The sequence below is a fragment of the Sphaerodactylus townsendi genome, linkage group LG04, assembly GCF_021028975.2.
Source record: "Sphaerodactylus townsendi isolate TG3544 linkage group LG04, MPM_Stown_v2.3, whole genome shotgun sequence".
NCBI classification, from domain to species: domain Eukaryota; kingdom Metazoa; phylum Chordata; class Lepidosauria; order Squamata; family Sphaerodactylidae; genus Sphaerodactylus; species Sphaerodactylus townsendi.
In genome coordinates, this window is record NC_059428.1 from 61965528 (window position 1) to 62037616 (window position 72089).

A 72089-nucleotide genomic window follows, 5' to 3' on the forward strand; every position below is an offset into this window, starting at 1 on the left:
GCAGCCGCCTGGCCTTGAGTACATTCCACAGCCCGGGCGATGGGCCAGCTTCTCCGGCGGAGACCTTATCTCTGCGAGGGAGATGAGACCTCCGTTCCCATGGGAATCCAGGAGGGGGGATGGGATGGACAGAGTTATAACCTGTGTTTCTGGCGGGAGATCTTATTCCTGCCACTGCGTGTACTTGAGCTTTCTAAGATGTCTGAATAAACGGTCTTTTACACCAAAGAGCCTTTTATTTCTGCTTCTATGGAATTCCTTACATTACAGCGGCCAGGTTGGAACGAGAGAGATACGGAGCCAGTTGTCGTGCCTGTCACAGGTGGTAGAAAGCCAATTGGGTGGTCTTTGCAACCTGGGCCTCAAGTGACAAAGCTGAGTCCAAGGTCACCCCTAAGCTTCTGGCAAATGAGGCTAATGAGGTACAGATCAAATACATTTTTCATATGCATTTTCAGAAGCGAATGAAAGAAAATTTTAAACTGCATCTATAAAAGGTAAGCAAATGATTAGAGATTATTTAACCAGCTCAAGCATTAGCATATAGCTGTTTACAGTGCCAGACTATCTTGAGAGTGTTTATCATGTTGGCTTTTAATGGTTGTCAAAACAACACAATTCTAAGACAAAAACTAAGGGTGTGCATTAGGTAAAGCCAAACTGTGGGGGTGGGGGGAGAGCCAAAAATACCTTAATGGTAATTTTCGAGTTTTTTTCAGTAGAACAAAATGCATTTAAAATGTAGCTAGTATTCCCAATCAGAAAAAAAGCTGGAAAAATCAAGACTTTTTGGGTAGAGAATCATGTTAGAATCACTAGCTACAGTCATAGAAACCTTGTAAAAGGCATAGAAACCTTGTAAAAGGCATAGAAACCTTGTAAAAGGCAGATGGGGAGGTTGCTTCAGCATATTTGTACAGAGTTTTTAAAAGTGTAAATTCCCTCCTCCTACCTTCTCCATTATCGTTTATGGGGAATCTTTCTAGAGCTTCAAGGGGCTGGGGGCTGGTGTTTTATATAGAGACACAAAATTTGCAGCATAGGAAGATTCCACATGTGCCAAAAATAGCGGAGTGAAAACCATGTAAAATGAAAACAGTGTAAAAGGGTTTACACCATTTTCACACAGCTATTTTTGGCTCATGTGGAATCTGCCATAGCTTCTGGTGACTCTCTGTACAAGAACAGGCTTAGTAAAGATTGGATCAAGGGGTCCAGTTTTATGGACTCCCATTTTCCCTCTATTGTTTTCAAGGGAGGATAGATGAGTCACCCTCTTTGGGGAGCATAAAATTGGACCCCTTGATCCAATCTTTACCCCAATGGTGTCTATTGTGAGGAGAGTTACCAGAAGCTTTGCTGAGAATTTGATGTCTCTACCTTAAAAAATAGCACCTTTCAGAGCCCCAGACATATTGTCCATGAAGATTATCATTAAATGGTACAGAACCCCAATACAACTAGCCTACATGATTAAAGGATTAAGCCCAAAATGTTGGCATTGTGGAGGAAAAGGAGCATATTACGCTCATATGTGGATGGAATGTAAAATGGTGAAAAAGTTTTGGGAAAATATATTGAAATATGTAGAACAGTTAGTAAAAGTAAAAATTGATATAAACAATGATTTATTAATTGTGGGGATAATGGATGATAAAAGAGTGAATAGAAGTTTGGAACCAATGTATAAAATAATGATTAGAGCAGCACACGCAGTGTTGGCGTTGGGCTGGAAAGATAAAAAATGGACAGTTTCAAAATGGATGGAATACATATGGGAACAAATACAGTTAGAGATCTTTGAGAGACTGACAAAAAATAAACTATGGGAAGAAAAGATGGAAGATATTATGAAATTATGGACAGTGTTTGAAACATGGATGGAAGAAGCCGGATTTAACAAAGAACTATGGAATAAGAGAATAAGAAGAATGAATCTCCTGCTGCTTGCATAAAATAATCAATAGAAAAGGGGGGAGGGGGGAAAGGAAAAATGTATAGATGAAATGAAGATATTGATTGTAACAAATGTATGAATATTCTATACAATAAAAAATTTATATTAAAAAAGAGAAATATTTTCCATAGTGTATAATGGAGCCATTTAAACGTCCCTCTGCCCCCCCTTCCAAACTCCCAAACTGGTATGGGGATTTGGGAATATTCAGGAATCTTGAAAATTTTCAGGTCCAATATATAAAAATCTGAAATCTTTTGCACATACCCAAGTTATATGCAGCTCATGGGCCAATAGAGAGAGAAAGATCTTTCTTATGATGCACAGGAGATAAACAGAAGCCAACATGCTGCTCTAAAGAACTTTGCAGCCAATTGTCTAAGCCAAAAGACTTTACTTGAATTTCTCATACAGCAGTCCATTATGTCAAATAATAAATTGTTGTAATTTTCAAAGGCAGTCTAGTGCATGGTATGGATATCTCCAGGGGGGTTTTTTGATAGTCAAAATAAGACATATGATTATATGCTAAAAGTGCATTTCCTAATATATACAGAAGGGTTCCCAATGCAGTGTTGGTCCTCTATCATTCCCAAGTATAGGTGATACCTTGCAGTATTCTCCAGCTTTTGCATTTGAGATGTCTTTGTCCTTGTCTTCCCCATTCATGATCCCGCTGCCCATTGTTCTTGTCTTCCTAATATTTTAACTGTGATATCTATGTCTGGCTGTCTTAAAAACAGTTTGAAACATGCAGCATGATGCACCTACTAACATCTAGCAATAGGGAAAGGAATCAGATACATGTTATGCTAATTTGGGGGTAATTATAGTGGTATGGTTAGTTTCAGAATCCAATTCATGGTACTAGTTTCTTGTTTTCAGTCCCTAACTGTCCTAAGCCCTGTATACCCCAGATCAATGAATAAACACATAACCATAATTTAAATCGTTTCATATGATTTTGATATTCTGCTTGATCACATTTGTCTTAAACAATACACCACTTTGAATATTTTAATACAGAAGTGATTCAAACATATTATAAATAGATAATAAATCCTAACAGGTATGCATAAATCATTGCATTTGTCCAGCAAAACTCTTTGGATTCTAATTTATATTTGATGAAAAATGTTTATTGTTCTATGTTTTTTTCTGCTAATGCAGTAAGAACAGTTCATACAGAAATATCTATCACTGACTGACTGAATGCCGTTAGGATTTTGCATCTTTCCTTCCTTTATTTGACAATGATTGCATATTGTGAACATTCAAACATAGGCACATAAAATATATGCTGTCCTGTCTCCAATTGTATAACACTTCAAAAAGTATAGGTGTGAACATGAGGTACTGAGCACAGGAGCACTGCCACGAATTATTACAATAATCTAGCAAATTTTGAGTTAATGAGATACAGAAGTGGCCGTATTTAAATTATCAATATTTGATTATTGAACTTTTCCATTGCAGGCTAGAATGAAAGAACTGACATTATGCAAAAACCAATATCTTTTGCAAAATTTCTAGTGGCACTCTCAGTGTCATTTGCATTCCTAATGTGCCTTTTCACATCTTGATTTCCTGAGTCAAAGTTTTTATGGAAGCAGCACTGATGCTTCACATTTCAATCATCCTTCATGCTGAGCACAGGTTATTAAGTTATATTTTATTTCCTTCAGCCCCTATAGCTCAGACATATGTCATTCTCTTGTTCTATTTTGTCAGGATCACAAACTTGGGAATAATTGCTGCAGCTGAGATTCTCACCAAATCAACAAAACCATGAATTGTGCCATAGATTCTCAAACACAGCAGGTAAGCTACAGCAGAACTTAACATTCATCCAATAATTTGATTTACTGTTACTAACGCAAAGGAGTGCACATGTATGTCTTGTTAACTGTGAATTATGAGAAAAGAGGGAGAAATAGCACAATCTATGAAACTTAACAGGCTTCTTTTATTTTACACTTCAGGGTATAAGCATTTGTTGCATATTATATTTAATTATTACAGCTCAAGCTCATCTTTCTTTCACCATGGCCTGTTCCGCCCAGGCCTCTCAAGCGGGGGTGCATCAGCATACTTGCCATTGAGTGAGTCTGAAAAATGCCATTGTGGGGGAAATGCAGCTCTGCCGTTGTGCTCCAGCACACTGAGCCCTCCGGGGATAGGGCGGTATAGCAAGTTTAATAAATAATAATAATAATAAAAAGTCCTCCTCCACCATGGTGTTTTTATCAACCCCATGCCGGTCTATCTGGCCTGTGCAGAATGGGCCCATGAAGCTCAAGATATGGTACAGGAAGTGTCTTACCAAGACAATGACCATACCCAGACCAGTTCAGCTTTAGCAAGGTTGCATCATCATCCACCTCCAAAGTATGCTTATGTTCTCCTTAGCATAACTCTGTTCTGCGATTTCATTGGGTGAAACATGTTTGAACACATCCCTAAACTACATCTACAGTCAAGGGAAATGTTTTATTTTTTGGGGAACATTTCATTTCAATGTCAAGCAATTTCAGTGGATAAAATTAAAGTGCATAGAACACAACAGAATAGAATAGAGGTTGGACAGAACCTGAAAATTGTAAGATTCAGTATTCTTCAGAGAGGCAAGATTGCCCAATTCATAAAGTCATGTCACTATTAGAAATGCAGTATCATTCAGCAACTTGAAATATGATTGCCACACAATTATGAGCCTGTAAGAATGCTGTTTTTTTTCCTTTTTAGATATATATAGCTGATATATATAGATATAATATAGCTGATATATATAGCTGGCAGAATAAATATATATTTATAGGTGGCAGATCTCTCTCTCTCTCTCTATGTGTGTGTGTGTGTGTGTATACACACACACACATACACATACATACACACATACATATACACATACACATACATACACATATACATACACACACACAAAAACACACACATATATAAGCTGCTTTATGTCTAATCCAACTCTCTGGTAGGGAGTCTAATCCAACTCTCTGGTAGGGATCCTTGCATGGTTGTCCTATTCCTTGCCTGAGCCAACTCTCAAGCAAGTTAGTAGTGAGCTCAATACCATCAGCCAGCTCATGTAACATCAAAAGAATAGTCCGCTAAAAGAAAACATACGGCATATGAAGAGCTTTGTATTCTCTTAGACAGTAACAGAGAGTGAATCAGGCATGCTCATACATCTGCATTTAAATCACATTCAAGGAGAATATACTGTAAAGAGTCAGGAGAGCCACAACAAATAACGGCACTAGACTCAGCTAGGCCCACAGTTGCTACAGAGGGAAGGGCATGGAGTAATTGCTTAAGAGTGAGCGTGCGTGTACCTGGGTTGCCATATGGCTATACCGGGGTCTGCAACCTGCGGCTGTCCAGATGTTCATGGACTACAAATCTCATCAGCCCCTGCAAGCATGGTCAATTGGCACAGAAGATCATTGTTAACAACAAAACTGATAATTTTGTTGCCTGTTTGGGCTGTTTTTGCATGCTTTGATTAGAAGAAGATAAAGATATTTTTTTCCTGAGATCATTAATAAGGGGAAGAAAACAAAACATCCATATCAAATCTGTGCCGATCCATTTCAGTGAACTGTGGTGGCCCAACGATCTCCCAGATGGCCCTCCAGCAGCAACTTCTGGTCAGCAAATCACAAGCACCAGCTCTCAGCCTCAGTGCAGTCCAGTCTAGTAAGGGCAGCACTTGCAGCTTTTCACTTCCAGCCACTTGTCTTTGTTAGTTATAAAGGGGGAGGGGCTGATCATGGCTGGCTCTATAAGGTGATCTCAGGCTCTATGGAGGGGCCGCATGAATCACCAAACAGATGGCCAGGAGGCTCTCAGCCCAACCACTCCACTTCCTGCTCTCTCCTTCCAACCTCCAATCTCTGTTTGCTGCTTTCGATCTTCACACTCTGGTCCCCGCCTATGGCTGTTGGAAGGAGCTGGGGGAGTCGGCCAGTCCCAATTCTACCAGAGCAGCTCTCTCAGCTATCACAGCTCCACCTCTCCACCTCCCAGCACTCAGCTGTTCAGGAGGGGGAGAGGATTGGCTGTGCTCAGATGACTCTCCTATCCCCACTTCCAGACTCTTTGGAAAGATGTCCGCCAGCCACACCTCGTGGCGATCAGCACAACGGTAGCCTGAGAGTGACTTCTAGCCTGATCGAAGCAGCAGCCTCCACAACAGCTATTACACACAATTGTACCCTCAGAGAGAACTCACAGCCTCACAGGCAGGGCAGGTAGGAATCCAGAAAATAAGGCCAGAGAGAGGGGAAGGTGCTCAGAAAAAGAAAAGGCCTAGGAACAGCGTTATTCCTGGGAATCAAACAGAGCTCAGGTGAATGCAACCGGATGGAGTCTGGACTAGCTGAGACTAAGACTGAAAACAATCTTGGGTTGTTAGGGAAAATCAATTAAAATGTAAACCCTGTATGCAACAGCAGAGAAAAGAACAAATTCTACACTAGGAATTATTAGGAAAGGGACTGAAAATAAAACGACAAATTCTGTAGTTCCCTTGTATAAAGGTATGGTGCAGAACTAATGTAGTACTGTGTGGTACTGGTCACAGTATCACAAAAAGGCAAATATATAACTCCTCCATTTTGACAACATTTTGATTTTAGGACTTTCCAGTAATAGTCTAACACTTAAATTAAACTGCCTGTTTCTTTTTTCCCCCTGATCCTTTTCAAGACAGATATGTCCTTGAGAATTTTATTCAATTTGGCCAGGATACAAAAACAGCAAAGTGTTTAAAACCAGTGTGTTGCTTGAATGCAATAGCTGCTATGATATTGTCACATAATGTTATTTAAATGAATCTACATTAAATTTTAAATGTAAAAAAGAAGCAGAACCCAAAACTAAATCAAATCTTATGCGTGTCCCTACTAAAATGGGAACTATATCAGTAGCTTGTGTGGAAATATACCATGCAGAATTACCATGCTCAAGGGCAGATGTTGTATTTATGAGGCTGATGATATTTATTTTTAATATCCATATGCACACTCAGATATGCTGAAAGACTCCCTTAATTGGTAGATAACAAGATGAAAAATCAGAAAATGACAGGAGGTAGAGGAGTGCATGTTATTAACCTATTCCTTTGGAATTGTTTTCAGTGTTCCTTTGTGAGCAGTATAAATCACATTTCTAGTTATGAAAAAAAACTACTACAGAAGTCTCACTCCAATCTTTCATGACAGTAAATGTACTTAACTACTTTTTTTCCCATGTGTCTGGCATACAGTTGCATTAGTAAATATTGTATTTAGAAATGATTAGCCAACCATATAATTGTTGTTCCTAGTGCATATGAACTGAGGTCAACAGCTTTGATATATGCTTTTACAATGTTAATAATTTGTAAACTGTTCCAGCATTTTTTTTAAAAAAAACAACAACATTAAATCATGTATGGATATATGGCCCTATGTCACTACGACTATTGATGGGAAAACATGTTATTGTGCAAAACCTACAACTAACCATAAAGAGAACTAAACTTTTAATCATGTTGTATACACAGAAGATTGAAAGATGGTCTCAGCAGGCCTTCATTTAAGGACTTAGAAATGCAGGTCCAGAAAAGCTGAGAAAGGTTTCCCAGCCTTAGGACAGCTGTATTTCTCTGCTAGATGGTAAAGAACTAAGCAATGGTCAAAAATGAATTTGCCAGAGGTGAAGCCAATCTGCACTGAACCCAAAACTGAGGAGGACCAAGGTATTAGGCTCTTTGCTATGTGTCTTTGTTGTAGAGTATTTTCAAATATTTCCAAATATTACTCACAGATCCAGCAGTCAGCAGTAAGCAGTTTATTCAGCACGTCTGTAGAGGTGGAGAATGCACACCGTATCAGGGTGTGGCACTCTGAGGTCTGCAGCGCAGTGCAGCTCAATTTAAAGCATCCTCTCTGGCTCTTGGGCCAATCCCGAGGCACCACAAGGTTCTCTAGGCTGACCCAAGCCTCACAATCTTCCTAATAAGGCAACATAACACTTTCGATCAACCCACCCCAAAAATCCCCAAAAACATGTTTTTCTGCTAGCTACCGTTAATTAAGTAATATTTGTTGAGCAACTATTGTTCCAGTTATTAAACCCGAGTACATTTTTAAGCAACTGTTTTTCCAGTATCTTACACACGCGAGTACATTCTCACTTCTCCTTTCCATTAAGTTTCCCCCTGCTTTCTTTCTCCCTCCCCCGCTCTAAGCATTACTTCTGCTTTTTAGCCAAGCATTTGACATTTGTTCGGATAAACAACTATAATATGCATAAAAGCTAAAATTCCCTTAATTAAAGCTGAACACCTCACAACTATGGGTTTTTCCCATAACATCTTCCATAGAGTTTACTTACAACTGACAGTAAGCTGATTGGTCGATTAGTTTGCTGGATTCCGTGGATCGTCTTTTTTTGTGTATTGGAACAATGATGGCCTGAGACCAGGTTTCGGGAAATAATTGCAAAGTGAGCCATCCATTCATCAGCTGGGATCTCAGGTCTGGAGTCTATGTGGGCTTCACCCACCCCTGGGGAGATGATCCACCAAAAATTTCTACTATCTCTTGCATTGAAGGCTTGAAAAAGTTTATTCCAGGTCTTTGACAGATGTAGCTGCTCTCTTGATCCTTTGAAGATTCTGGAATGTCTTCCTGGCTATAAGATAGGCCTGGGGTAATGGCTTGTTACCCGAAGGTTTACATGAGTGGAAGAGCTTGCATAGCTGATGCTTCTCATGCAAGCATTCATCATCAAACCAGGATGTAGGATTTCATGGAAATGAAGACTCAGAATCTAAAGGATCGGCTGAGCACTGTGCTATAAGATGTGAGACCAGCACATTATACAGTAGACAGATGTCCTCCCCTGGCTGGCCAGCTGTCAATTTTTGGAGAAAGATGGCCATCTGGTCTTCAGAGAAGAATTGAGCAACCTTCGATTCAGTTTTGTGAGACCAGCAAAGGAGAGCATGTTGAAAGGCCTGACCTTCCGGAGGTAGTTTACGTGCAGAAAAGTCACTTGTTAGTCTGAGCAGGAGGGGCAAATGCTCACTTTCCATCCAGACCATTTTTTCAAAGAGTTGGATCAGTCCAGGAGAAATTAACATATATTCAATCATGCTCGCCCCTCGTGCAGATCTAAACGTGAAATTTCCTGGGCAGTCGAAAGGGGGGGGGGAGATAATTTAGGTTGACTCCGTTGGCTGGCAGGCAAAGGTCCATCAAATTAGTGGCTTGGTTTAAAATTTGTTCCCTGGAGAGCCTTTGCTCGGACAAGGTATCTGATTGGATTTTGTCTAGATTTAAGCCGTATCTTTGGCACCAAGTTGAATCATTTTTGCCAATTCTGGCATTTAAATCTCCTGCAATGACAACTAGCATTAGGGGGTGATCTTCCTCGAGTGAGGGGCATCCCCAGGCAACATTCTAACATAACTTCTGGTTGCATGAAGAATGATAAGACATTGCCAACGTCTTCCTCCCAGAAGTTTTTCACAATGTTTTCCCTGCTGGCTAGATGAATGACAGCAGGAAGTATCCTCCTGATAGTGGGGAATCCCCCAGCCACAGCAGGGCTTGTTAGGCCTCAGTCCTACCTGTCTTGAGCAACCTGCCCTATTCTTGCCATACAAGTGGGTTAGCCTAGCTTATTACCTTTTTCCTCATCTTCAAGCTAAAATATCACACAGTCCAGCCAGTTAAATATCACGTACTTCAGTAAAGGTGGATACCATGGTTCCAGTATAGATGCAGCATATTATGGCTGAGGCAGCACTGGCATCCCCATTCACTTCACTATAGTCAGGTTATTTCTTTGTTCCCATCCATTTTTATTCATTTGGTTTTGATTTTTATCCATTCTGCAAACTCATTGTTGATTCTAAGTGTTGTTGCCATCTGATGCATTGTAAAATGGATTTATATTTATTAGAATTGTTTTTAGGAATTAAATATAGATGAAATCACTCCAGTTCCTCAAGGGGAGAGGAAGTATAGAAACTATATGAATAAATGAATATTACATCTGATGTTAGCATGAGAGATATAAGAATCCGCTACCTCTGTTACAGTTTTGCTAGGTTTTTTAAAAAAATTATTGACTTTGTATCTTGGTAAAACAAATTTTGTGGGTTTCAGAGCCTTTACACTTTTGTGCAGTGACTCAGTCAAAACAGTGACTCTGGCCCCTTCCGCACACGCAAAATAATGCATTTTCAAACCACTTTCACAACTGTTTGCAAGTGGATTTTGCTATTCCGCACAGCTTCAAAGAGCAGTGAAAGAAGTTTGAAAGTGCATTATTCTGCATGTGCGGAATGACCCTCTGTCTTGGCAAAGTTTCCTAACCTTCTACAAATCTTTTAGAGATCATACCTGAAATGTTGTCATCCATCTTAACCAGGATGTTCTCACCAAGTGAATAACAAATATTTTTGCCTTCCCTGGCCTTGGAGAGCTGCTTTTATAAGCACTGAGGTATCCCCCCCATAAAAAAATCTATACCTACGTCCCTAGCTCCTAGCACAAACTTGAAAGAAATTACTTTGAATACAGAAAAAACAGATGTCATTTTGAGTAGAAAATTAACGTACTCAAGAAGTCACAAAAATACCAAAAATGATAAAAGGATAGTGAACATATGGAAATCAGAGGTAGAAATAGTTGGGATGGTCTTACTTCCTCTTCCTCACTTCCATTGTCCAATTTCCAACTATGTAAATGTCTATCATTTTGTAATTATTCTTTTTCTATATGTTCCATGGCCTTGTATTTAATAGTCCTTTTCATCAATTAACATGGGACAGACACAAGGCTAACAAACTTATGTTGGGTCTTCTTCAGTTCCTTAGTAAGACTGCCAGTATTTATGAGGTTGAATTTTTCTGAGGATAAACAATTTAATGTAGCAGCTCTTTAAGAACTCTCATTGTATGCTGAGTGCATGCCACCAGAGCTGGGAACTTGTTAATTTTTAATTTACCAATTAGCCTTAGAGCTCTTGTTCCCTCTATTTCAATTCATTCTTTATATGCCTTCTCAGAGAAACTGGTTCTGACATCAGTATTTGTCCAATATCCCCCTCAGTGATGTTCAATTAAAAAAAATCATTTAGCTTCTTTGCAGTCTCACAGTTTTCATCAAGTAATCTATTTTTTATCTAACAATCCAACCACCTCTCTGGCTGGTTTCTCATTTCTAATACTTTAAAATGTTTGTTTTAATATCTAGCAGTCCTTCCAAGGTGTTCACAAGTTAAGGTAAGTCTTTTAATGGTGATCAGAACATAAATCACATGTCCAAACCAATGCATTGGGGTATGAAAAAGTGACACACCAATTACAGTGATTACCTGCAGGAAGCAATGGTGCACAACAAATAGACCGAATTCATCCAGTTTCCAGTATTGTCTTACATTATTTCCTGGGAATTTAGAGCAATATCCTTTTCACATCATTAACTGTGTTTACTATGCAGAACTGGGTATCTACAGTTTCCAACTTTCTTTCTGACAGAAATGTTAATTTATGTGGAATCGAGGTCCTGAGAATCAACTTTCTAATAGTGATATGGGACTTCTGGTAGAGGGGGCAATGCAATAAATATCCTTGGTTCTTGAACTCCTGGATCATAGAATTCAACTCATAGTGTTGAATTTTCATCAAATAAATTAATTACAAATTTAAAAAGCTAAAATGGTATACACAAAAAAGATAAAACTAGATTTTGGATCTTTGTAAGGGTTTAGGGAGCTGGGGAGGGGGGCTTTAAGAGAGGTTTCCAATCTGGTTCCACAGACACTAACAACATCAAAATAAATATGCTTTTCATTTTTGAATTTGGGAAAAGGGTCCCTAGTTGATCATCCTTGACTAAGATGTAAGTCAAAACTGCCATTTCTTTGCCAAGCCACTTAGTTTCACACCCTAATGGGAATTCCTCATATTCTAATAGATTATCCTTGAATGATTTGTATTGCCCCTTAATGTACTTGGAAATTCAGATTAATTAATTTACTTTATTTATTTACCTTTCTCTACAATGAGAGCCAAAACCAGCTTACGTCATTCTCCTCTCATTCATTTTTTCTTCACAACAACCCTATAAGGTAGATTAGGCAGAGAATGTGTGACTGGTGCAAGGTCACCTAGCAAGCATCTTTAACAGAGAGAGGTTTTGAACCTGAGTTTCCCAGATCCTAATCCAACACATTAACTTTTACACTATGCTAGCATAAACAAAACATCAAGGATTTGATTCTCATGATTTTTGTGTGTGGTTTTCATGCTATGCATGCTTTTGCACATTCGTAATGAGGCTGCTAATTCAAAGGGAAGGGAAATAACAACTTCCTCATTCATATCCAGTTCTTTCCTATTAATATTCATTGAAGGTATGATGGCCTTCCCCTCCTCCCAACAATCTCTGCTTTTCCTGTTTATATCATGAGTATAAGACATGAACTATAATTAAACAGACTATGAATGAATTAACAACTCAGAATCTTGGCATTTTGCCTATTACATTGGAATGTCTAGCATTCAAGAGATGGTTAAAATTCTATTTAGGAAGGCAATTGTTATGCACATAAATTCCATACCTCAAACTGATACATATATGAAGATGGGTCCTTTCTGCCAACCTTTCTATTCATTTTCACTTAAAATATAAAATTCTGTCAATTCCTATATTTTAAGGGATTAGACCTAGTATTGGGAATTTTTATTTGCAACCGATTCAGGAGGTTGGACTACATAACCTGTATTGCTCCTTCTGTGATTCAAAGCTTCCTTCATCAGAGACAGTAGAAAAGTATCTCCTCCACAGATCTATACTTCTGTTTCACTCTGATAAAAAAAAGTTTTGACTCTTGAAAATTTGTACCTTGAAACTCTTTCTAAAGTGCTCCAGGACTGAAATCTAACTAGAATAACAGCAATACCTCAAACAATTCTTTTTAAAATCTCTGTTAAATAAGTTTGTAATATGAATGTCCATTGTGACCACTGAGGTTTATTTTTACATTACAGAGTCATATGACTAAATAAAAATACTTTAAATACCAAATAACTTCAAAAAACATTGTTTCATTTAACCTTCGGGAAAGATACAAATTAATAAATTTTACTTCTCATACATTTTCAGTGTTCTGTTCCATCCTTTTCTAGGAATAGGTTTAAGTCAACCAGAAAGTAGGTAAGGAGAGCAGTGGTAACTCGGTGATAGAAAAAAAAAACATTTAGTCATAATTCCTACAACATGATCATGTGATATTTATGCATTTGTTTGCTATGTTTGATTATTTATTTAAACTATTTATATTCCACTCCTTTCTGAGGTACAAAGAGGCTTGCAATAAATATCTTGAGCTAAATCATTCTGAGCAATTTGAAAATATGTACCATTTGCCAACCTCATGTTGTGCAGCTCCAAAGAGCCTTTCCTTTGTGTGACAGTGATCCAGTTATTTTTGGTACATAGTCCCAATTGTTGTCAATTACTTCTGCTAGATTTTTGAAATTGCCAGTCAGGCATAGATTGTTTAATGCTCTCAAGTAAGTTGTACACATTTTAATGATCTATTTCATATTAAACTTGTACCTTTCTTTGCTATTAAAGACAGGAATTTTGGAACTTTTGAGGAATAATTATTCTGCTCTGTCTGTGAGTGATTAAAGTTGTTATAAAAGGAGACAACTTTATTACCTGCAGTGTTTAGAAAGGTTGCCACCTTTTGGGTGTCTTTCTCTGAATTTAATCCACTTGCCTTTATAAATAAATCAATTTTTGTATGAAACATTTCTGGCCAGTAGCACCAATCTGAACCAAACAGATATTTATACGTATTTCAACTATTCGATGCTTGTAATATATCTAGATAATCATTTATTGGCTTTGTAAGCTCAGGATGATACACATTTCCCCCCCACACCCAGCATTTATCTTTTCAACAGCCCTATGAGGTATGCTATGCTAACAGAAAATGACTGGTTCTGGTTATCCAGTGACTTTCATAGTGAAAAAGGATTTAAATTTCATGTATTGTATTGCTACCTTTTAGTAGATTTGTGATGACAACTTATTCATAAAAGATTTTAACTCTTACCGGTAAATCTTAGCCCTGCATCAAACCAACAATTTCCAACTCTTTAATTTTAAAATATTTTATAATATACATCATAAGCTCAAATATATATGATTAACCAAATGTAATAAATGATAACTATTATTAAAGCCATAACTTTATACCTAAACATAATTATTTTGAGCTTCATGAAAATTACTCATGAACAAAAGTTAGTTGTGTATAAACATTTATGATAGTGGAGGCATTCTGCTCAAAAGATATACATCCAACAATGGCAACAATTTTATTAAATATTGAATTAATCTTGAATCATCATAAAGTGTTAAGCTTCAAATGTTGCTATGTGAGTTAAAAATTCTTTCTGTTACAATCTAGAGCCTTGGTGGAGTTGCACAAATGAATCTGATGTGCCTTTTAATTGCTAATCTTATATGTTCTCTGTTGATATTAAATCTTGTAAGTGTTGATACTCTATTTTTTAAGCTAGCATGGATGTTAAACTTTACAGTATCTATTCATAACTGTCTATTCCTATAGAAGAAGAAGAAGAGTTTGGATTTATACCCCCCTTTCTCTCCTGTAGGAGACTCAAAGGGGCTTACAATCTCCTTGCCCTTCCCCCCTCACAACAAACACCCTGTGAGGTAGGTGGGGCTGAGAGAAATCCGAGAAGCTGTGACTAGCCCAAGGTCACCCAGCTGGCATGTGTGGGAGTGCACAGGCTAATCTGAATTCCCCAGATAAGCCTCCACAGCTCAGGCGGCAGAGCTGGGAATCAAACCCGGTTCCTCCAGATTAGATACACAAGTTCTTAACCTCCTACGTCACTGCTGCTCCTACGCCACTGCTGCTATTTAACTTCTTGAAGTACTAAAATGTTAAAGAAGCCGGTTGAGAACTTACCTGGTCTGCCCGTTGCCCACTTGAGGGAAAGAGGCGCCATATCCCCACCTTTTCTCCCTCTCCTGCTGCGGCAGCTGGAAGTCCTGCTCTGCTTGGAGGCTGGTGCAGCATGTATTTAACTCAGGGGGGGCTGGCTGGTCAGCGTGGTCCCTGGCGTCAGGCCAGCCCATCCCTCAGCTAGCTTTATAGGCTGGGGCTGGCCATGTCGGCCTCTTTGACCGCTGCCGTTGAGGACATCTCCTTTTGGACTTGCTGCCTCCGAAGGGTATCTCGGTAAGCGTCGTCTCAGCCCGGCCCGTCGGAGCACAGCTCCGGCGCCTCCCACAACCGGCGGCCATCTGCGGACCCTTCCGTCTCCGGCAGCCGTAACTGGCCCTGTCTCTGGCCGCTTCACTCGGCCTCTTGGGGCTGGCAGGCTCCCCGACTCGCCGCCCTGCGCCAGGCTCCCGACTCAGAGCAAGCCCCAAAAGGACACGGCCCGTCCCGGAGGCACGGCTCAGCCAGGCCGTCGCTTCCTCATATCGGCCCGGCTCCCTGCTTGAGACGGATTAAGTATCGGTCGCGCCCAGACCCGCCATGCAGTCGCGTATACAGGCGCTTGTTTGTTGCAGCCCGGTGACAATGCCGGGCCTTCACGTTGGTCAGCCTCGACCAGCTTCCGTGCGGACTTTTGCATCGACCTCCGGTGACACTTCACCCATGCATCAGTAGCATTTGTCTCACCTCATAACGCTGCTGGTTTCCAGACGTCGGGCCGAATATGATGCATTAGCCCGGCTGCAGGCTCCTCTTCTCAGTTTTAGGCTTCCAGCGCGTTTTCCTTTTCTCCGTGAGTGGGCCAGCAGCGAAGCGGCCCGTCTCCTACAGCGGCATGCCTTCACAGCCAGCTGGCAAGAGGGTCGCGCAGGCAGAAGACCTGCAAGGAACAAAGCGTCAGCCAATCGGCCCGCACCTCCTTCCCGCCCTCAGAAGCCTGCGCGCGGAACTGAGCCACTAAAAGCGGCAGCAGGCCTGCTAGACTGGCAAAGCGTGGATCGGCATGCCAGATCTCCTAAGGAATCAGCGGGCGACACAGGGCCCGTGGCGGGCCTTCCGCCGCCAGACCAGGGCCCAAGGAGAGCAGGCAAAGGGCCCGTGGAAAAGTAGGAGCGACTTTGATTTAAAATCCTGACCTGCGTATCGGAAACCGGCCCGGTAAAATCCTTCCATGGAGACCCAGCCCAAAGTTAGAATTAGCGAAAGGTCAGCGAGAACTGGTAAGCGGTTGCAGGTAAAATTATGCCAGGTTGATTAAACCTTACCCGCAGCGTGGCAGCAATTAATTTATCAATTACTTGCCATGTTCCCAAAGAAGCCGGGCGTAAGCTGGCGATGCGACCATCAGCTATAGCGGGGAGGCCCGGCAAAGGCGCTGTCCCCAGCGCCCGTTTAGGCGCCGTCTACAGCCCGGCTTGGACTTATTCTGTCAGCCTTTGTGGCGCCGCAATTTTCTAAGCGCCAAAGGCGGGCTGCGGCAGAAGGCGGTCTTGGCAGCTTTCAGTCTGATAGAGTTTAATTCTGGAAGATATCCGTGGACTGGCTGCAAGTTTTGACCGGCACCCTCTGAGACCTGCTCCATTTACGCCGGATTACTTGCGAAGGCAAGGCCTCTCATCTTCGAGGGCGGCCGCCACTGGCTCAACAATAAAATGACGGGTGGGAGGCAACACTGCTGCAGGGCCATCGATCCGGAATACAAACCGCCCTAGCATCCCTGGCCCACACCCCAGTCCGCTTTGATCCTCAACTGGCTAGATCGTTGAACAAGGCCGCATCAAGTTCCTTGCGGAAGGCTTCCGGTCGGCTTCCATCCCTATGTTTGGCGTTCCACGGATTTCGGCAACCCAGAATCAGCCAGGGACGTACTTGCCTCTAGTAGTTTGCCGCCAAAGGTCGAAGAAGGAGAGGGCTGCGGTAGGATAATGACCCTTCTCTTCCCTCCCTCCCCAACCTGAGGGTGTATTCCTAGAATTGGTCCCAAAAGGCTCAGAGTTCAGTTTGATCACCACCTCAGCTACCCAGAGGGTCGTGGTTAGCGACTTCTCGATAGCTCAGCTCGGTCAGATATTCCACCATCGACCACCATGCCATATCCATATCGGTCTTGCGGCCCAGGTGGCTATTATTGGCCAGAGTCGACATTCAGTCCGGCTTTCAAGGAGGCTGCTCGATGCACCGGAGGATTTTCCCTCCTGGGTTTCAAGTTCGCGGGTGCTGGAATGCGTCAACAAAGCCAATGCCCATGGGGTGTTCAGTATCGTAATGCTGCCAGCCGAAGCATTCAGCACTTTAGAGATGGGTGACCAAGGTGGGCCTCAACCCAGCATCCGCGCCTACCTGGATGATTTCCTATTCATAGGTAGCCATGGGACCAGGAATGCATGAGGCCTCCCCACTTACCTTCCAACTGCTCTGCGCCAATGACGCGGAAATCCCCTTGCCAGTGCCAAAACCGAGGCCCCACCACAGCATTAGTCTTCCCATAAGGCATTTACCGCCAGCACAATGCAGCAGGCCGCGTCCGCATCTTCCGGGACAAACTGGCCAAGCTGTTAAAATTGTCCGAAGATATCACTAGGCAAAGAAGTGTAGCCTCAGGGACCCTTAAAATAGTTTGGGTCGCCAGACCGCCTGCCGGAGTGCGTCTCCTGGCGCCCATTCTGTACCCGGCTGGCACATATTACCGCAAACGTCACTGCCTTTACCATCATATCTCACGCCTCATACTGGCCTTAAAGGCCGATCCTCACAGCAGTGTAGGCGGGAGTTTTGTACTTGCACTTCAATGCGTGTCCCTCTGGCAATCTGCTTTGCGATTTGCAGGCCGATCTCAGGTCCACTCCGGCGCCTCCGGCTGGCTGGGGTTCGGGATCTATTTCGAAGTCAGTGGGTCATAACCTTAGCCCCAAGGCGATAGGCTAAGGGGGGCTGACCTTTTATCTGATTTGGCTTTTGGAGCTCTTCCCAATGGCCAGATTACCCGTCTACATTTGGGAAGCAAGTGTTTACTTCTAGCGGAGTCCGCGTTCCTGGTGTATTAACGCAGCGTCGTCCGGGTGATTAATAAAACAGTCCTCTACGCTCTGAAGCCGGGTCACATCGTTGAATCGGAGACTAGTTACTTGCTGCTTAATGAATAACATCGTTCTGCCCAGCATATTCCAGGCCTAAGCAAGCGGTAAGCCCGATGCACCTGTCCGGGCCCAGATGGGGGTCAGGTCCTGGCTGGCCGGAGGCCGACCGCAGCCCGTTCCCTCACGAGCTCCTGGGACGCCTTAGCGGCGGCGCGTGCTCTGAAGTGTTGGACTCCCTTGCCCCAGCGCATCCACCGGGCCTACCATGGAGTCCTGCAGTCGTTCCTGCTCTTCCACGAGGGCCCTCTGGATACCACTTATCTACATCCAGTAGGCTGCAATCCTGGCTATCTGGATCACCTGCGATGCGCTTGGGGCGGCTCAGCTGAACAGCCCGCGTGTTTTTTGGCTGCCGTGTCATTTCTTTTGCAGGCCCGGCACCTGACCCTTCCCTCCTTCCTGGCAGCAAGCGGTTAAAGTTGGGCCAGGCTGGCTCCTCCGGGGGGCGGGATGGCATGCGTCCATCATGGGAGCTCTTGCAGCGTTTATGGGTTGCGCTCCCCAAAGTTTGCAGGAACGAATACGAAACACTTATGTTCAGGGCCACATTTTCTCTGGCTTGGGGCTTTTAAGCGGCGAAGTAGAGTGTATGCGGCCTCCCAAGGCTGACCACAGGGCGGGCTATCTCCATTCCGCGTCAGCATCTCTGGCCCTCCATCGGGTGTTCGCCGGTCCAGGAAACCAATCCAGGGCCGTGGCATATTCATGGGGCTATGCCCAGCGGGCACCCCTGCCCGTTAGCAACCATTGACCTTCTTGATAGCCCGCCCCAGCAGCATGGCCTCAATCCCACAGGGGCGGGTCTTGCACTCTCACCTGCGTTATCAGTGGGCCCGGCGTTTTGTATGCCTAAAGGAGATTTTCCCCACAGCGGAGTTGGGCTGCATTCTTTCCGCGTGGCACGCCACCACGCTCATCCCTGGAGCTCCGCTGGCAGGATCCAGTCTCTGCGTTAAAGCGTTCCCGGCCACAAGGCTTCGTAAATTTGGTTCATCATTAATTTTCCCTGTCTTGGTTTGTCTTGTAGGTGGTCTTGCAACATCTGGGTGATCCGGGCGCCAGCATGCGTCTGCTGGGCTGCAGCTATGCCTCCTCGTCAGGATGGGGAGGCAGGACCTGGAGCCTCCCACAAAGGGGGGGGTCAATGCTTAATCTTGGAGCGTCAGAGGTCACGATGGAGCTCCTTGCTGCCTCTCCTGCAAGGCATGCTGCGTCGGCGGGCCCATCCGCAAGCCCTGGTTCTTCACCTCGGGGAGAACGACCTACCTGCTTCAAAGCATCACCTTATTTGGAAGGCCATGCTGAAGGACTTAGGACATCACCACCATGCTGCCTAACTTGCGGCCCTCTTTTGGTCAAGATGCTGAAGCGGTCTGGTATTCGGACCTGACCCCTAAAGCAGGTGGACTTAGCCAGAGCTGAAGACCTGTCGTGCCGTTTCACTGGATTGCCAATGCAGGGGCAAGGTTTAGCGCTCGGTATTTCCAAAATGTAGTTACTCTGTATAGGAAGGGCCGGTGTCCACCTGTCAGACTAAGGGCATGGACCTCTGGCTCCAGAGCCTAAAGGTGGAACTATTACAATTGGCTGTTAGAATAGGTTGCGGGAACGGGCATGGCCCAGCTCTGTAGCGGTTCGCGTAGGACTGATCCTTGGTCAGGTTGGCTGCCTGCTAATAACCATTTTAGGAACCTCCTAGGAGGTTTAGAGGTGGAAACAAACCAGAGGTTCTTGCAGCCCAGGCGTGGGCTGAGCTGGCTTTAAGCCCCAGCAGATGGGAAATCTTCAGGCGGCGGTCTACCACCCAGCCTGATATTTCCCCTCATTGCTGCAAATTTCATTTCCTCAAACCGCGAGTTTGAGAATCCCTGGAATCGAGGACAGCCTTCTGGGCTGCCTTACTGCGAGATCCAGTCCACATGCTGCGCCCAAAATCACTATTCTGTCAAATAATGGGTTTATGTGGCGTTTATACCACAAATGAAGTGTTTTGTATTTTTTTGCCAACCTTAGCGTTTGGATCCATGCTGCAGCTATCTCTCCCTCTGGTGGCAAAGCCGGACCAGACTTACCTGGTCGCCCGTTGCCATACCAGGGAAAACGCCCGCTTTATCCCCACCTTCTCCCTCTCCTGCGGCTGGGCTCTCGCGAAACTGGTGAGCGCGGCTGTTGGCTGGGGGGCTGGCTGAATTACGCGGGGGGTCCTGGCGTCAGGCCGAAGGCGCGCCCTCAGCCTTTATAGGCTGGGGGGGCTGGCCAGCGTCGGCCTCTTTGACCAGCTGTGCCCGTTAAATTACCCTCCCTCCCTGTTTTTCTATGTTGGATTTGCTAATTGTTAATTCGTTCCTTGCGGTTTGCGCATGTGGGACTGATCCTTGGTCAGGTTAGCTACCTGCTAACCATTTTGGGAACCTCCCTAGGAGGTTTGGGGTGGAGCAAGCCAGGGTTCTTACCGTAGGCCGTGGGCTAGGCTGGCTAAGCCCCGCGAATGGGGAAATGTTCAGGCGGTCTACCACCCATCTGATATTTCCCCTCATTGCCAGGTTCGACTTCCTCAAACCGCAGCGGGCTTGAGGAATCCCTGAGTCCGAGGGGACAGCCTTCTGGGCTGCCCACCACAAGGATCAGTCCACATGCTGCGCCTTACGCTCACTATTCTGTCAAGCCAATAAAATTTATGGCAATGGCCATTTTTTATACCACAAATAAAGTGTTTGTCTTTTGTAACCCTTGCCTTGTTTGGTTCATACTGCAAGCTATCTCTCCCTCTGGTGGCAATGGAAAATGTGTGGAACATACACTGGAAGGGTTTCCAAGGTTCCATTATGGAGTTACAGTTGAGCAAGTATTAGTTGTCTGTCAGAGGTTCTAGAGATCTGCTGCTAGGAAGTGCAGCTGAGCTAAATGAACCAATGATTTGCTTGTTATACACACAAACACACACACACACACACACACTTTAATCTCTCTTTAAAACTCAGACATTGAGGCGTTATCTCATACTAACTTGTTACAGACACTCAATAAGGTTTTATCTTCTGCAAAACAGTCAAGAAAGAGAATAAAAATCACAGTCTTCACATTTGTGATGTGATTGATCAGATCTCCAGGTAAATCAATGTGTTGTTCTCAGTGTTTGATCTGACTTAACTGATGAGCATTTTTTTGTCTCTTTTAGAAGAAAAATTAGAAAATGGAATAGACAAGCCAAGTACTAAGTGAATAGTAAGCAAAATATCATCCTTTTCTCCAAATGAATTGTGTGGAAATAGATTACTTTTAGTATACAAAAGAAGACATATTTCTTTACATCTGTGTCAGTCAAAAAAAAGATATGAAAGCAGCTGTACAACACTGGTTTGTAGTAATGCTGTTGGTCTAAAAGAATGAGTGATGAAAAGAATGAGTAAGGATCCATGATTGTGTCAGTAGTACATTACTAAAAGTAAGTGGTTAATACTGACTTTGACCAATTATTTGCTGTTGCTCTGCCCTGCAACAAGGGTAAGTTTCATACCAGGGCAGATATTTCTGTACAGACGCAATCCTACTTGTGGTGCCAAATATTCCAGTTTTGCATTTAGCAAGAGTGGGGAAACCCTGGTGTTTCCCCTTTGCATTGAGGTTTTGCTCCTTCCAGGTCATTCCCCTGTCCCACACAGGATTGAAGATTACTGGCTTTGGTTTTTATTGACCCCCTTTAAATGTAATATCTATATACCTTATATTGATATTGTGCAGGCTGTGCAGACAGCTATCACTGCTTTTGTTTTTTGGGGGGAGGAATGCCATTGATTCATGCTTTGGATGCGGGAGTTACCCACATGTGGGGTCGGGAGAGCTGTGCAGCAGACAGTGGGGCACCTTCTTGCTTGTGAACAAGGGGGCATGAGGCAACCACACTGCAAAGGCACTGTAGAGTGAAGAGTATTGCAGGAAGCGCTCCATGCATAATGGAGCTTTGAATTTAACTTGCAAAAAACCCCGCCCTTCTATTAGTAGCTTTTAAATTGCCTGGAGACATATAAAAATGTTTATACAGTATTTATAAATCGTTATGGATTAAAATACACCAATCTCCAGAAAAAAATAAAAACATATAACAGAAGAACATATAACAGAATTCCTACAAAGGCAGTGAAAACTTATACAATCTGTTTATTTACAAAAACACAACATGTAAATTTGGCACTGAATCATATCATTCACTACTCTAATCGTTCCCATGCAGATTCATGTCTATTTTACACTATTTACACTATATCAAATTAATTCAAATTAATGGCATTCCCTATTACTGTGTATGGATGTGAAAGTTAGACAAGGAAGAAAGCTTACAAGTAGTTTCCTTTGAAATGTGGTTTTGTAAGAGAGTTTTACAGATACAGATACCAAAAGACAAATAAGTGGGTTCTAGATCATATCAATCCTAAACTGTCTCTAGAAGCTAAAATGATTAAACTGAGGCTATCGCAGTTTGGCCACATTGTGAGAAGACAAGGGTCACTGGAAAGAAGAATCCCAGGAAAAGTCAAAAGCAGCAAGAAAAGAGGATGATCCAACATGAGATGTATTGACTCCATAAAGGAAACTGCGGCCCTTTGTTTGCAAGAGTAAGGTTGTTAACAATGGGATGTTTTGGAGGCCGTTCATTCATAGGGTCACCATGATTCAGAAGTGACTTGACCCCTTTCTGCTCTTTAGCCCATCCTTAGAGATGTGGATGTGAAGGGGAGCATTGAAAGTCCTGATCCCTCTGACCACAGGAACCCTGGCAACACTCCCAAGCATTCTCTGCTTGGTGACCATGCCCTTTTCCGCATTGAATTGGGCTGTAGCAGATATGTTAATTTAGCACATATGTGAATCTAGCAGTATTGGCATTGGCATTCAAAACAGAGATCCACAACCTTTTTGAGCCTGTGAGTTCATGTTAGTAAGTGTCAGTATTAAAATTCAATGTGTGCAACTACTGTGTAAAACATGGCTTGAAATTTGTCCTTTCCCTCCCTCCCTCCCTCCTTTCCTTCCTGGCTCTGTGCTGTGTTTTCAATGATGGGGGGCAATTGATGGTGCTGGATACCATAAAATGTTTTCACAGAAGTAATAAAACATTTTGAAAGCATTTTAATCATATGACACTTAAAACACTTTAAAGTGTTATAACTGTTGTTAAAACATTTTGAAAGCATTTTGAAAAGTCACATATGATGTCTCACTGACCTCTGGTGGTGCCACAGTCTGCCTCCCCCCAGAAGCGCCATTGGATTATTACCAGTGTAGTTTATTGTTAACATGTGGCTTATAACTGATTTGCTTATGCTTCTCAGTAGCTACAAAAGTAAATAAAATCCATACAGAAAAGGTGCTATTCAGCTTCTCTCCATTCTCTTTTAAATTTGCTAACATATTACTTTTTTTCTAATACCCTAGCAAGATAAAATGTGTTTTAAAGAGACCACAGATCTGTACCAGTAATTCAACCTATAGAATCCATTATGCATAGAGAGCAAAAGTGCTGAACATTCTAAAAAGTGTGAAAATGGATTAGTAGCCTGATTAAATGCAGCTCATGCTCTCTCTATATATTCTACACCTGTCACCCTGTAGAAGAAACTCTGCCACTAACATGTTTATAGAAGTTTTGATTCAAAAGCTATGGTTTTCAGATTACATATTCCAATTATCTCTGTGCTGCCAATATTTTTTTAAAATCATGATTCCCCAATCATGTGCTACATATTCCAGTTCTGTTTCATTGCAAAGTCATTCTTAAGATATGCCATGTCTGCATATTTGAGGTAGGCTGAATAAAGGAGCACTGTCACAAAGAATACCACTTCTTGCTCTGATGTTACTCCGATGTTACAGGAAGATACACAGTTATTACAGGTGTGGGTTCTGCCCCTACAGTGTCCAATGCTGAATATAAGGGCCAATGAACAATAGAAATGATATTGCTATACTGAATGGTAATGATATATATTTTTCTCTTCCTTTGCAATTAATAACAATCTAAAACTTGATTTGCCTTTTTCTTTTTCCTCATTGAATTTTCCCATAAAAAAGTACATATTGTAGTATATTATTGGTGCATCAGTGATCCACATTGTATGTAGAAATTAGCTTAAATCCAATGGAGTGTTCCCACAAACAGAAGTGATTTCTGCCCATAGAACCTTGTTGTCTCCTACTGCAGCTTCAAATGTGCCCCTGCCACTCAGCAGTGTTTCTTATACTGAAACATTTTGGGGTACAGTGAAAGACAGGCAGCAACAAATTTGTTATAGAAGTCTTTCCCAAAAAAATTTGGTAGATTCCAGGCAATGTATTAAATTTTATTTATACAGTCAAAGACCAGCAAGGAAAAGAAAGAAAAACAGCAATAACACCTATATTCCATTGCCAGCATACAGAAAACCCCTATGCATGCAAATTACAACAAAAAGCATCTAATCAACATCATTGACATTAGTTCAATTATGAGTCTTTGGAAACTTCTTGCCTTAACAGGAGCTTCCATTTCTTAAAATCCATAATACAAAATGATGCCACCTGCTGAGATACATAAGAATATCTATCTTCTACCAAGATTTTTGTATAAAAGGTATCCAAATCAGGCATGATTGAAATTGTATATTGTGCTAGCAGGGCAAGAACTAAAAAATCCCTTTCTTCCACATGAAGTTCAGTTTAAAAGAATGTGAGTCATGGAACCCACTTCACCTGTATTACAAGGGTACATTCTCAGATGTCGCAGTTTTTTTTAAAAAAAAATCTGCCCAATAGATTAGCTGAGAGAAAAGTGTCGAAGCGGGCTTTAGAAACAGCCCATCTATATTTCACTGTTGCAATGGTGGAGTGGTAAGGGGCTGTAAAAGAACAAAAGAACATAAGAAAGAACCTGCTGGATCAGACCAGAGTCCATCTAGTCCAGCACTCTGCTACTTGCAGTGGCTCACCAGATGCCTTTGGGAGCTCACATGCAGGATGTGAAAGCAATGGCCTTCTGCTGCTGTTGCTCCCGAACACCTGGTCTGCTGAGGCTTTCCAATCTCAGATCAAGGAGGAACAAGATTGGTAGCCACAGATCGACTTCTCCTCCATAAATCTATCCAAACCCCTTTTAAAGCTATCCAGGTTAGCGGCCTTCACCACCTCCTGTGCCAACACATTCAAACACCAATCATGGTTGTGTGAAGAAATGTTTCATAAGTCCTAATTCTTCCCCTCAGCATTTTCAATGTATGCCCTCTGGTTTTAGTATTGTGAGAAAGAGAGAAAAATTTCTCTCTGTCAACATTTTCTACCCCATGCATAATTTTACAGACTTCAATCTTATCCTCCCTCAGACATCTCCTCTCCAAATGAAAGAGTCCCAAACGCTGCAGCCTCTTCTCATAAGGAAGGTCCTCCAGTCCCCGAATCATCCTTGTTGCCCTTGTCTGCACTTTTTCTATTTCTTCGATATCCTTTTTGAGATGTGGTGACCAGAACTGAACACAGTATTCCCAAGTGCAGTCGCACCACTGCTTTATATAAGGGCATGACAATCTTTGCATTTTTATTATTATCAATTCCTTTCCAGGGATAGAGGCTGATTTCAGGGATAAGTTGCATATTAAAGTGAGAAGATCAGCAATTTCACATGGCAGCATGGGAAAAGATTTTCTGCAATCCTTTCCTGTTAATAGGATTTGTATGTGAGCATTACATCCTACATTCATACTGCATTAGATTAATTCAGTCCAACATATCCTTACAGTCCATGCTCAAAGAACCAGACCACTGCAATTGATCACTGAATGCATGGGGACAGAGGTCAGGACTAAGTGTGATGGCTCTGCCCCATCTTCATTTGGTCACCTCTTCCTCTGGAAGGGTGATTGCAAAAAGGAGGTGGCTGCAGAAACTGGCCTTCCCTCTGATCACTAAATTTCAAAACCAGTATCCTGGTCAATGGCCGCTTCCACACGGCCCAAATACGACGCCTTAGGGACAGCAAAAAATGCCGTCCCTAAGGCGCCGTTCGCACAGGCGGCGCTGCTGAAATGCAGCAGCGCCGACCTGGCTTCCCTCCACCTCCCCCAGAGAGGCGTCAGGCTGCCCCAAAAAACCTCCTAGAGGGAGGTTTTTTAAAAACAGCGTGTTCCCACCAGCGCGGTGCGAACAGCACTGCCGGGAACACGCTGTTTTCCCCGTCCCCCCTCACCTCGTTGTCCTGCGTCGCTCTACCAGACTGCTGAGACCCTCCCTCGCTGGAGGTCGGAGGCGCAGCGATAGGTGGAGTCTTAGTGAGTCCAGCAGGGACGACTGCGAGGACCACTTGAGGTGAGTGAGTGGGGGGACGGGGAAGAAGTGCTCCTCCAGCTCCCACCTGCCTCACAGGGTGTTTGTTGTGAGAATGGGGAAGGAGCAATCAGGAGATTGTAAGCCCCTTTGAGTCTCCTGCAGGAGAGAAAGGGGGGATATAAATCCAAACTCTTCTTCTTCTTCTTCTTCTTCTTCTTCTTCTTCTTCTTCTTCTTCTTCTTCTTCTTAATTGTCTATTCTTGGTATGTCTCAACAGAATAAATGAGCAGAGTAAGATTAACAAAGCCAATGAGAATGCTGGCTAAGTTTGGAGTCAAACTGGAGTCAACCAAGATGATGTTAGTGACACACTGCCTTAACTGTAGCTGTAAGGGGTTAAAGATCCATATCAGACATTCAACTTAAACATGGGTGTTTCATGTTTTCATGGGGAGAGGGGAGCTTGTGCAAAGTCTATATTATATTACATTAAATAAATTAACACACACAAAATCAAAGATGTATTTTCTAGGATAACTCATGTCTGCAGAATGCTTAAGGAAGCTGTGGATCACTACATGGACTTATTCACAGGTTCATGTCTTCCCCCAAGTCCTTTCCAACAGAAGAATTTAATAATTTTCCTTTCAACAAACTGGCTTCTTATCCTTCATGGAGAGAACAGGTGCAGTCCATGATTCAACTCTGTAAGAAAGAAGAGCTAGATAAAGGGGAACATAGACTTAAGAAACATCCATTACTTGGTATGTCAGAAGAAGCAATCTGACAAGACTACTTTATAATGTACTGAGTAGCACATCTGAGGTTACAGTTTTTGTTCAGGAGATCGCTTTTGTGAGCCACCATTGTAAAGAATATTTCAGATGCATGATAGAGGTATTTCTCACATTCTTTTAATATGAGGTAGCTTACAGAAACTCTTCCATGATTGTTTGTGTATCCATTAACAGGTCATACAGCTAAAGTATATTACCTTGAAAGAATGAAGGATGGATGACAAAGACTGAATTCAGTTTCCCAGAGGATGTGCAGTAAGGTAACATCATACTCACAATAAAGTTAAATTGATCACCTGTCCATATTATTCAGAGAATGCATATGAAATCAGTTCATAATACCATCACCTGAAGAATGTACTTTTCACCCTTCTCTCTTTTCAAATTTTGCAACATCTGGCTTGATGAAGCATTCTAGTGAACTTGAAAGCTTGCACAATATTTTATGGCTCTAATAAAAGGTATCTTTCAAGTAGTCATCAGTTTGGATTTTAACACAGTTAATCAAAAAGGCTAAATTTTATAATGAGTTTATCTGCTGTGTCGAGATTATGCTTATGGGGCTTGAGACTTGTATCATAGTCTGGCTACTTAGGGGTATACCAGCTCTGTTTCTATATCTTTAAAGCAGCCTATCTCAGTCATGCTGAAATCATCAGATCTCCCATAATGGTGTTATCATTGGGTTAAAGTAAACTATTATCTATATATATAAAAAGCTAACCATTCGTTTGTTGGTCTTGCCCTAACGCCAAAATGGCTGGACGGATCGCCCCCAAATTTTCACATGATGTCCCTCCCTGTTGCGGGCAGGTAATCAGACCTTCAAATCACTGAAAGTCCATACCTGAGCCAGGTAAAATGTCTTTCTCCTGGCGCACCAGGCCATAAAGCTGGCTCTGTTTAACTGTCACCCTTAGAATGTTCGTGCAGCCTGTCTGTGGCCTGAGGGCTTGGTATGAGGGCTTAGAATGTTCGCAGAGATGGCCAGAGATGAGCAGTGAAAACAGTAAATTGGTATACTGTTAGGTAATACGAGTGGAAGAGAAACATATACACACTTTGCCGTGTGAGATGTCAGGTGGGGTTCCCCCCCCCACACACACACATGCAGGTAACTTTCACTCTCTGTGCCTCACCCACTACTACCACACAACACACATACTCTCATACACATCCAGCTCATCCTCACACACCTCACTCTGCCCTCCCTCACATCCAACCACCACTTACCCACTTCCTCACCCATATTTGCCACAGCTCTCTTTTACTAAAAGCAAGCTGCAGTTTGCCTTTTTCTTCTAAGAAAATCCACGGGGTGGGGGAGAACCAACACTACTGCCTCCCCTTCTTTTGCACGTGGCCCTTTAAAAACCCAGGGAGCTGGCCTCGATCTGAGTGCCTCACCACCCTCTGCTGCCTGACTGGGATAGCCTCCTTGCCCCATTTCTGCCTTACCTAAGCCAGGACTGTGCATGTCAACCAGCCTCATGGACAGTGGGATTCGCACTCTGGACAGTTCCGTTGTGGAATGGAAAGGGTTACCTTATACTAAAAAACAAGACAGCACCATATACTAATGTGAATTGAAAAGGGAAAGAGGGATTCCATTTGACCACCCCAAAAGAAGAAGAAGAAGAAGATGATGATGAAGAGGAGGAGGAGGAGTTTGAATTTATATCCCCCCTTTCTCTCCTGTAGGAGACTCAAAGGGGCTTACAACCTCCTTGCCCTTCCCCCCTCACAACAAACACCCTGTGAGGTAGGTGGGGCTGAGAGAGCTCTGAGAAGCTGTGACTAGCCCAAGGTTACCCAGCTGGCGTGTGTGGGAGTGTACAGGCTAATCTGAATTCCCCAGATAAGCCTCCACAGCTCAGGCGGCAGAGCTGGGAATCAAACCCTGTTCCTCCAGATTAGATACACGAGCTCTTAACCTCCTATGCCACTGCTGCAGAGTGATCAATGTTGGTCAGCACCAAAGGCATTACCATTCACCTTCAACCTTTCATGAAGGTCCATCAACCTTCAGAACCTCAGAGAGAGAGCCAATTAGCCCTACCTGTATTGTGCAAATTGCCATGATGCTGCCATTTCTAGTAATAGTTTCACCAGTTCAAAAAATAGGCCTATTGGCATCACTTCCCCATAACAATATACAGCAAGCAGAAAAGCAAAGACAAAAAAACAAACAAGATATACATACCTCCACTCATCAATCATAGAAAAATTTAAATATTCTTGGGGTGTATTGTCGAAGGCTTTCACGGCCAGAATCACTGGGGTGCTGTGTGGTTTCTGGGCAGGATGGCCATGTTCTAGCAGCATTCTCTCCTGACGTTTCACCTGCATCTGTGGCTGGCATCTTCAGAGGATCAACTTCGATAATACATTAAATATATTAAAGCCTTCAACAATACATTAAATATTCTTGTTTGGCCCCAGAAGTGACTAAATTAACCACATGTTGCCTCTATGGTTGGGTGGGAAATTCAACAATACAGGGTAAATACCTATAAAAACAATAAGCCATTTTTGTTGTATTAAACATTCTGAGTATTTTTTGCTCCATTCCTCTTTTTTGTGCTGGAGGATAGCATCTTTTCAGGAATAAATAATTATCATGGCATATTCCCCAGGGAAGTAAAATGTTGGTTGTCAGCAATTTATCTCAGCATAAAAATATTTTAACTCACAGATAATAAATAGTTCAAGCCTGATAAGAGTAAAAAAAAAACCCCAAAACAAATTAATCCCCTCTCCCTTCTTTCTTCTTTTTCTTCTTCTTCTATGTATCCGTAACAGATTAGCACATTTTGGCAAGCTATTTGAAGTCCAGTCAGCCTAACTCAATGCAGATCATTTAAGTGAAATATGAATCCTAAATTTGCTGGCCAACAGAAAATAAAGCATCTTAACCTGTGTTGTTCTCAATAATCGATATCTAATCTCAGCTCACAGCATTTTTATTTTATTTTGAAAGTGAAAAGACAGAAAGGTGCAGACTATAGCAGGTAACAAAGGAACCTCATTCTCTTCACTTTCTGTCTGCTCTGTTGCAGTAAGATCCACTTTCTTGTTCCCAACATCGACAAAATGAGACAATCCTTCTTTTCCATTGAGCTATTTCAAAAATTCCAAACCAACATTATTTGCTTGTCCTGGAACATTAATCTCTCCTGCAATTGTTATGCTTTAGCATTGTTGTACTTTAGCATTGTTGATATATCTGGAAAACCAAGTGAATATTGCATAATTGGACATATAGTTGACACAGTTTTGCTCTAAATTACAAACTCTAATCAATAAAGAGAAGATCAATAATGTGTAGATATTTTCAGTCCCGATTCCAGGATGTCTGTAGGGTGTAATCAAATATTATTTAAGGATACCATGCATATGCCATGTATATATGAATATAAGTTTTTCAGGCTAGATTTATTCCCCCCCCCCCCCCCCCATCCCACCCCCCCCCCCCCCCCCCCCCCCCCCCCCCTCCCCCCCCCCCCCCCCCCCCCCCCCCCCCCCCCCCCCCCCCCCCCACCCCCCCCCCCCCACACACCCCCCCCCCCCCCACAACCCCCCCCCCCCACCCCCCCGCCCCCCCACCCCCCCCCCCCCCCACCCCCCCCCCCCCCCACCCCCCCCCCCCCCCACCCCCCCCCCCCCCCACCCCCCCCCCCCCCCACCCCCCCCCCCCCCCACCCCCCCCCCCCCCCACCCCCCCCCCCCCCCACCCCCCCCCCCCCCCACCCCCCCCCCCCCCCACCCCCCCCCCCCCCCACCCCCCCCCCCCCCCACCCCCCCCCCCCCCCACCCCCCCCCCCCCCCACCCCCCCCCCCCCCCACCCCCCCCCCCCCCCACCCCCCCCCCCCCCCACCCCCCCCCCCCCCCACCCCCCCCCCCCCCCACCCCCCCCCCCCCCCACCCCCCCCCCCCCCCACCCCCCCCCCCCCCCACCCCCCCCCCCCCCCACCCCCCCCCCCCCCCACCCCCCCCCCCCCCCACCCCCCCCCCCCCCCACCCCCCCCCCCCCCCACCCCCCCCCCCCCCCACCCCCCCCCCCCCCCACCCCCCCCCCCCCCCACCCCCCCCCCCCCCCACCCCCCCCCCCCCCCACCCCCCCCCCCCCCCACCCCCCCCCCCCCCCACCCCCCCCCCCCCCCACCCCCCCCCCCCCCCACCCCCCCCCCCCCCCACCCCCCCCCCCCCCCACCCCCCCCCCCCCCCACCCCCCCCCCCCCCCACCCCCCCCCCCCCCCACCCCCCCCCCCCCCCACCCCCCCCCCCCCCCACCCCCCCCCCCCCCCACCCCCCCCCCCCCCCACCCCCCCCCCCCCCCACCCCCCCCCCCCCCCACCCCCCCCCCCCCCCACCCCCCCCCCCCCCCACCCCCCCCCCCCCCCACCCCCCCCCCCCCCCACCCCCCCCCCCCCCCACCCCCCCCCCCCCCCACCCCCCCCCCCCCCCACCCCCCCCCCCCCCCACCCCCCCCCCCCCCCACCCCCCCCCCCCCCCACCCCCCCCCCCCCCCACCCCCCCCCCCCCCCACCCCCCCCCCCCCCCACCCCCCCCCCCCCCCACCCCCCCCCCCCCCCACCCCCCCCCCCCCCCACCCCCCCCCCCCCCCACCCCCCCCCCCCCCCACCCCCCCCCCCCCCCACCCCCCCCCCCCCCCACCCCCCCCCCCCCCCACCCCCCCCCCCCCCCACCCCCCCCCCCCCCCACCCCCCCCCCCCCCCACCCCCCCCCCCCCCCACCCCCCCCCCCCCCCACCCCCCCCCCCCCCCACCCCCCCCCCCCCCCACCCCCCCCCCCCCCCACCCCCCCCCCCCCCCACCCCCCCCCCCCCCCACCCCCCCCCCCCCCCACCCCCCCCCCCCCCCACCCCCCCCCCCCCCCACCCCCCCCCCCCCCCACCCCCCCCCCCCCCCACCCCCCCCCCCCCCCACCCCCCCCCCCCCCCACCCCCCCCCCCCCCCACCCCCCCCCCCCCCCACCCCCCCCCCCCCCCACCCCCCCCCCCCCCCACCCCCCCCCCCCCCCACCCCCCCCCCCCCCCACCCCCCCCCCCCCCCACCCCCCCCCCCCCCCACCCCCCCCCCCCCCCACCCCCCCCCCCCCCCACCCCCCCCCCCCCCCACCCCCCCCCCCCCCCACCCCCCCCCCCCCCCACCCCCCCCCCCCCCCACCCCCCCCCCCCCCCACCCCCCCCCCCCCCCACCCCCCCCCCCCCCCACCCCCCCCCCCCCCCACCCCCCCCCCCCCCCACCCCCCCCCCCCCCCACCCCCCCCCCCCCCCACCCCCCCCCCCCCCCACCCCCCCCCCCCCCCACCCCCCCCCCCCCCCACCCCCCCCCCCCCCCACCCCCCCCCCCCCCCACCCCCCCCCCCCCCCACCCCCCCCCCCCCCCACCCCCCCCCCCCCCCACCCCCCCCCCCCCCCACCCCCCCCCCCCCCCACCCCCCCCCCCCCCCACCCCCCCCCCCCCCCACCCCCCCCCCCCCCCACCCCCCCCCCCCCCCACCCCCCCCCCCCCCCACCCCCCCCCCCCCCCACCCCCCCCCCCCCCCACCCCCCCCCCCCCCCACCCCCCCCCCCCCCCACCCCCCCCCCCCCCCACCCCCCCCCCCCCCCACCCCCCCCCCCCCCCACCCCCCCCCCCCCCCACCCCCCCCCCCCCCCACCCCCCCCCCCCCCCACCCCCCCCCCCCCCCACCCCCCCCCCCCCCCACCCCCCCCCCCCCCCACCCCCCCCCCCCCCCACCCCCCCCCCCCCCCACCCCCCCCCCCCCCCACCCCCCCCCCCCCCCACCCCCCCCCCCCCCCACCCCCCCCCCCCCCCACCCCCCCCCCCCCCCACCCCCCCCCCCCCCCACCCCCCCCCCCCCCCACCCCCCCCCCCCCCCACCCCCCCCCCCCCCCACCCCCCCCCCCCCCCACCCCCCCCCCCCCCCACCCCCCCCCCCCCCCACCCCCCCCCCCCCCCACCCCCCCCCCCCCCCACCCCCCCCCCCCCCCACCCCCCCCCCCCCCCACCCCCCCCCCCCCCCACCCCCCCCCCCCCCCACCCCCCCCCCCCCCCACCCCCCCCCCCCCCCACCCCCCCCCCCCCCCACCCCCCCCCCCCCCCACCCCCCCCCCCCCCCACCCCCCCCCCCCCCCACCCCCCCCCCCCCCCACCCCCCCCCCCCCCCACCCCCCCCCCCCCCCACCCCCCCCCCCCCCCACCCCCCCCCCCCCCCACCCCCCCCCCCCCCCACCCCCCCCCCCCCCCACCCCCCCCCCCCCCCACCCCCCCCCCCCCCCCCCCCCCCCCCCCCCCACCTCCCCCCCCCCCCCCCCCCCCCCCCGGCCTCACCCCCCCCCCCACCCCACCCCCCATTTCTTTTTGTTTTCCCCCCCCCGCCCCCCCCACTACACCCCCACCCCCCCCCCCCCCCCCCCCCCCCCCCCCCCAAAGGGAAACAAAAACGACTGAGATCCTTACACTCTGCCTCTCCTAAAAGAAATCTCCCCCTTTTTGTTCCCCCTCCCTCGGTTTGTCCGGAAAAGCTTGGTGAAATGCAGCAATTAAAGAGGGGGCATCGATATTCTCCTTATACACCCATTGATTATGGCCAGAAGACTAGCCAACCCATGACACTAGATATTGTAGACGTTTGCGAAAGAAGCGAGAGTCCAGGATAGCATCTATTTCATAATGCTTATGTCCATCAATTATAACTGGCGGGGGTGTCTCCGGAGGGTCGTGCCAGGCATCTGAAGCGGGAGCCTCCTTGAGCAAGCTGGAATGAAAGACGGGATGAATGTTACTTAGTGAATTAGGCAGATCTAAGCGAGCAGTAACATCATTGATCATTTTTGTAATCCGAAAGGGACCCACAAATTTCTTGCCAAGTTTTGAATATTTGTGCACGTCTGGAAGGTTTTTAGTGGACAAATAAACCCAAGCCCCAACACGTAAGGGGAATTCTGAGCGGTGTTTATCTGCCTGAAACTTTTGGGCTTCTTGAGCCTGTTTTAAGGTAGACTGAACTGTTTTCCAGCCTTCAGCTAGTGACAAAATCCATTGATTGAATTCTGGTGGCTGCAATACTTCCGCCGGCAGCTGGGGCAATGGCGGGAAGGATCGACCAGAGACTACTTCAAATGGGGTTTTCTGCGTACTGCTATGAATTGCATTATTGTAAGCATACTCTGCGAAGGGAAGCAATTCACACCAGTTGTCCTGATGGTAGTTTGTATAACAACGTAAATATTGCTCTAGTGTTCTGTTCGTCCGTTCACTTTGCCCGTCACTTTGAACGTGGTAGGGGGCGGCGACTGCTGGTGTGGTTCCCAATAACTCCAGGAAAGCCTTCCAAAATCAAGAAATGAATTGGGGGCCACGATCCGATACCACCTTCTCTGGAGAGGAATGCAGGCGGTAGATGTGTTGAATGAACAACCGGGCTAGTTTGGGAGCTGAAGGTATGGTGGTGCAAGGAATGAAATGCGCTTGTTTGGAAAAGAGATCCACCACCACCCACAAAACAGTGTTCCCGTGACTGTCCGGCAAGTCAGTGATAAAATCCATTGAAATAACCTGCCAGGGTCGGGAGGCAACGGGGAGAGGTTTCAGTAATCCATGAGGCTTTCCCGGTATTGACTTGGCCTCCGCACATATGGAACACCCTTTAATGTAAGACTCAACGTCCTTGCGCATAGAGCGCCACCAAAATTGGCGGCGGGCTAGATGAAGGGTTTTCACAAACCCGAAGTGCCCAGCCTGACGAGCATCATGGCATGCTTGAAGAACCTGCTTTCGAAGGGGAGGAGGAACGTACCAACACCCCCCCTTTTCCAGACACCATCCTCCAAGCGTAGCTGTGCATCTTTTTCCTCTGTTGGTAGCTCGCGTAATCCCGCCTCCTTGAATTCCTGGAGGAAGGGGGAGACGATGGCTGGGATGGGCGCAGGGGGGGAAGACATAGAGGATTGTGAGCGGTTGACAGCCAATCCTAGCTGGGAGGGAGAGAGGACGGTGCGTGGAATATCCCGTAGGGATGCGTCCCCCCCCTCCCCGGGGAGGCGGGACAACGCATCAGCCAGCTTATTGCTTTTACCAGGGAAAAAATGGACCGTAAAGGAAAAGCGAGAGAAAAAATCAGCCCAACGTAATTGTTTAGCGGACATTTTGAGGGGTGTGGAAAGCGCAGCCAAATTTTTATGATCCGACCAGACTTGAAAGGGGTGCTTGGCTCCTTCTAACCAATGGCGCCAAGTGCTCAACGCAAGTTTGATGGCAGCGGTTTCCTTATCTCCGACAGTCCAGTTTAGTTCGGGACCCGAAAATTTTTTGGATAAATAAGCACACGGTACCAATTTATTGTCTTTATTTTTCTGCAAGAGGGCAGCGCCCAGCACCTTGTCCGAAGCATCCACGTGAACGATGAAAGGAAGCTCAGGGTCGGGATGTGTCAGAATTGGTTCAGTTGTGAAAGCTGTTTTCAGCTGCTGGAACGCTAATTGGCATTCTTGTGACCAGGGGAGGGGAGCCCCGGGCTTGGCCGCTTGGGCGTCCTTTCCTTTAGTGCGTAAAAGATCAGTGAGCGGTAAGGCAAGTTTGGCAAAATGGGGAATGAAGTCACAATAGACGTTAGCAAAGCCTAAGAAAGATTGCAATTCCCTTCTATTGGTGGGGGCAGGCCAGTCAACCACTGCGGCCACTTTAGCCGGGTCCATTTCTAGACCGTCAGAGGATATTCGATAGCCCAGGTAGTCTATGGAGGATTGGTGAAAACAGCACTTTGACAACTTGGCAAAGAGGGAGTTATCAAGTAAACGTTGTAAAACTTCTCGGACTAAAGCCTCATGCTCTTCCAGGGTCTGTGAGTAAATCAAAACATCATCCAAATATACGACTACCCCCTTGTACAACAAATCATGTAATACTTCGTTTATGAGGGCCATGAAGGCCCCTGGGGCCCCAGCTAATCCGAAGGGCATTATTAAATATTCATATTGCCCGAATTTGGTATTAAATGCTGTTAAATGTTCGTACCCCTCCGCGATGCGGACACGATAATAAGCTTCCCGCAAATCCAATTTGGTAAAAATCCGGCCTTTGCCTAGGGCATCCAAGAGGTCCTTTATTAAGGGCAAAGGATATTTGTTGGAGATGGAAACAGCATTTAGTCCACGATAATCAGTACAAAGTCTTAACGAACCGTCTTTTTTCTTAACGAATAAAACAGGGGCGGCATGGGTGTGTTTTGTGGCTCACCGTATGAATCCGCGGGCTAAATTTTTATCTAAGAAGGTGCGGAGCTCCTTTTCCTCGGTGGGACTCATGCGATAGATCCTACCCTTAGGTAATTGAGCTCCAGGTTGTAGCAGGATCTTGCAATCGGTATCCCTATGGGGGGGAAGTTGATCACACTCCTGTTCCTGGAAAACTCTGGATAGGTCTTGATACGCCTTTGGGATCTCTACAGCAAGGGGAGCCGACAGTGCATTGAACCGGGCCGGACCCTCACCTCCCAGTGGGCTACCATCCATTTGGGTGAAAGGAATGGGCTTCACCAAGGGAACTCGGTCTAAACCGAGTTCCTCGGCCACTTGCGGTTTCATAAGACAGTGGGAGCAACCTGAGTACACAAGGGCAGAGGCCAAAATACGTGTACGTTTACTTGGGTTGGCTAAGGAAGTCAAAATAGTAATGGGCGCACTGCCTTCACTCACCGCATCAGGGGAAGGATTAAGATCCACGGGTGCCGCTGAAAGACTAAGCGCGGTTTCTTCCTCTTCGACATCCTCATCAAATGTAGCTTTGGACGATCCTTGAGTTGGCAGGCTGGATTTGCGTGGAGGCTTGGCAGAAGGAGTGCGGGCCCCCGGGAGGGGAGGCTTCTGCTTCTTCGGGCAGTTGGCAGCCAGGTGGCCAGGACCTCCGCAGTAGAGGCACAATCCCAAACGGCAACGGCGTTCCGATGTGGTCTCGGCCGCTACGGCCGGGCTTGGTTTTCTAGCGGCCGGCGCAGGCGTGTTGGCTGGTTTGGGGCGTGGGCGGCCTCCAGCGCAGGCATAGGCAAGACGGGCAGCAACCTGCGAGCCGAGTTCGATCCAATCCGCAAGCGTTTGCGGGATCCGAATAAGGATCACTGTTTCACGAAGTTTAATATCCATAGCTTCGAAAAAAATACTCGCATTTCATGCGCTCAGGCCAGTCCAGAGGAAGTCTACTGGCCGCTGCGCGGAATTCACGGGCAAAATCAGCAAAGGAGCGGTTGCCCTGTTGGATGGTTTTTACTGTACGGATGGCATCGTTTTCAGCATTGGGATCTTGGAACCAAATGCGCAACGCTTGGAGGAAGCCCGCTACCGTGCGGGTATCGTCCCCCTGCAATTCATAAAGAGTAACAAACCACTCAGCGGCTACCCCATCCAACACTGACCCAATGTCTCGTATTTTTTCGCATTCAGAACGATATAGATCATGAAATTCTTGCATATGGGCATCGAGTTGCAGGATGAAGTAAGGAAGTTTAGATGCGGTGCCATCAAAGCGAGCTGGGATGGGGGGTCTGTAGAACCCTCTTTCAATCGCTCTAGGTGCGTGTTGGGGTTGCTGCTGCATGTAACCTGGTTGTTGTACTGGATAGTGTAGGGGCGCTGGAGGAGCAGGGGGTTGAGGAGGTGCCCTAAGTTGAAGAGCTGGAACCGGGCCGCGAGGCGCCGCGCCTTCGGCAGGGGGGGGGCGCCGGTGCGGGGGTGAAGGAGTAGGCACCAACTGGGGCTCTAACCAACGTCTCACGTTGCCGTCGTAGAGTTTGCTCCCGTTCAGCCAATTCCCTTTCTTTGGCGCAGTTAAGGCATCTTGGTGCTGCGTGCAAAAGCTGCCCTCTCTCTCGGATCCGCTAATTTGCCTCGTTTCGCCTTCGCTGAATGCGGCTAAAGTCAGTTCATTCCCTGGGTTTGGATGGCTTTGATGCTTTCGCTACTGGCGCTGTAAATCCAGTTTGGACTGATCCAGTACTTTGTCATGAATCGCCAGGATTCTGTCGATACCGTTGATGCGAATGCTTCTCTTCATCACGGTCCAACTCCATTTGGATTTCCTTGCGCTGCTCTTTCACGGGTCCCGCAGACTTTCAAGCGCACTCTTCCCATGCCAGTTCGCCAGCCAAGGCTTCCAGGCAAGTTTTACGTCCCGCATGAGCATGGCCACCGCATCGTCCCAATTTTCTTTTCGAGGTGGCATAGGTAATCTTTATTCGATCGGGATCCAGTTCCTCCTCCGATGGTTTTTCCTCCATGCCTCCGGACTGCTCCATCGGATTTCACCCATTGCCGCCGGCCATCAATCTTCGCTCCCCGGTTTGGAACTGCCGAGGTGGTGTGTGAACCCTCTTCCGATCATCGTATCCAACTTCGCCATCGCCCCCCTCAAGCTTCCGCCGCAACTTTCTGGACGAAGCCCGGTGCTATGCCATTGCTGATCTTTTGGGAATATCATCGAAGTATTTGTCCAGGAACCTTTCAATGGATTCTTGCGTGTCAGCATGAATGGTAGTTAATCCCAAACTAACCTCATGTGGACTGGCTGCATCTGGGGTTTGTAAATCCACACGTTGTCGGGTGGAAACGAATAACCGGTCAACAGGCGCCGCATCCATAGATACTCTTCAAAACTCTCATGCATCCTTCCACACGACATCATCTGAACCATGTCGATCGTCTCCTGCGAAGAGAGGCAGACTCGAACTGTACCGTAGAGGTCGGGAGAGAGTCACCAGCTTAAATCGGATCATCCCCCCCCGATCCTCGGATTCTGGAAGGGAAGGCTCGAAACCCTCTATGGGGGCTATCGTGCCTTCCACATGGTCAAGAGTACTCAATCTCTGCATGTTAGAACACCAGAGATCCAAACACATTCAAGAGAAAAAATGAGTTAGATTCCTGCCATAATGTAAGGAATTCCAAAGAGCAGAAATAAAAAGGCTTTTTAATTATAAGTCCGTTTATTCAGACATCCTGGAAAGCACACAATAATAACACGGTATACATGGCAGGCGGTGAAATGAGCAACCCCGGCTTCAAACAACATCAGGGTTATAATACGCTGACTAACCTATCCTCTCCGGCTCCGCCTCTCATGAGAACGGAATTCTACTATGCAAAAGCGAGATAAGCATTCTCACAAGGTTGGTGCAGGTCCTGGCCCGCCGCCCGGCCGAGAGAATCTCCGTCAAGGCCAGGTTTGGCTGTAAGGGAAACAAAAACGACTGAGATCCTTACAGTGGGGTAGGAGGCCAGGTGGCTGTACCTATCCCTTTCATGACCTTGGGATGCCTAGCTTCAAAATAACTCCTTTCACACTTTCTCTGGGAAAATGGGAGGCGGGATTGATTGGGGATAAAGAGACTTGGAAAAGCTGGGTACTCCATTGTCTTTCAATAATTGCTACTGATCAAGAATTCAGAGTCTGTTTACTGGCTGAAGATCCAAGACCTAACAGGAACCCAAAATATTGCTGCTTGGGCTTGAAGTGACCTGTTGATCCCACATTGCTTATATGAAAGAAAGGTGGGGAGGTCAGTTTAAGCCCATTGCTAGCTCAAAACCATGAGGATGGTTTATACAAGCAGCCTCCACAAAATCTGCTGTTATCTGCCCTCAGAAGTGTAGCTAAAGTATAGCTGGCGAAAATGTGGATATCGCCATTTGCAAATTGTGGTGAGAACAATCTACATGTACCACCTAAACACGAACACAAGATCAAAAGTGTTAGTTGATTCTTAAAATGGGCTTATTATGCTTTTAGTTTACTAGATTTTTCTAAAGATGATTTTTCTAAATAAAAAATTGTGAAATATTTAAAATGATGAATTTTATAAAAGTATATGACACTGCAGTGTGAATCCTACCAAATGTATGACTTTCTCTTCTCCCCCTCCATGGCAACTCCAAATGCCTCCTAACTCCAGGTGCAGCATGAATGGAAACTCGAGATCTGCCAAAAGGAGAAGGAATTGGGGAAAAACACTCCTTTTTGATTCATAAAAATCTTTTGTATATGTGCACTGGCACTGTTTCCCTTCCTTCAGATGTTGTGTTTGTGTTACACCTCTCTATAGAACCAGGCACATTGAATGCACCCCCCTGTAACGTTGCATCTTTCTCTGATGGAGTTCGGAGTACGGCGATGAGAGGGGGTGGTGGCAGGGCCCCCCAAACAACTATTTGAGTGTCTCCTGCCCAGGGAACATCTGCTAGCCCCCCACTGTAGAGTGGAGTACACCAGGGGTGCCTCTGGGACATGGTGCTAGCGGTGACCCCCAACGGATTGCTAACGACGGGCAAAGCAATAGGGTTCGCGGCGGAGTTATCAGAGGAGATGCTGGCCTTTCTGTGATGAACTTTTACATCGCCATTTTCGTTGCCCCTCCCTAAGTGTAGTTACTATTAGGTGTATAGGCTATTAGGAATTGTCAGTGGATTAGTTAGTCTTATTTAGTTAGGGACTGTGGTCTTTTCCTCATGTTAGTAGGAGTAGTGTAGGTATTAAGTAATTCAATAAGGTTATTTATTGCAGCAGTTATAGGGTAGTTTAGTTTTCAGGATAGTTTTAGTGATTGGAAATATTTACATTGTATTGTTATTGAGTATTTGTTAAATTTATTTATTGGCTATATATTGTTATGAAGTTTATATTGTATGTTGATGTGTTGATAACATTGTTGAGATGTATCAATATAATTCTATTCATTTGTTGTTTATTGCTACTCTGATGTTGTTAAATTATTGATCCATTCTATGTATCCATCCATTGTATGTACTGATTTATTTTAAGGTATTAGGTATTGCATGGATTTAGCTGTATCTCACTGTTAGTACTGCTGTTTAGGGTTTTAGAAGTTGTATAGCCTGTAATATCAAGTCGCCATTTGAAATTGGGTTATTTAGCCTTATGTATGTACTACTGTTATTATGTATTTTGTTATATTGCCAGCATGTATTGTTCATTGTGTTGCTAGTCGCTCTGAGCCCTTCAGGGATAGGGCGGGGTATAAACACAATTGAAATGAAATGAAAAAAATGAATTACCTGAACAGAATTTGATCCATATTACAGAATGCATGAGCACTAATTCTTATATTTATAACTATATAGGAACTGTTTTGCCAAATTACTGTGACAGCAACTAATAAATCAAGTTGAAAAGGAAAGTTTTGCAACCTATTTTGTGTTGACTAGGTTCAAGCTAAGATGTTTTGGGTTTAGGTTGTAACACAAACCAAACAGGGGGGAATGAAAGGATTCCCTTTTCACATGTTCCAAGCCCAGGCAATTATTCCCTCAGGAATTATTCTTTATTGACTTTACGGATCTCCCTAATAATAAGCACTGACAGTGAGGTGTTTGGGTCCTTGTGGGTTCCTAGGGTCACCCTAAATTTATATTTTCAGTAGCCCTGACAGGTTTTTGGGCTCAGACCTCTTTTCTGTAGTCTCCCTCACTCCAACTCTCCCCCAGAGAGAAAAGCCTCCACAGTTCTCCAGCTGCCTTTTTTTCTTCTCCCAGGCAATTTTCCCCAGCCAATCAGGACTGGGCAGAACTGAGCTATTTCAGTGCAGTTTCTCACTGGAAACCACTTCCCAAATATGGGCATTTGTCATGATCTTGTTACTATCTTTACTAGTCATTACTTTCTTACTGGAACCTAGTAATATGCCACATTATGGAGTTGTACTGGTTTCAGAATCCTAGGCACTACCTTCTGTTATGCTTCTCAACCTAATGAGATGAGTTTACTTCTGCTCTATAAAGTGACTTCTTATGCACAATAATGGATGAGATTACCAAGGTACAGCTATCCCAAATAACACAATAAATAAAAAAACTCTGAAAATAGTTGTGCTCTGGTATGCATCCCAACATCATTTTCATTAAACAGTCCAACACTATTTTTTCTTCTCTAAATGTTGGGCTTTTTTTTAATTGTGAAAAGCTAAGTGGAACATTTTCTCTGTTTTCAGGCCAACTGGCATTCTGTAGTATTTTCTACCATTCTAATTAGATTGGAAACAAACAGTCCTTCAGCATCTCATGGGAATAGACAACACTGGTGGCATAGCCTGACAGTAGTATGAACATTTTCTCCAAGCTGTAATGCCACTGTGTAGACAATCCTACTGATTCCCCAGGCAGATGCAGTCTGTGTATTTTGGAAGCTGAAAGATGTGGCGCTTCCCCTTCCCTCCCCGGGCCTTCAGGTATGGGCTCCTTCCCTCCCTCCCTTTCCTGGGGGCTGACTTCCCCAGAGGTGTTCTCTTCCTGTTGGCCCGGAGGGCCAAGAAACAGTTTTGCCCACAGGGCTCCTCGTGGACGTAGGCTGCCCCGCCCTGGTACTCCAAAACCTCACTCACCCAGGTCCCCCCGGTGGTTTCCTCTCCCTTGGACCGGCTGTAGTTCCTTCACTAGCAGCCAAGCCAGCAGTTAGGGGCCTGCAGTCCCCTGCCCTGGCTAGTTGCTTCACTGAGCCTTTGACTGCTTCTCCACGGCAAGCTGTGCTCCCTGGCTTGCCAGCCTGCCCTCCTCCCTTCCTGAGAGATTTCTCTCATTAGATACAGTCCCTCTTCCCTTCCTGAGATTCCTCTCTCACTAAACCGTCCCTCTTCCCTCCCTTCAACAGCCCGCTGCAGCGGCAGCTCCTGAGCCTTTTGGGCTCCCTTCCTTAAATAATTTTTCTTGCTCCAAGGTCCTCCCCCTCCCCAGCTGCCGCCTCTCTGAGCTGAGCCAAGCCGGCTCAGCTGTGTTTCGGGTGCGGCCAGGTCTCTGCTCTTTCCCCACTTCCACATTCCTGGCTGCTGGCTGGATGCAAGGTCTCCCCCATGGCGACGCGTCTCTTTCCCGATCGCTGGTAAGTCTGGGTGCAGGGAGGGAGGGGGCGGGCATCCCAAATGCCGGGACTTCGCCCACACCCAGACAAAAGAACCCTTGGCATAAAGCTTCTACCACTGGGCTGGCAATGACAGAGATGTGAGAGTATTAAATACTGTTCTATAGTATGCTATTATGCTCAACAAATCAACAACTGGTGGCCTAATCAGAATTATTTATGAATGATTATTGCATGAGACTATGTCACAATGTTGAAACAGCATCCATATCTCCCAAAATGCCAGCTGAATTGCATACAAGTCAAAACATTACAGTGTTTAAAAAACAAGACTAAGTATTTGAAGTGTGCAAACAATTGGCTTTTGTCCAGGCTTCTGGGCTTTGTGGTCTGGTAGTTTTTGCTCCTAATGTATTGCCTGCATCTATGGCTGGTATCTTCAAAAGCATAATGTTAGGAGCAAAAATTACCAGACCATGGCCACACAGCCCAGAAAGCCCACAATAGCCAGTTCATGAAAGCCTTTGACAACGCATATGCAAATAACATTGTAAAAAAACTGGAGAAAAACATTCTCCTTTGTCAGTGAAAAGTGCCAAAAAGTAAGTCAACTTACAGTGACCCCACTGGGTTTTCAAGGGAAGAAATGTTCAGAGGTGGTTTGTCATTGCCTGCCTCTGGATAGCAATTCTGCCTTGGTGGTCTCCCATCCAAGTACTAACCAGGGACAACCTACATGGTTTTTAAGACCTGACAAGATTGGGCTAGCCTGGACTAGCCAGATCAGAGCACATTTTTCTTTTATCAAGCATATATCAACCCTAGTGGAGGGGGAGGGGGAGGGAGAGGGAAGGGGAAGGGGAAGGGGAAGGGGAAGGAGGGGTGGCATGCAAGGGAAGGGGAGGAAGGGGGAAGGGGAAGGAGGGGTGGCATGCAAGGGGAGGGGAGGGAGGGGAGGAAGTGAAGGGTGGCATGCAAGGGAGAGGAGGGAGGGGCCCCGGCATCTGGACATGGCCCATCCACCCTAGCGGAGGGAGGGGAAGGGGGAGGGGTGCCATGCAAGGGAAGGGAAAGGGGCCTGTCATCTGGACACAGCCCACCCTAGCGGAGAGATGGAGTGGCATGCAAGGGAAGGGGAGTGAGGGAGGGCTGACATGCAGGGGAGGAGCAGGAGGGAGGGGAGGCATGCAAGGGAGGGGCGAGAAAGGGAGGGAAGGCCCCTCCCTCCCCTTTCCTCTCCTCCCTTGCATGCCATCCCTCCCTCCCCTCCCCTCCGTCCCCTTCCTTTGCATGCCACCCCTCCCTTTCCCCCCTCCCTCTACTAGGGTGGGTGAGCAATTTCCAGATGCCGGGGGCCTCTCCTTTCCTCCCCTTCCTTGTATGCCATCCCACATTCCCTCCCCTCCCTCCCCTTTCCTTGCATGCCACCTCTCCCTCCTCTACCCCTCCTTCTGCTGGGATGGATGGGCTATGTCCAGTAGTGGCACCGCTGTGGTCTATGAATAATCTTCCACTAATCTAATTCCACTACTAATCTCAAAAACATCTAGGTTTGATAACAGGCTATGCTGGACCTCACTTTCATGTACAGATATATTTTGACATGGGGTTAGGGAAAGATTAATTCAAACATGATACATGGAACCTGTCCTTTGAAGTGGAAGAACTATATTTTGTGTTTTCTTGATGTTTCATTTATCTATACTTTCATTAAAATTAAAATTAGTATTCAATGAAAGTATCAATTTCACAATGATAGTTCTATTTCTAGACTGCCACTGCACCAATACAGCTTTAGTTATCACCAAACTATGGCCGTTTCCGCACGGGCGGAATATGGCGGCCTGGGGACGGAAAAAACGCCATCCCCAGGCTGCCATTCGCACAGGGGGCGCAGCTGCATCGCAGCCGTGCCGCCCTCGCGCCACCCGACCGGCGCCAAGCCAGCATTTCCGGAGTGCGCTGGGAAGCGCACTTTCCCTGGAACGTGCGAACGGCAGTGGCTTCAAGGCGCCTCCCCCCCCAATTCTCCCAGCACTTTACTCTTATCCCCTGGCTCTTCCTCCGGCGTGTTGCACAGGCCTGGGGATTATTCTGCCCTGCAACGCTGGAGCAGGCGTGCAGGGCCCGGGGGGCGTGTCCTCAGGCCTCGGCGATGTGCCGGAGGCCTGGGGACATGCCGGGTCGGCCGGGCGACAGCGCTCTGAAGCGCCATCGTCCCGGCTCTTTCTGGGACCGTCCATGCGGACGGTCCCAGCGTCGTGCAGAAAGGGCCTATGTGTGGAAACGGCCTATGTGTGTGTTAAGTATTGTCAAGTCACTTCCCGTTCATGGCAATCCTACTAAATCAATATCCTCCTTAACATCCTATCAATAATATATCTTGATAACTTGAGGTGCATTACCTCCTAGGCAGAATTTTTTGGTCAAGAAACTATAGAACCGTAAGACATATATGACCCATTTAGTAGGGACCAATAATTCACTGATTCTGAATTGCAACAGGATCACCTCCACAACCACCTTTTTAACTTTACTATGCTCTTGGGTTGACTTAAAGAATTCTTTATTGGGGAAGAAATAAATGTATGTTACTATATGGTAAGGCTCCATTTATAACTCCATTTATGAGTGCATGCAGCTGGTTGAACAGCAGATGGTTAAACAGCCCTTAATCCACTTATTATAGAATACATGAACAAATCAAAACAAGCTGCACTGAAACAGGCATCATCACTTGTGTTTATTCTTCTTATTTCTCATTCCTTTACTATATAGAAATACCAGTTCATTTGTGTTATTATTTTTTCTCCCACAGAAAGGCGATATGTTAAGGGTAAACCACTTATCTCACATCTTTCCCCATCACTAAGTAATGATTGACAAGGCAAGTGAAAGTTCCAACTGAGGAAGAACTCAAAACTCAAGATCAAAACAGACAATACACAAGAAGATTTCATAAGGATAAATGGTACAAGCAAAAGCACATACTTAAATTTTCCTTGTGCTAGACCTTGGGACAAAATGAAGGGAAAGGATCACACACAAAAACCGTCGCACAGAAACTGGCAAGTATGAATTGAACTGATCCATGCTACATACTCAAATTAGAAACTAGAGATTACTCTGGACCACAGGAAAGAAAAAAAAGCCACCTACTCCCCAACATTAGGGCGCATACATTCCTTAACATTTGATGAGAGAAGGCTGACAAACAAATGAGAAAGAAGCCAACATTCAGGTAGGATTCATAGTAGGTGTTCTGGACAGATTGCTCCAGGGCTGATGGGCTGACAGGTATCTGAACTCCCTTGGGTTTGCTAACCAGCTATCCCCATGTGTCTGTCCCCATCTTTTATACCCCATACTAGAGAAGGCTCAAGGCATTTTCAGATCCCACAGAACTGAAGTTATACTGCTGGGAACACACCAGCACTGTACTATTATGCATATTTATGTCTACCTGACTATATATCATAGACAATGTGAGTGAACATAAAATATAGTGGAGATCAAATCAATCATTGATATAAGCATATAACAAAATGACATTTTAAGACTAGTGATTCAAGTAAAACTACACCTAGCATAACAAGCAGTGAGCCAGAGCTGGCAAATTTAGGGATTTTTTAAAAAGTTCATTGTGCAAAGCCTGGTGAGCTGAGAATTTACATTGGGTGGGTTGAGAAGCTGTTTGAAACTATAGGATGAGAGAGGAAACTTTCAAACATGTCTCTCCATTATGAGACATTGTCTTGAGTTATTTTCCTGAGCTGCATAACTTGAATAGTCATAAATCTGCAACAATAAGTAATAGTATAATGATCTATTTCATGCAACATTCATATGAAGATGGGTACACAACTTCTTTGAACATTTTAAAATAATATACTACCAATTGTCAGTGGGCTTAGTGCCGGAAGTAAAGCAGTATCATTATATCAGCTGAGAATTCTACCTGGCACTATACCCTAATATGTATTAAGGTTGCTGTATTAAAAATGAAACCAGGAGGCAGAATACTGGATATGTCTGGATGTTAAAATCAGAATGACCTTATGTCAGATTCCCCATTCAGACAATAAATCACTTGATGGGTTCAAGGCTTTTATTGAAGACAGGTCAGGAACATAGAAATAGAGTTCTGGCGAAAACCGCACCAAACTCTCGAGCCTGTGTTATGGGTGGAGGAGCCATCGCTCCTCTAGTTGGGTCCCAAGCTGGAACCAAGTGGGGCCAATGAGGTTGCCCGACTTCTAGCCGTTTCAGCTGTTTTAGCCTGGGCCTGCAGTGACTCTACTTCTTGACAGAGCTGACAAATTACAGCCTGGTAGTCACTCTTCTCCTGGTTCCACCAGTCAGCCTCTTGCCTCGAGATACCCATGGCTCTCGAGGTGTCCAAATTGGAGTCCAAGTAATACTCATCAGTCAGTTCCAATTTTTTTCTTTTTCCCCACGCTGCACTTTTCCCACGCTCAGAGCGTGGTTCTAAAGGTTCCTTTTCTGGGTAATAAAATTCCTCAGAAGTTAGTCTCAAAGAGAATCCATGGATCTGGGTCACCTCCATGCTCCGCCTAAACTCCACTAGTGACTGATCAGACTTGGAGGTGAACCCCAGCTCTGATCCTTGATAAATCCTGTTGTCAGCCACACCCTGAATGCTGCCAATGTGCAAATGTCCAAGTCCAATTGCGGCCTCCTCCACATCAGGGGGCTGGTTGTTATTACCTCTGTAAGAGATGAGTTTGCCCCATCTCCAGTGAAGGGAAGGTGTGGTGCCCCACGTTCATGAAACATAATCACCAATAAGATGTTCACAACTTCAGCCAGTGATCAAAACATAAAGTTGGCAACATGCACAAAGCAGAACTCTCTTAATGTCAGATTCCCCGTTCAGACAATAAATCACTTGATTGGTTCAAGGCTTTTATTGAAGACACGTCAGGAACACAGAAACTGATTTCTGGTGAAAACTGCACCAAACTCTCAATAATATGAGTGCAAGATTCCCACCCCAACATGAGAAGCAGACAGTTCACATTGTCTGGCCTGGAGACTCTTCTCAGCCACAGAACTCTAAGGCCACAGCTAGAAATGATAAAATTGCACCTTCAAAAGCAAAAGTGATCCCCCCCCCTCCCAAACGGCACCATCATCACACCTTAGCAGCAGGAAATAAAGCCAGGAATTGTAACCCCTGCAGTTTATACAGCAGAAATGATGACTGAAAGCAGGATTGAGGGCATATATCCAAATGCTATCATTGAGAGCATATTGTGACTCAATTTAAAACATTTTGTACTACGTTTTAACATTATCTCCTCAACAGCGCCGTTAACTGAAAAACTTTCAGCCTCTGAAGCAGCCATTATCATTTGCAACTGCTGCTACTACATTGGAGGCAATTAAAATGTACTTTCTCAGCATTATAGTAAACACATACCTCCAAATTTAAACAGTAAACTGAGATAGAGATGTATTTTATTAACTTACTGATTTATTCATATGAATAATTGCTAAGATATGAAAGAGGGTTGGAGGAGGAGAGGAAAGTATGTGCCTAGCAAAAGAGAGAAAAAACACAAGAAGCACTGTCAGTACAATCATTTTTATACCTAGAAGTGCATCTCACAGTTCATTTTTCAGAACTAGCATCTCCTGTTTAGCAGAACTTACATGTAAGGCACTGAGGGAAATAATGTTCCAACCAAGAGAGGTTTAATATCATCATCATCAAGAGAGGTTCAACAGTGATGTTATTTCCCTTCATGACATAAAAAGCTTCAATTTTCTACTTCCATATATTGAGGTGTGTTGTCAACACAAAATACAGGATGGCTGAAAGGATTATTCCCTGTAACACACACTCTGCTTTTAGTGGTACATTGGATGGCCATGAACATACACTTTGAAAAACATACCTGTCTTAATACTGATGTACTCTATGCTGCTAATTTGTACAGATTGCAATCCTGTCTCTGTATATCAGTTAAATGGGAATATCACTGATTCTGCTGAGCCACATACCATGTTTGTACATTTATTATCTGTTGATTGCTTATATTTCTGTTGGGGGGAAGGGATTTTCCCATGAAAATTGAATCCTAAGAGATATAGGTTTGACAGTTCCGCTCCTTTATTTTCTTCCATTTCCAAGACCAATGGGATAATTAGGCAACATGAATTAGGCAATAGCCTAAGGTAGTGATTTTTTGGATGGTGGACATCAGCCATCTGTCCTACATACTCATCACTTTATTTATTTATTTATTTATTTATTTATTATTTGGGTTTATAAACCGCCCTCCCCCGAAGGGCTCAGGGCGGTGTACAACATAGATAGAGCACAGCATCACATTAAATACAATAAATATAGATTAAAACAGCTCTAATAAAAATAAACCCTACCCCATTTAAAATGCAGCATTAATTAACTCAGGATGGCGCCTGCTATCAATTCCCATAAACCCCCAAAGGGAGGGGGTGGCAGGATCTCCATGATGTCATAGCGGACGGAGAGGAGGAAGGAGGCTCTCCTCATCAACGGCTGGCTATTCTCCCCAAAGAGCCGGGTGGAACAGCTCAAGTCTTGCAGGCCCTATGGAACTCAGCAAGATCCTCAAGAGGGTCTGGACCGCTGATGGGCGAAGAGCGCTCCCACCTGCAGGCAGGGGCCAGAGCTGTGAAGGCTCCTGGCCCGGGTGGAGGCCAGCCTGGACCATGGAGGGGCAGGGATCACTAGTAAGCTGGCCTCCTGCTGTCCTTAGAGACCTATTTGGGACATATGGGCGTAAGACGGTCCCATTGCAGGTATCTTGAGGTCCCCTGCCACTTGCAAGGCCCAGTGGGGCACAACACCAACACCTTTGAAAAAATGGTTCGAAATTCAATTTGGTAACCAGTGCAAGCAGCTGGCTAATAGTGGGTAATATAGTTCTCCCATGGCACCCCCAGAGCACACGCTACCGCTGCATCTCTGGACCATTTTCAATCTCCCACAAATCAGACGCAAGGGAAGGCCCATGAGCGTTTAGCCAGTAGCAATAGTCTAAACCTGAGGTGACCCGCTGCATGGACCACAGTGGCTGGCAGGTCTGTAGCTTGGGAAAGGAAGGGGCCAGCCGTCGGGCCTGACGTAGATGGTAAAACGCGACCCGGGTTATATGGGCCACCTGGGTCTCCATAGAAAGAGACGAATCCAGGTGGACCCCCAGGTCGCAGACAGAGGGGGCTGGTGCCAATATAGCCCCCTCCCACACCGGCGGCTGAAAATCCCCAACCTCACCCCCGCCGCCCCAGCCAGAGGATCTCCGTCTTTGCTGGATTCAGTTTCAGCCTGCTCTGTTTCAACCAACCAGCCACGGCCACCAAACTTCTACTACTGCTTTAACTTCACCATCTCCACTCGGGAGTTGGAGTGATGAACCCCCTTCTTCTCTTTCCAGAATGCAAACCGGAAAGGGGTGCTGACCATTCCTTGTTAACGTCCTTCCTCCTGTGAGAGTTTGGCTATCAATTTGGTCATATAAACCACCCTTCTAAATGGTAGGAATGTTAAGGCAACAAAAATGATAGCTGATCTCTCGGAAGAATATCACAATCATGAAGCCTTGTAACTGCATTCTTTTCAAAGAAGGATGCAAGAGAGTCAGTGAGGAGGATTAGCTGATCTATTCTCACATGGGTGGTAAGAATGTGCCTGCAGGGAGTGTCCAAGTACTGGCTGGAACTGTCCACTCCATTGTAAACAGGGCTCCCAAGCTGGGTATGAGACAGCAGTAGAGAATAAAAAAGCATATAGGCAGTTTATGACAAGACTATAAACACACAAAGCTCAGGATCTGGTAAAGTGTGAGATGAGATGATAAAGTACACATTGCTGAAAAATAATGAAAGGATCTGGCATGATATTTGTCAGATCAGATTCAGAGACCTTTATTAGGCATATAGCATGATACTTGTCATCAGTTCCCACTACTGCAGTAAAACTGAACATTTCATGATGTTATTTTATGGCTGTACAGAGTCTCTGAGCTGAGATAGGACAACCCATGTAGACACTTGGATGCAAGCATAGCTTCATGCTCTGCTGTAGCTCAAAACTAAAGCCCAAATTTAAAAGATGATATTCTTAAGGAGACAAATGTAGTGATAATAGATTGACCACTAAATCTTCCTTCTCACACTCTGCCAAGGATGATAAACAGAAAAATGTTCTCTAGCCTTTGTCTTGGTATTTCTATCTAAAAATGGGAATGTAGAAATACTCGCTTCACTTGATTCCTCCTGTGTCACTAGTGCATTTTTTCTTTATTTGTCCAACTTTTGGAAATAGTGGAGCAACACATTTTCAAATAAAAAAGAGAAAAGACAGTGCCATAGCAAATACTCTGCATATTTTGAGTACGGTTCTCATTATCCTTCTTGCAAAAGAATATGCAGTAACAAGGAATAAACTCAGTTCAAAATTACAATGTGGGAAATAACATAACATACTAATATGATTAAAATATCACAATGACTAAGGAATAACAAATGACAGAATTTGTAGTCCTGTTTTGGAGGAATCTCCTTCCGTATGAAATTAACAATTGGACAAAGTGTTGTTCTGACCCTTTAAGAAAAAATGTCATTACAATAAGTAAAAAAAATATTGAATATAGAAATTATTTTTAAATAATAAAACTGTATAGAGGTTTGTTCAACATAGTTGCAGTCTAAAATGTTCTCATTTGATAAGGCTGACCCTTTATTATTAGTACAAAATTTTAAAAATCTTATTTACACACTGCCTTAAGACAGCTACAAACTTTCATTCAAATAAGATTTGCATGCTTTGTTTTAGAGTCGTTGAACTACATGATTTGTTTCCAAGCATAATAAAAGGGTCAACTTTTAAAGCATTTAACAGCCAAGGTGCATATATATGAAAGACTACTTTTCCCTGTATGAACTCAGGTGATGACTTGGTTTTTCTCACTATTTTCTGGCTTTTTTAGATCTGTTCCTGTCAACAATGACTTGATTGATGGGGTGGAAGTGATAGGATTCTTAGGTGGGAGTGACCATGTTCTCCTGGAATTTGTTACACAGTTGAAAGGGGATGCCAAGCATAGCCATACACACATTCTAGACTTCAAGAAAGCTGATTTCAGTAAACTTTGAAAACTATTGGTTATGATTGTCAGGATGATGTTGGTGTGTGTTCTGTCCTTGGATTTCTTCCCACCTGTCGGTCCTGGCTCTCTGCTAGTCTGCTTTCATGTTATCTCAGCTCGACTGTGTGAAACTATGCATTGTTAAAGCTGTGTTAAAGCTATTATCAAAGTTCTGAGTCTTTTAGAACTCACATCGCCTGTATTCGACTATGACCGCCAGTACAATAAAGAATTGAAAACAGTTACTTTTGCCTGGACTTTACTAGTTCATTACATTATGCGAGTTCTAAAAGACTCAGAACTTTGATAATTTCACCCGCCCGCGTATTCTGGCTCGTTTTGATGGTACTGCGTCCAAACTACCGTATTTCATTATTATAGCTGGATGCCCATATGCAGGAATACGATGACATGTATTGTTCCGAAAGGGAGAAGGTTCGTGACATCAGATCGGTTTTGGACGGGGAAGCAGCAGAGTGGTTTGTGGAACTTTTTGAACTTGATGTTGAGGAACTTAACTCGTAGACAACTTCTTGCAAGGCTTATGCTTGTGGTTCAAGGATCGAGATGCCTGTGATAACGCTAAAAAGACACTTAAAACAATGCGGCAGGGCACCAAGCCATTCGCTGAGTTTGCTCATCAATTCCATGCGGTCGGCAGCAAAATTCCTGACTGGCCAGTCTGGATGTTGATCCAGAAATCCAGAGTTGGGCTGTTATGAACAACAAGCCTCGTACAGTGGCAGAATGGATTGAAATCGGCAGTATCATTGCGGGCAGACTCAACTGTTTCAAAACCCAGCCAGCCAAATACCCTGTGCCTCAGGTGAAGAAAGCTCCTGCCTAAGCTGCCATCCCACCTGCCACTGCTGAAAGTGTCTCGGAGCGACATCATCGTTCAGGACTCTGTATTGTGGCAAACCTGGTCATGTAGCTGTGACCTGCCCAAAGAAAACCAAACCTACAGGCGGCTTGCCTCCAAAAAGATCTACGGCTAAGCCAGCACGGCGATCAGCGCCTCCTAAGTCAACTCAGGGCACATCAAAATCCTTGGATGCAGAGGAACTTGATTTCCCCGAGAAAGATGAAACCACCACCAGCATCAGACTCTCTACAGCAGTTCCTGAAACTACGGAGCCTCCTAAAGATGCGGTGAGTGATGGTGGTGCCCCTATTACCCTAATGACTACATTGTCTAATCTGGCCAAGCATACTCGTATTTTGGCTCGGGCGCTTGTGGACTCCGGGTGTTCCCATTGCCTTATGCGACCACAAATAGCGGAGGTACTTGGATTACAATTAATTCCACTGGCCAAACCCTTACCGTTTACACAAATGAACGGTAGCCCTTTAGGGGGAGGTGGTCCAGCTCATTTTAAAACTGAACCCATCCTGTTGCAATGTGAGGAGCATCGGGAGCTCCGTAGTTTCATTTTGGCCCCAGTGGCAAAATACCCCGATCATTCTTGGAATGTCCTGGTTAGAGACACATGATCCCACTATCTGATGTGTATCTCACATAATTCGTTTTACTGATCCACCCTGTGGGGATCACATGCATGAAGGTGATCCACTTGAACCAAGCACCCCTGCATTGGCTTCTGGCATTTCTTCGCTACCCGAACTGCCTGGAGTGCCGAAGCATTACTGGGACCTTGCCAGAGTTTTTGAAAAGCGGGAATGCGACCAGCTACCCCTCCCATAGGGACACGGATTGTAAGATTGAGTTGATACTGGAAGCCAAACTACTGAAGGGCTGTATATATCGGATGAGTCCCACTGAGGAGACTGAGTTAAGGGCATTCCTGGACAAGAATCTGGCTCGTGTTTTCATTTGGAAGGCAGCTAGGAACACGTACGCTGCGCGCCTGTATTGTTTGTCACGAAAAAGGATGGCTCTTTGAGATTGTGCACTGACTATAGAGGTTTGAATGCAGTTTCAGCCTCCAACAAATACCCTTACCCTTCTGTGATCAAAGGACTGCCCCCGGGGCTCTTTGGATTGTTCCTATTTTATCTTGATATCAGATTTCTGTTGAATCCTGAGTGGTATCTCTGTTGTTAGCAGATTTTGATTCAGAAATAACTAGATCTTTTGCAAGAACATCTGGCAATAGTGATCTCTTTAAAGTCTCATTTAAATTGTTTCTATCTTGTTAATTATTTAAGAATGGTATAGATTAATTCTCCAAGACCTTTGGTCTTATGAGCTTGAAAGGAAAGGGGAGGAAAGGAAAAGAAAAGAAAAGAAAGGGAGATACAGTGAGATATTCATAGCTCTATTCAGAGCTGTTAGGTGGACAGGGATGGCACCACTGCAGTGCCAGAGGGCTTTTCCACCAGGCAGGAAGCCCTCAAAAGGTGAAAAAAGGGGGGGAAGCCGAGAATCCCCCGTAGCAGGGAATAGGTATATGCCATGAATATAACGGCATATCTCCACCAGCAGCTCTGCTAGCATGGGCGCCCGAGCAGGCTCTGGTGGATGATGAAGTTTGGGCCCACTGCTGGAAGGCCTCCAAAATGCAACATAGCTTGGGATGATGTGGGAGAGCCAGTGAGAGGATGGATGTCACAGTGGGGGAATTGAAGGCACCACAGTGGCTGAGTGCTGGTGAATGTGCCCCTTTCCTGGCATAATTGGCCTAGGGAGGGCAAATCCTGTGGCATAACCCTGTGTCACCTCCAGAGGGGGATTCACCCCCCCCCTGGATTGGGCTGCCAATGAAGTAGTGGGAAAGAAGAGGAAGCAAAGGTGAGGAATGTGACAGCTGCTCCAACAAGTTTCCTAGAAACCCCGCTTATGTTGTACAAACTACCTCAGACCCACTTACTGGGAAAATATATATTTTATATTTTGAAAGTATCTATGAAATGAAATGTGCCCATCCTTTAACATTTAAACATTAGAAAAAACTCATCACTACACTATTGATTAGTATCATTTGCATATCACAATGCTTAATTTAAAAAGGAGTCACAAGAATATGTGAGCCAATGTGTGTATATTCAAAGGATTTTTAAAGCATCTAAATTATAATTTTAGCATGTCCACTCAAATATAAGGAATTTCCTCTTTGGTAGATGCAGCCAATTGAATAAATATGCTTTCCTACTAGTGTTGCTGCCCAATTATAAGTAGACATATAGCATTAAAAACTGATATGGTTTATTGAAAAGAACAAAAATAAATGTTTGTTTAGTGAAAGGAAACTAGAACAAACTTCTACTGATTGTGCTGCTGCACTGTAAAATTAATGCAAATATGATGTCATAATATATATTCACAAGAAATTATGGATGTACTGCTTTCTTAATGAAGAAGCTTTGATTTATATATTTTATTGAGTCTTTTTGTCTATCTCCAAACTATAATTCATAAAATATGAAATATGCTTGTTTTGTAAATAAGACTTTAGTGAAAAGGAACTGATCTTACCCAACTCTTTGGAGTTAACATCGTATAGTCATATTTTGCACCATGTGATCACTTTCACTATTTAATTGACTCTGAACACAAAAACAAGTGCTGAGAATCGGCGTCCTTGCCCTCCGCCCGTCTAAAATCCTTGCATGTGCGATGGGATCGCCGTCCACCACCCCTCCATCTAAAATCTAAATCTAAAAATACTTGCATGTATGAGGGAATCACCTGCACACGCACCTTTCTGCCCAAGGTTTCTCCCTCCATTTTTTTACTGCAAATGGGGGGAGGGCATGGATTCTCAGTGTCTGTCCATTGGTGGGGCATACCAGAGCGGTAAGGTGGGAAAACTGGTCCCGGTTCTGCTACGGAGGAGTTTTGCATGGCTGTACAAGCCTCTGGAGCAACAAAGGGGCATTTCAAAACAACCTCAACCCTTGCAGTTCAGGAAATTCATGGAGCAAAGCCAATTCCACTTGAAGGCAAAAAGTGGCAGCCACGCTGCAGCACCAGGGGCAGTGCAAAACTCCCGATTGCATCAGGGCATTCTCCGTGCCAACAGAGGAGCAGTTTCAGGATGCAAAATCAGCCACAGAGACCAGTAATAAGACAGAAATCTCCTCCCCCAAACCCTTCAAAGTTTCAAGTTACTCCCCAGAGCAGAGAGGCTGCAGTGATAGCTTCCTGGTACAAGCCAACTGCACTTCCTGAAAGCACAACATGCAGCCTTATCATGAGGTCTACCTTCTGTGTGCAGAAACTTGGATTGTTATACTGCAATGGTTACATGAAATTTCAGGCATGGTGGATAACTTTCAGCACAATTTTGATCTATCACTCAGAGGGTTAAAATGGAGACAGAACCTGACCACAATTTATCATCTATAGGGCAGACAGAAATGACTATCTCCTGCCATGTGTTACAAAAAAACAAAAACCAGCTTCTCCTGGAAGCACAACAGAATGTATGTGAATAGCCATAAAGCTATAAAGAGCGCCTTGTCCCAGCTTCTACTTCCAGATAGGAACAGTAGATTTGAAAGACTTACATTATCTACCTAGGTTTTTTTAAAAAATTAAACATATTTTTGAGATAGCCCTCCCCACAAGACTTATATTGATGAGCAAATATTTATGGCAAATTCACTGTACTCAAACTGTCAGAGTCTTTATGGAAGTAACAGTATGTGACCTTACCACTGGGAGATTGACTAAGGTCCTAACCATGCAGATAATAAAAATCAGCCTCCCAAACATAGTAAAAAGGTCAGCCAGATAAAGAGGGATAAAACAAAATTCTTTTCAAGGGAGGAAGACAAATCTATTGACATGGAACTTATTGATGTAAAGGAGAAATAAACAGATATCAAGAGATCCATGATGGTACATCCTAGAGTTGATAATGATATGCAAGTCCAGCTACAAAATAATGTATCTGCTACCTCCTTGACACCATCACACAGGAAACTTCAGGTGCACTGCTTTGATTGTTGTTCCAACAGCGATCCAGATAGTGATTCTTCTCTTTTATGACAAAAAAGAATGAAAAAAACAACCCCCCTGCAACAGTCAGGGAATAATGTGCGTGTTATTGTAGATCAGTCATACTTGCTGTGAAAGGGTGAAAATGTGCTTGGGGAACTTTGTACCCTGTTGGGTGCTCAGAAAATCTGCTCACAACCTGCTGGGCAACCTGCACAGCATGGCAGGTGGGCGGATTCTCCCTGACAATGGATGGCCTGGAACTTCAAATGAACAAGTGAAAGGAAGGGGGGAAAAGGGTCTCCTGCCTGTTGTGTTTGCGCAGGAGCGCCTCCAACCTGGGATTATGCAAAAGGATCTCCAGTTTAGCCATTTTTTAAAATCTGGGGTAAAGAGGAATAAAACAGGCCAAACTCATTTTGGGAATGGGACCTATGTGAAGTCCCCTCCCCAAATGGTTTATACACTGTCCTACACCTGTTATATTTGGCATAATCCACCATGATTTGACAAGTGCTGTCAAAACTCTTGCCATCACATATCATTATCAGGCTTATGTATCCAACAATACATCAACTGATGCACTGGATCTCTTACAACAGAAGAGATGTTATAAACAGCTGCCAGTATGTAAGAAAAAAAGAAGTAATGAAAAACAACTGGTCACAACTCATTCAGGAAGCCAATTCCAATGACTTGGCTTCATTCTGGTGCATTATTTCATGCTCCCAAAGCAATGAACCAGCTATTGTAAACTGCCATATCCCTTCAGAGATTTTGGAAACATACTTTCAGGAACTTTATATGGACACCTTTAATGAAAATGGATATCCTAGCCAAAATATAGAAAACTTGCTGGTGTGGGCACCTATGTTAGGGACAGATATTAAGAAACATGAAGTCCAATTAAAACTGGAGAAGGCACCAGAGGAAGACTTAATTCCAGCAGAGGCCATTAAAAGTAACTTTATAATATTTCACATTAAATTACAAAAAAATCATATTAGTGAGACTTTAATGTCTATCATAAATCAATCACAGACTCAGGGTACCTTTCCTTGACCACTCAAAGAGGCACTTATCTGTACATTGCTTTAAAAAATACTGCAGAAAAAATGTAAACAATCATCACCCAGTCTCTAATTTGCCCTTTCTGGACAAGGTGACTGAGAAAGCAGGTGCAAAAAAGCTACACGTCTTCCTGGATAAGTGGTCTGCTCAGGATCCTTTTCTGTCAATTTTTAGGCCAGGCTATGAGACAGAGATCGTGCTGGCAGTGTTCACTGGTGATCTCCATTTGAATGCTGAGAAGTGTATTTGTTGGTCCTACTAGGTTTATAAGCATTTAATATGGTGGACTATGCATCTTGTTAAGACATTTGTAGGGAAAATGGGTATCAAAGGGAAGTGCTTCAGATTACTTTAAATTGATCTTCACAGATTGGACTCAGAAAGTTCTGCTGCAGGCGAACTATTCTATGAGATTGTCCTGTGGGATACTAACAATTCTCAATCCTATTCACCAATGTTATTCAACTCAGATATGAAACTCTTTGCAAAAATAATTTGAGGTTTTGGAACAGGGTATTATCAGTATACTGATGGCACCCAGCTCTGTATTTCTCTGCCCAGATCACCTGTTGATACTGTAGAGGTCTTGAGTCACTGGACTAGAATGAACAAGTTGAAACTGAAAGTTAATAAGACAGAGGTAATTCTAGCAAGCTAGTTATGAAGGTCAAAGTATTTAAAGGCATTGTGCTTCCCACAATTGATATGGTCCAAAAAACACTTAGTGACTTGGTTAAGTGCCACGGGATTATATTGGACCCAGCATTGCCACCCGAGGGTGGGACTAGTACTGCTCTGAGTCCCCAAACCACAACAATGACACAACACTCTTCTCTGTAGGATAAAAATTCTGATCATAGCCAAACCGTTTTATTGACAAAGGATGACAAGAAGTTTGAGGTGCAGCACGGGATCTGATCTGTACACTGGGCAGCACAAGTGCTGCCCCCAGCCGAACCTTCCTTCAACCCGCCTATTGGAGGAAACCATTAACCATGCGCAGCAATCGTGGAACCCAGCTGGGCAGAAGGCCCATTTCTGGAGTTCTGTTTTGTGCAGCGCAGCAATAGTGGAACTCAGCTGGGCAGCAGGCCCTTTCTGAAGAACAATTTTACCACTAAGGGGTGCAAGCCTCAGTTGCCCCTGCCTGGATGTCCTGACTTGTGACTTGCTCCACCCCAAACCTCTTAATGAGGTACCACCAAAGAGGGTAGCTCCTTAGCAACCCTCACCATCAGATCAGTTCCTATGTGCAACCCACTGGCCTGGCTATAACCGTGAACACATGCATTAACATTGTCCAGAAGGGGAGAGGTGGCTGGGAAACTTGTTGCTGTAACACTAGAAGGATGGACCCATGGCTAGGCGAAGCCTTATAAAGGTTCCCAGCCAAATTCTCTTGATGATGTCATGGCACTGTGCTAGTGTCATGACATCTTGCCCATAACGGGCATAGCCGCTGCCTGCCCTTTGTCTGCCCTCTGCCCAAATTATTTTCTAAGGACAGGTGTGGTGGGGCCTCATTTTTGTGCCCTTTTTGGGTGGCAATGGTGGCCATGCTGAATCACAGCCACTTCTTTATTGCTGGAGAATCAAAGTAATGTAGCTGAAACCCCCCCTTTTTAACCATTTGCATTTAATTCAGATTTGCATTTAATTCACATTGATCCAGTCAATGTGGTCACATGGATCCATTCCCTAGTGACCTTGAAGCTGGACTATAGGAATGCGCTTTACATGGCTCTACCCTTGCAGTCAACTTGGAAACTTCAGTTCGTACAGAATGCTAGGTAATTATTGGAAACAAGGCAAAGTGTACATATTCTACTTATTCTTTAGATATATCATTGATCAATCACTGGGTTCAATTCAAGGTATCTTATAGAAAATCCTTCATGGCAGTGAACCCTCATATCTGCAGGGTCACCTTTCCTGCTATGTTGTACCATAATGGCTTTGATAATCTGCTCAGACCTTTCTGAAAGTAGTCAGACTGATAACTGTCAATACACATGAATTCTCTGTTATGGTATGCCTGAAGTTGTCAAGAAGGCTCCAACATTTTTTCCATCTTGCAAACTGTGTAAAACAGAGATCAAGGACATAACTCTTTGACCCTAGAACAGCTTATTCTAGTATGACATATATGATGTGCTTGAACCTTTCCATGCAGTCAAGCCTTTCCCACCCCTAACTTCACTCTAGCCAACACTTCAAGATAAAGGGAAGTAACCATGGAACAGCAGAGGCAGTTGGAGCCTGGTGAGATGGCCAGAAACCTATGAAGATACTAACAGGAAACTGAGCAAGAAATAAGCTTTCAGAGGATAAGGAGAAGGGACAGAAATAGGAAAAGAAACAACAGACAAGGCCAATGATACCATGATGTCATGATGTCTGATGTCATGATGTCATGATGTTTGTGAAATCCTTCAACTGGGACAGAAAATTTAGCTACAAGGCAGCTCTAAAACTCTAAAAGGAAAAACTTGAACCACAAGCAGTCACAGATCCCTGAGCTGAAATTACAAATGGAACTGAAGCCATATGACACAAAGAAGCTTAGTAGAAATCCATGCTAATAGTATTCAAGAAGAATTAATGGAGGTGAAAGTAATACAATTAAAACAGTGCTAGAGCTTGTTGCCAAATAATATCCCCCTTCTGGCAGGCAATCCATGGCCATTTGTTATTTTGCTAATAACCTTCAATATGATGAAAAGGATGGGGACTGGAGAGTAGTCAGTATTCCTGCTGTTGCCAGTGAAAGTGGCAAGCTTGGATGATGCCAGAAGTAATCCTATCCAAGGGCAAAGTTGGTCACCTTCCCTGTTCCTGCATATCAAGCACTTTTATCTACCCACTCAAACACTTATTATGCATGAGGTGGAAAGAGCTGACAAAGATGTTTTGGGGGTAGAGGTGTGGCCCTTCCTGCTCAGTGACCTGATACACAGAATAATACGCCAGACAATATATATGTAGTGTGGGTAAGAAAAATGGCCATAGCCAAAGAATTTATTAACAGAAAACACAGGAAAGCAAATTGGCGCAGGATGGGAGGTGATCCAAGCATCTGGGCAGCCCGAGTGCTGTCCCCCAGAGGATGACTAGTTCCTCCAGCCCACCTGCAGGAGGAATGTAACCAAGCAGAAGATTGGAGTGAGACATTCCAGACCGGCAAAATGCCCATGACTGGAGCTCCTTCTCCATCCTTCCCTAGGGGCGCAAGCGCCTTAGCCCCAGTGGGGCATTCCAACCGTGAGCTTGTTCCACCCCTACCTCTTAAGGAGGTGTAATAAACAGGGGAGCTCTCCCAGCTTGCCTTACCAGTGTATCATCCCCCATGCGCAACCCGCAAATGGCTATGACAAATTATAAAAACATGTAAACATTTCCAAAAACAGGGATCGGGTGGGTAGGGAAATCCCTCGACGTTCTGATCTGGAGTGGGGCCGTTGACCATGAGGCAGGGCCTTTTATAGGACCTACCTCCGGCCCACTCTGATGACATTCTCTTGCACATCGCGAGAGCATGCCACCAATTGGCTCGGGCCCTCCGCACTTGCGCAGAACGGGCCTAGAGCCTTCGCCGGGCCCCTCCTCCCTCCCGCAACGGCGGCCGCGTTTTAGGCGCGGCCGCGCTTTCTGCACAGCAGATATATAATGTCTTGAGGACGTTATAAAAAGTGTTTTTGGGAAGAAGTTTGCACAGCTCTGTCCCCCAAAATGTCTCCAGAATATTTTATTTCTCTCAACTCAGGTTTTTCAAAAATTGTCTAACTAATGATCTTGTTTCCTGAAAATGGGTTGAAGATGTCTCCTGCTTGCCTGTGTGAAGAAAAGCAGGCAGGTTATGTTTTATTTCTCATGCCTCCCAGCTCTTACTTTCATTTTTGCTGCATTTATACCCATCATTTTGTGTGCTGCTACTGTGATTCCCCTGTCTCTGCCATTTGGTGAAGGTTTCCCATAAAGGTTTCTTCTTCTTGCTGCTCCTCCATGTGCAATTTCACTGTAAAAAGTACATGAATAAAGTTTGTTTTGCCTGGTGATCCCATGGTCATTTTTTCCTTTTTTCTGTTTGTACTGAGGGAGAGCTCTGAAAAGCTATGATGAATCATATATGCACATATTGCAAATTCTCATGTTGTGCCATCATAGCTTTGGAAACCTCTTCCTCAAAACAAATTAAAAAACCTCGACACATGTTCAGAATCACCAGGCAAAACAAATTCTGAAAGCTCTTCATCTTTGAAGGAACTGTGACACAGTAAAATAGATATTTAAAAGTGCAAATCAATCAGTGGAACAAGGTGCTGTCACAACAGTAGAAGAAAGTTTCCAAGGAACAGGAAATCATCCTGATTGGGTAAGCTGACCTGTGCTCTGATGATTCACAGTTGACTCACAGAAGGAGGAAGTATCTCTCTAGAGCAGGGGTCTGCAACCTGCAGCTCTCCAGATGTTCATGGACTACAATTCCCATCAGCCCCTGCCAGCATGGCCAATTGGGAATTGTAGTCCATGAACATCTGGAGAGCTGCAGGTTGCAGACCCCTGTCTAGAGGAAAGGTTTGTGAGCTTTTTGATTTGGATTATTGCAAGTTAACATCAACTACTTTAACTGCATGTGTTAAACATCTTTTCTGAGGGGATTTCAGTCAGGGAGTGGATCTGACGAAATATACTGAGTGTCAGCATGTTCTGAAAGCGGAAAAAACTCTGACAAGAAAACTGGAAGTTTTATTCAATGGTCAAGAATGAAGGTGGAATAGTAGTGAGACTTTCCACAGGTGACCATAAATAAAAGGTAAAAGAATATAGCTTCTGGGTGTAGAAGAATCCCTAAGCCAGTTAGTATAGAAATTACACACAAGTGGATTCCCAGTCTATTAGTGTTAGTGCTCTGCTATAGTTGCCTCAAAAGAGAGATTTATGTGAGGTTGGCAGCAATCAGTGTCAAGGCTGCATGTGTACTGTGTGAAAAGGTACCAACCTGTTAGAACCCAAAGTCATTGTGAATCCATCAGCCAATACTATCTAACTTTACCTTCTTAAAGTAGAGCACCTCTCATAACATCTAAGCAGCTGAAAAAACTTACAAAGCTTTCAACTTACAAAACTTTCAACCAGACACATGCCAACGACTCTGCAAGTCAGAAGCTCTTCCACCCCGGTTATATGGACTAAATCCACAAGGACTCCATCCCACTCAGACCTATTGTGAGTGCAATTGGTTCCCCCATATATGAACTGGAAAAATTTTTAACTTCATAGTTACAAAGCCACATTGGACACACAATGCATATGTTAAAGACTCAGCCCTCAAAACAGCACCCAGGAAACCCGTAACTTGCTTCCAATTTGTGGATGACACTTTTACAATCTGGAGCCATGGTGAGGAGGAACTGCTAAACTTTCTGGACCCCCTTAACAGCATCCACCCAAACATCCAATGTACCATGGAAACTGAAAAAGAAGGGAAGCTGCCTTTTTTAGATGTCTTGGTCTTTCGCAGACCCAACCACCAATTGAGCCACACAGTATACAGAAAACCAACTCACACAGTATCTACATAAAAACTCCAACCACCATCCACAACAGAAAAGGGGCATAATCAAAACTCTGACAGATCATGCAAAATGAATTTGTGAACCTCACCTCCTCCCTGATTAAATCAATCATCTAGTCTGGGCACTGCAGGCTAATGGCTACTCCACAACAGAAATCAGAAGAGCTTTAAGACCAAGAGAAACCCAGAAGACTGAGGAGAAACAGCCCACCACAGGAAAAATATTTCTACCATACATCAAGGGAATCACTGATCAAATAGGGAAACTGATGAAGAAACATAACCCACAAACCATCTTCAAACGTACGCTCAGCAAAGGACAAGAGAAACCCCCTCATTTCTGGCAGGAGTCTATGGCATACCCTGCATCTGTGGAGAGGTCAGCATAGCAACCACAAAATGCAGCATTTGGACTCGTATTAAGGAACATGAAAGACACTGTTGGCTTAACTATCCTGAAAAATCTGCAGTTGCAGAACATGTCTTAAACAAAACTGGACATAACATTTTATTTGAAACACTGAAATTCTGGACAGTTCAGAAGGTTACTTCATCAGACTGCACAGGGAGGCCATTGAAATTCAAAAACACGAAGACAACCTCAACAGAATAGAAGAGACTCTGAGAATTAACAAAGCTTGGCTACCCGTACTTAAAAACACCAAAAGCAAACCCCAAGGGCATGCTAAATTCATGAACAATGGACTCCACCCAAACACACAGGAGTTGCATTCACCAATACTGCTGCTGCTGCTGTAGGGCATGAAAATGTGAATCACTCCCTGGAGTGATAAACCCCACCCACAATATAATACTATCAACCACATCTTTTCATAACAAGTTCCACCCAAACACTTACTGATTGGTTCCCCACCCTGGGACATGGACAATATATACCCCAAACATTCCCTTCTCTCTGGACACAGTGTGTAACAGACTTCCCTCTGTGATACACCTCTGAAGATGCCAGCCACAGATGCAGGTGAAATGTTAGGAACAAGATCCACCATGGCCACACAGCCTGGAAAACCCACCAGAACCAGTTGAATCTGGCTGTGAAAGACTTTGACATTACAAAGCTTGATTAAGAACTTTGCCTGTGCCAAAACTAATTTCCATCTTCTGAACTTACTCCTGATCTAATCTAGGTTGTTCGTTAAATTTTACTTCCTGGAGTTCCTAAGGCTAAGAAGACAAGCATAAAACACCTCATACACTACCATTAAAACAGCTTAGTCATAGAAAAGGTGGGAAAATCTGCCCAGCATAGTTAGGAGGATGCTTAAGCCAGCCACAAATAAGTTAGGAGGGTAAAGATGTGACAGAAGCTATAGAGTATGGAGCTTCAGTAAACAATATTATAATTTTGCCAGCATTACAATGTGGAGAAGCAGATTTTTTAAAAAAATTGGTAGATGCTATAGTCAATGATATATTTATATACTACAAATGTATATGTTGGAAATTTTTCAGTGAGCCTACTGAAACCTAAATATATAGTGTGTGTTTATATGTATGTATATGTGTGTATTCAAGAATACAAGAAGTATAGTTGTATGTTATGCACACCCACAAACATAGACCTATACACGCATATTTCTTTCTTGTGTGTCTGGTTTTTCAAGGTGCTTCTTTTGTAGAGGGAGGAGGGCTCCTGAATATTCTGTTCAAAGTAGCAATGAACTCGCAGCCATTTTATCATTACTTATTTCAAAGCACAAGAAATTTAATTAACATTTTCAACACTTTAAATTAAAATTCAGCCACTAAATATACAAAGTAAGCTGCTAATATAGTTTATGTTTCAGTACCCCAGTAGCACAGCAAGCACTGCTGTATTTTAAATGAGTGAAGAGTGCCATCTTCTGACTCCCATAGTTTTGCTGAATAATTGAATAGGCAGTATAGTTATTCATGCTGGTACTTGTCATGTGTTCCCAGCTGAAAACTCCTGGACCATATTATGATCATGTGTTCTCAGTGATGGATATCAGTGAGCAACCCACAAACTACAAGAATACAGCATCTTGGCTGTAGTCTCATCTAGAGACACAATGTGTTTCCTTCTCTAGTCTGAGATATCTCTAATACATTCCAAAATCAATTATTTCATGAAATCAGGGAACACCTTTTAGCATTTCAGATCCAGACTAAAAATGTTCCTTCAGACTGCTTTCTCCAAAATAAAAACGTTAGATATTTGGTCAAAAGCCCAACAAACATATTGCAAAAGAAATTCCAACAGTCAAAAGCAACATAAAGCACATAAATTTTGAAAGAATTCTAAGAATGACTGATACTAATTGCCTTTATTATTGATTGATTGATTGATTGATTGATTGATTGATTGATTGATTGAAATTAAATCAAAAGAGTTTTCAGCTAAATGTTAGAAGAACTTTCTGACAGAGTGGTTCCTCAATAGAACAGATTTCCTCAGGAGAGGATAGGCTTTTCGTCTTTGGAGGTTTTTAAGCAGAGGCTAGAGGACCACTCTTAAGCTAATTCTGTGAACTTAGGCAGACCATGAGTGGAAGATCAGGAAGGGAGGAGTCAGTGCTCAGCTCTGGTGCATCTTCCTTACATGACCAGGGTAATGCCAATTGCCAGATTGGGCAGGGAACCTGGAAGTTTTTTGCTTTCCACTTGACATAGAGCAGAAGTGATTGGCAGAGTGGGTGTGGGGAGTAGTTGTGAATTCCTAGTGTTGTGCAGGAAGTTTCAGTTTATGTTTTCTATGTTTCAGCATTCTTTGACAAGTGATAAGTGACATACCTTTCCCTTTCTGATACGGGTTCCTTATAGACATGAATTAAATTAGAAGCAAGCTAATTTTTTTTGTAAAGGTCTATCTTCAATCAGGCAAAAATGGTGATCAATTGAACCATCAAAATGGGATAAACACACATTTATAGTAAGATGGTTATGCTTATATATATAAGATAAATCTTTATATGCAATGTATGTCATTGCATATGCTAGAACTCTAAGGATTGTGGTCTTGATCATTCTCAGTAACCATGATGCGTCTAGCAATATTAGAATCTGTCAAAAATGCTATTTGATAATTAATGTTCAAGGAATCTTACAATTTTTCCTAAAAGAAACATTCACAACTGTTGACCAAGGGATTAATTTGTCTCTGTCCCTCTTCAAATAAAATATGAGGCTGGATGGGCTAAATTGCAAACATTCATCCAGTGGGGTAGGTAGAAGAATGAAGCTACATAAAAGCCTGGCCTTCATGCTTCACCTTTTGCTGTCTTCTGCCAACCCACTCTCCCACTTTATAAAATCACAGGATTAGATGGTCATTGTTTGGAGCCAAGCAGGATTTTTTGGGAGGCTTCTTCCTGGATTGGCAATTGGGTGCACATGCTTCATGATTTTCAGGTTGGTGGGATTAAAAATTTTCAACAGGCCGGGCCTCTGACTGGAAAGGAGACAGAGTTTGGCATCTCTCCATCATGAGCATTCAAAAATAAAAAAGCCAGTGGTAATCAAATTCTGACTGGATTTGCCAGAAAAAGGTAGCCGTAGTCTAGTGGAGTCAGCCCTCAATTAAATATTAGCATAATTAATTGATGACATATATCAGGTAATTTTAATAAACTAATTAAACTGATGCTATGGTCTTCATTTGGTTACTGGGGCAAAAAACTTAGCAAAAGTTTAGATTATGGTTATATACTTGTTTTAAGATTGCTTCATGCCTGCCATTTTTTTGCATTAAGTGCTTTTCCAGTTGACTAAATTGTCTCCTGATGTGTAAATTCAGTCTACTGCAGCATAAATAATGATTAAATCTGTTGGAAAAAAGAAGGAAATGGGAAAATCAGAAGCATATAGCTTTCTTTTAAATACAAGAAATATCCAGCTGTGGAATATAGTGTGGAGCTCTTATCAGTCTCAAAATTTATAATAATTAACTAACTGTTGACCAGCCATTCTGAATCCTCAATACAACAAAAAGTACCATCAGAGGTGCAGTTTAGGAAAACATTCCAGTCTCTAAATTCTGAAAATGAACATGTGTTATTTCCAGTCCTAAAAAAAGGTCTCCAATCTGGCAAAAGTTTTCCAGGGTGTCCAGAAAAGAAATATATTTCCCTACACTGCCTGTATAATTTTTGACAGCATACTTCAGGGACTAGTGGCCCAATCCAGATGAGGACCTGAATCTTTTCAGGAGGTGATATGGGGCTGCTCTGATGCATTTGTGCCCTCCACCTTCAAATGTTTTGGAAGTCCAGGCTGCTGTGAAGCTGCACTGGCATTCCAATCAGGCACCAGAGGGGAAGTGTGAGCCTGGACATTCTCAGGGGTGGTCCTTTACCTTATCTTATTATAAGTTTCAGCTAATCTTCTGCTATTTATGCCGATGTTATTATTCATGCTGAAGGACTTTTCATGCTGACTTTTTTACTTTTTTACAATAAAACTTAGAAAAATATTCGGTTTGCTTTGTACCCACTTATTTCCAAGAAGAACCCATGTGATCTGGGTGGCAAAAGCCTAGGCTGCTTTTTTTGACAGCTGGCATCAAGACCATCCAATGATACCTCAGTTTTATCTGTATTGAGCATCACCTCATAAACTATCATACATTATCACATTCAGATAATAGTCCTTACCATCTACTGTCCTTCTTGAGTCAGATAGGAAGAAGAGGAAAATTTGTATGCCATTTGCACATTTATGATATATCACCCCTTATCTCCAAGGAAGAGATCTGAACCTTATGGAACCATGGAACTATGATGATGAGTAAAACTTCTCCAGCCTTACCTTCTGCAAATGTTCAGCACAGTAGAGAAGAAACTGCTCTAGCATAGTGCCTCCAATCCATATTCAAAAAGATACCATTATCAGTGGTATCAAAAGCCACAGAGAATCAGCAGATCTAATTGATATGTATTATTCATGGTGGTGACTAAGGTTATTTCTGTTCCTAAAACCCAATTTAAATAGGTCTTCCAAAACCATTCAAATGTGAATGCTACCACCTGTTGAAACATTCTCATTATTAGTAAGTACTTTATAGTTAGAGGGAAAAAAATGAACTGCAGGTTTGTTTAGGAAGTCACAGTCCCTCAGACACTCCAGTCCCGAATGATAAAGAGAGTTTTAGGTTAAATCCAGCAATTTGAATTATATCTAGAAATGCAGTGGAAACTAATATTTTTACACTGTTGATAACTTTACCATATCCCCATTGCACGAGTGTCATGAAAGAACAGAAGTCTCCCATTACAAGGAAAGGAAATTATCAGACAGGATTGAAACCCCTGGTACAAGCTGCTTCAAATTTCTCTTCAGGACAGCTCAGAAAGATGCAATGGTATCAAAAGCCACTAAGAGGCCCAGAAGACCTAGTGAATTACACTCACCATCACTGCTTCCATATGTATATCAGGGCAACCAAAGCAATCCCATTTCTGAAGTCAGGCTCTAACTGGGTTGATGCATCACAGATCATCTTTGTAATCTAAACTGCAGTGTGAGCCATCAAAATCTAATCAAATGCACAGCCTCAAAAGAGGGAGAGATTCCAATATCTGAATTAATCTTCAGAGTTCAAGAAAGGTTAGGAATGGCTGTTTCTTCTATGAGTCTGCTGCCTTCTCAAGAAGAAGTGTTTATCATCTGTTGGAACAAAGCAGTCATCCTCCTCCCCAGTTGGTTATATTCCCAAAAGGGCAAGGATTGAACAAAGTGATAGGAAGCCACATCTCTCCACGCATTTTGTCCATAACATCAAACTGCAACCAATGAAATCCACTCTCTTCCCCATAAGCCAACTGCCCTTTCCTTGCCTGTGCTGTTCTTTTCTACACATTATGAGCAACAAAATGTATCATTCTGTCAAGATAGTTTAACTGACAAAGAAAGGAGTCATAAAACTGTTTGTAGAACTAAGAGGTCAACAATTCCTGTCAAGTTCAATAGGAAATGACCACTGGGAAGATATTTTACAAGAATGTAAGATCCTTTGTTGACTAGCTTGTATTTATTGAGACTTACTGTCCCCTATTGCAGTTACTCTCATCTCCTTGGGGGCGCAGAGGGACAATCTTTATGACTTCAGAGAGGCAATAGGGGAGGGCTGGATGGCCCATCTGAGTTCAATTAAAAATGAAATGATGCTCATAGACAGTACAGTTTTACTCTGCAAACCTTCCCACTTGAAATGTGTAAAGCTCAGTGTTTGAAAAAGTTCTTCTAGACACCATTGTGCAGGATTGACATTGTAGGAAATTATTGTCTTTTTTGGCTATTATCTCCTTTTCATGATACTTAGCTGCAAAATGTGTTTAATTCTGTATCCTTGGGGACTTGGTTTGATTTTTCAAATTGATTAACATTCTAGTCTTTGTGCCTGCTGAATCATGATGGTTTTCAGGACCAATTGTGCCCATCTGTTTGGTTTTTGTAAGTTACTAACAGGTAATCTCCCAAACTACTGGACTGATTGCTTTGAAATTTTCACACAACGTCGCATTTGCATGTGGCCAGCTTTCCATACTGTTTCCACACCTCCTGTTGTGTACATGTCACAACTGTGCCAGTTATTGTGTACATGCCACATCTGTGACAGTTGAAACCACAGTTCTCTTCCACAACAGCGTCATCTGCTGGCCATCAAAGCAATACCCTCTGATACAAGGTAAACAACCATGCCTTCCTTGAAAACCACTGCCATCTGGAGTGAAAGGGATGGGGTCTGCCATCTGGACATGGCCCACCCACCCTAGCGGAGGAAGGCCAAGGTGAGGGAGGGTCTGGGGGTTTGCTGGACCAAATGCTCTGAAATTTGAACACAACATAGCTCATGCCTCCCAGTGTGTTTTAGGCTAGGTAATTCGCCTGCAAGGGAAGGGAGTGAAAGGGGCAGGGTCCGCCACCTGAACATGGCCCACCCACCCTAGCAGAGGAAGGGGAATGTTAGGGAGGGATGGGGCAGGGTGCCATGTAAGGGAATGGGAGAGAGGGAGGGGAGCAAGGGGCCCCTTGCCCCTCCCCTCCCTTGCAAGTATTGTGCAATGACACATGTTCAAACCATTCGCTTCCCCTTTTTTTTCTTTTCCACTTCACCAGACTGAGCCACAGCAACGCGTGGCCGGGCCCGCTAGTGTTACTTAAAATTATTTATAGATTCAAGACCAAAGCAAGTCTGGCGAGGCGATTTGGAGTCCACCCACTTCTGCCCTGTTCCTCAAAAAAAATCTGCTGTTTGATATAATTCTAGTTTCTTTTACTGGACTGCACTCATGCAACTGTTGGTGCAGAGATACTGCTCTGATGAGTCAGACTTTATTTTTATTTTATCACAATACCATTCTGAACTCTCATATGTCATACTTTAATTTTTTAAGCAATCATTGGCTACTAAAAGTACATGTGATGGTGAATATTCATGGTAAATTACTATCAGCTTATATACAAAAGGGCCAATGAAGTCATTTTCACAATGCGTCTTCCTGAATCCACAGATATTACCTATGACATTATTGGATTACTATTGTAATCATTCCTCTTGCCAAATAATTCCTAGACAAATACTATAGGATACTCAAGCATTTTGAGAGCAGTACTGGCAATATTATAATCTTTTTGCTGAAAGCACAGCTACATTTTTTTAAATAAAAAATCTAGTCTTCCTTCAGGAACTGGAACTGATCCAAAACCAACAATCTGGCAAGTGTCCAGATAAAGATGAGTTTCATATACAACTTCTTCAGAAGTCTTCTCCATCCTTCCAAGATAAGATGGTTGTTCCATGATTAGCACTGCATTCCATAACAACCAGATAGCAGCTTTGATTCCATATGACATTTGTAGCTTAAAGCACGCTGAAAAGATCTGGTTATTCTGGAGTATTATAGCATATATAAAGAAAAAGTCATTTTTTTAACAAACTGCTCATCATCAAAAGTGTGGGACGGGAATTCCAATATGGGGTTGAAGGGACTGCAGCTCTCCATGAATCCAGAGAGCCTGATTGTCTTCTTCAGTTCAAGGAGATAGACTCATCAACCACTTATCTCCTAAAGGCTTCCTTTGGAGAAGGGAGTGTTGGAGGATGATTCTTTCTGCCCTCGAGTGAATCTGAAAATGGAACTACCATCTTAGCTATTCCATCTGTAATCCATCTGTAGAACTGAAAGGGATTAAGTTGCTTCAAACCAAATTTCTTCTACTTAGATTAATCACATGTGGATTTACAAAAAGAAGCTATCTCAGAACTG